Genomic DNA, 72,089 nt, shown 5'->3' with positions numbered 1-72,089 from the left:
TTTCAAATGCATTAGTGAGCCTCACCAAAATTTATTAGATAATTCCTAGCAGAGAATCATATGTATCCCATTTAATATAATAGGACAAAAACATTATTGTATATTAACTTCTATTACTAGTACAACATCATTAGACAAGATAGATAAGATAGACACACTTCTGTCTTCGTATTAGAAATTGACAGGAGCAGTTGAAGCATTTGACTTTTCATAGTATTATTTAAGCGTCCAAGTGCTTATCTTGATGGTATCTAATATAATTGGTATTCATTCATGGTATCTTGTAGTTACTTCATCATATTGTTATTCAAGGGGAAAACTCTTAAATATATTCATATGTTTTTTTTTCACATTCACATTAGATATTCCATAAAGATTGCTGAACATTTATGTGATTTCTTCAGGAGGAAGATAAGGTAAAGCTGGTACAGAAAACTGGTCTGTAATTAAAGCAGATCAGAGGAAGAGGCATTAGCACAGCAATCCTTCTTCTTCTACTACTTGAAGAGCAAGTGCAAAAGGTATTTTCTTAATTTGAGTCAAGAGCTATGATCTAACTTAGTTGGTGCATCTTATTATGGTAAGCTTTTACAAAAAATAAGCTCAAAATAAATCAGTATATATATATATATATATATATATATATATATATATATATCTCAAAATAAATCCAATTTTGATGCCAGTAAACTAATCTAAAATTTTTACACAGTTGCTCAATTACAACTGTTCTCATTCATACAATCAATGTAAAAAAGTAATTTAATTTTTCTAGGTGACTTTTCCTAATTAAATGCATGTCTAAAATTGCTTAACTTGAAAGTGCATTGAAGTTAAACTTTATAAATATGTCCTTGTGTGAGAGATTTTTTTTTCTGGTACTAAAATTTTATGAGAGCAATATTTATACAATAAGTTCTTTCTGGGTTGCATCCGAAATGCCATAAAATAAATTAAGAGGATACAAATGAAGTGAAATGATTGGCTCACTTGTAACAGAATCGATCTTGTGGATTGTAATGTTATTTTTATCTATCTTGTTTCAGATTTTGTTGATTGGACTTGGAAGGAGTTCAATTTAATTTCTTTTAAATTAAGAGGATACAAAACTCTTACCACTAATGCTTTCTTTTATTGTCACAATTTGATTGGAAGATGACAACAATGATAGCAAAGGGTTGCAGTGAAGGCAAAGCATCTCGAGTTTTATATGTGTCTGGTGAAGATGTTAGCTTTTATTGGGTTTCTTTCCTGCATCTTGGTATTGTAGTTTGGGATAATATTTAATTTCTCTGATGTGGGCACTGAAGTTTAACATTTGATTTGTGACTGTGCTTTGGGTTTAGAGTCAGTTAACCTTCTCTAATTTGGTTGCATTTATTTTGTTTTGTGTCATGTGACAGAGCCTTGAGCAAATTGGTAATAGAGCAGAACGCCTTAGGATTAAATCAGATATATATTTATATTCAAGTACTGATATTGAGGTGAAAATCTAGATTTCTTCAGATTAGTTTTGCTGCTAGCATTCTTCTTGCTATATTATTTTCTGTGTTATACATCGATTTTTATTGAAGTTATTGTCTGGGTCCTAATAAACGATTATTTCATGTAATAGCCTTAATTTGCGAGAACTATATGGTGAACTCTAGATACTTGTATGCCTTTTTATCTTAATTTAGTTTTTAGGACATATTGAAGAAAGCTCAGCTTCTTTCCCCTCGTGCTATGGTTGTTGATTCAATACAAACTCTTGATCCTATTAACACTGTTAGTAGTTTTCCTTTAATTCTATTAACACTTTTCTTTTTTTATCATTTGCCAATGTCTTTGAATTTAACATTTTGTTTTGATTTATGTATTCTCCAGTGGTCAGAGCAAAAGGTTAAGTTGAATGATGCTGAGCACAAGTTAAAAGATCAAGGACGTTAACTAAAGGTTCAACAGAAAAGAATTGGTTCTACTAAAAAGACAATTCATATTTTGTATAAAAAGTTAAATTACCCACTTTCTTCAACCTTGTTTGATCCTACAGAAGATGAGCTTGGGATAAGCTCTAGTGATGATGAGGATGATAACATAAGTGATTGATGTTAGGAGTATATGTTTTTTTTTATTTAGATTAAGGAATTTTTAGTTGAATTAGTTAGTACATTTTATTTTATTCATGATATTTGACCTTTTTAAAGGCTTTTTTTATTTTAGTTTAAGTATTTTTTTCTTATTTTAGTTTGATTACATTTATGGACAAAAGTATTTTAGTAATAGATATTTTTTTAACTCTTATGGTAATTAACTTTTTCATGACTTTATTATGTGTTTATAATTTTGATGATGTAATATGAAAAAATGATTATGATGGTCTTAATATAGAAAGCAGATTGAATACAATTTATTTTCTAAAATATTTATATATTAAATAGCAAATTATTTTGTTTGAAAATTGTTGGAAATATTATATTAAATTTGTAGAAAATTTGTGTGAAAATAATTTTTTGTTTTGTATGAAATTTGTTTCAAATATGTAAATTCTTTTAAATTAAATATGTCTAAAATTTAATTGAAAAGAAATAATTGATTTGTCTAAAATTTGTTAAAAAAAATTTGTTATATTTGAATAAATTCGTTAGCAATTTATCTGAAATGAAATATATTTTTTGTTTGAAATTTGTCTAAAATAAAATATTTTTACGTTTGAAATTTGTCTGAAATACATTGTCTTTATGTTGGCTAATCTGTCTAAAATTTGTCTAAAATACATCATAATAGTTAGAAATCTAGCAGATAAATACGTATTCGAAATCTGTCACAAAATCGTTTGAAAAAAATTTTGGACGAAATTTCAGACAAAATGTAAATTAGCAACAGGGCTTTTTGGGACAAATAAAATTCATCCCACATTTGTTTGAAAGAAAAATTTTGTCTCTCATTTGTTCAAAATTTATTTCAATTTTGTCTCAAAATTCGTCCGAAAAAACCCTATTTCTAGTAGTGAGCTCTCAGAAGGAAGCTAAAAAGTCAACTATGGAGGTCAACAACAACAACAATACGGTTAATGCTAATATTGTTAATCCTCTTAATATGCTTGAACAACCGAGAAGAACATGATAAACCCCAATTTTGTGGTCAATCCTGTGTTTAATTTAGTGGATCTTATCAACTTATCTCACATTTATTCAATGAAATAGCATGGTTTTGTGAATTTTTCCTAAATTGTGCTTAAGAGTGAAAACATGCTTTTTAGGCCTTATAATTGCTAAATTTTATTCACTTTAATTCCATTTCATGCCTTGATATTTTTGTTGAGTGATTTTAGGTTTAGAAGACAAAGATTGGATTGAAGGAACGAAGAAAAAGCTTGCACAAGTGGAGAAATCATGAAGAAACGAAGTTTTGAAAATCTGACATGCGAGGCGTACGTGTGACCTATGCGTACGCATGACCATAGATCATCAAGTAACGCGTACGCGTGACCCACGTGTAGTGTGATACTTAGCATGTGACCTCATTAAATGTAATACGCTGGGGCGAATTCTGGGTCTCCAAAACCCAATCCAACTCATTTCTGAAGCTATTTGATACAGAATTCAAGAGGGATCAAGGGGGGAGCAATTAGTGTAGTGTAGAAACATGTTTTAGGGTAGTTTTCTGCTTCTCTCTTCTCTCTAGAATTAGGGTTCTTGGGTTAATTTTCTCTTTAATTTCACTCTTTAATTATTGTTTTAGTGTAGTCCTCTTTACATTTTCATGCTTTAGCAGTTTAATTCTCTTAGTTCTTCTTGTTGATCTCTCTTTTATGCCATTTTAGTTTATGAAATCTCTTGTTAATTTTCATTTCCTTTAATGCAAATTGATATTTTATGTTCTTTTAATGCTTGTTTGAGTTATTGTTCTTGATTTCTTGCATTTGGTAGTTTTAGATTTTATATTTCTTGCAATTTTACCATGCTTTTCTTTTATGCCTTCCAAGTATTTGACAAAATGCTTGGTTGGATTTTAGAGTAGATTTTTGAGGATTTTTGGCTTTGAAAGATAGATTAGGCAATATTGAGTCATTAATACCCAATTTGGATTGGTGATCTAGAGTTGTTAGTTAATCTTGTTTCCATTAACATTACTTATGGATTGGGGTTAACTAGCTAGGCATATTAGACTCTCTTCTGATGTGAAGATAACGTAATAGGCTTAACTCTTAGTAATTATTGTGATATGATTAATGACTAGGATAGAAAACCTTGATTCTCAATCCTTGCCATGAATGCCTTTTTAGTAGTTGTTATCTTTAGTTGTTTGATTTGCTTTATTGTCATTTAAATATCTTGCCATTTAATTTCTTGTTTTTTTATCAACCAACCCCCGTGAATCTCATAACCAATAATTGAGCAATCGATTGTAATTCCTAGGGAGAACAACCCAGGAGTAATACTCTCGGTTATATTTATTGGGTTTGAACTTGTGACAACCAAAAATTAAACTTTGATTTAGGGTTGTTTGTTGGTTTAGATCTATACTTCGACGAGATTCTTTTTGTGTGAAAATTCTAGACCGACGGTAACCCTCTTTCATGTTTTTGGCGCCTGATGAGCGAATATTTTATACGCTTTTTGACATCACTTTCATATAGTTTTTATTAAGTTTTTATAGGTTTTAGTGTCAAATTCACATTTTTGAATTCTACTATGAGTTTTTGTGTTTTTGGACAATTTCAGGTATTTTCTGGCTAAAATTGAGGAGTTGGAGTAGAACTTTGATTAAGAGACAGAGAAAGCACTACAGATGTTGTCCAGATCATTCACACAGATCATACACCATTCAGTTTTATTTCTGTTTTACTTTGTTTTTACTTTCAGTATGAGTCTCTAAACCTCCTAAGTTGAGGGGAGGAGCGCTGCTGAGTCCTATGAATTAATAAAAGTACTATTGTTTCTTCTTCGATCCGTTTTTGATCTATCTCTAAGATGTATATTCCGATCTTCATCGTGGTGAACAGGAGGATCTGACAAATTGGCTCTGTTCATCACATTAAGATGAACGTGCCTAACAAACACCTGCGTCTACTTGGGTTCGTGTGAGTACCTGGAAGAAACGCACGAGCCAACAACTATGTTTATACATCTCTCAGACGGTTAATCCATGATTTCATTGGGGACATCTCGAGACACCAGTTCAGCCGATCTCCGGAGAGATTAAGGTCTCCGTGGTATAGGCTAGAATCCAAAAAAGCAGTGTTCTCTGATCCAGAAGGTTCGACCTTGTCTGTGGCATTTTGAGTTAGATCGCCAAGAGAATGGACTGCTATGTGCTTCACCCTTCGTTAGATTGAGTAACCACTGCCACTAGCCACGGCCGTGTTCAACCTGTAGTAGAGGAGATCAATGACCATGAGCAATGGCTTTGATCACTTACAGCCTGCCATAAAAGAAGATCATTCACAAGAAAAGAAGACAGTAGTACCAGAGTTACTTCAGAAAGACAAAGCAACTCCAACTCCAAACTCTAATCCTATCAATATTTCAATTCCTAGCATATAATTCCTAATAGCTAACTTGTTAATACCTTCTGATTCTGCCTGACTAAGACCTGCAAGACAACCATAGCTTTCTTCTAGCCACAATCCTCGTGGGATCGACCCTGACTCGCTCAGGTATTACTTGGATGACCCAGTGCACTTGCTGGTGTAAGACCCAGAACTTTTGAAAAGTCTTTTTATGATCAAGTCTCAAATCATATAATTATTTATAGCCTTAATTTCAGAAATTATTTTATTAAAGATAATTAAGGCAAGTTTTGATTTATTGAATTTGAGATAAGTTATGATTATTATCCAATTTTATAATTATTGAATTATTTTCTATATTTAAACCACAAAGTTGGTGGTTGTGAAATAATAAAGATTTTTATATGATTTTAGACTAAATAATTAATATTTTAGAATATTGATACTCCTGTTTTGAGAAAATAAAGGATTTAATTATATTATTTCTAATTATTTTATTTGGACAATTTATTGAAAATAATTTATAAAAATGAGGAGCAAATAGTATTTTTTATACATAATTAGTGTTGGATTTAATTGAGTTTCAATTACTATGTTATTCCCAATTTTATGTGAAGTTACTATAATGCCCCTTACCCTAATTTTGGCATACCCTTTCCCCCAGTCCCCTTCATGCTGCGCAGCCTCAAAACCCCTTTCTTTACTGTCCTTGCTACGCAGCCCCTATGCTGAACCCTCACACACATTGTTCTTTGAGAAACCAATGAAGAAAAAGAAAGGGGTAGAGGGGAGGGGTTCTACGGAAGTAGAATGGGGAAGGAGGCCGCTGCCCAACCCCCGCCACCATTGCCCTAACCACCGTCGCACGAGGTGCTTCCATGGCCACAGCTGTCAAGCTCGCAGGTGGAAGAAGCAGGGATGACGCGAGGGAGAAAGGGAGCCATCGCGCTCTGCCGCCGCGATCCCCGTCGCACCCTGCGCCGGCGAGGGTTCCATCCTTGTCAGATCCGTCACCGTCCAGCCATCGCCGTCCTTCTCGCGCCGCTGACTAGCTCGCCGCCGCTGCTGTGGTGTTCGCGCCGCCGCTTCTGTCCTTGCCGTTATCGTCACCTTCGGTGGAAGAGAGACTGAGAGCTCATGTCGGAGACTGGAGAGACGTGGTCTGAGTTGCTGCTGCCTCCGTCGTGACTGGTCCGCCGGTGCCACTGTTGGGGGTTGTCGCTGGCCTACGCGCCACCGCTGTGCTCCTTGTTGCAATGCCGCCGCTGTGTGCCGGCGAGAGGGAAGCCGCTGGGTCGTACAGAGGAGAGGAGGCATAACCACACCCAGCCACCACCGTTTCTGCCGCCAAGAAACCCCGATGTGCCTCTGGTTGCCGAGAAACGGTGTGGTTGCTGCGGGAGGTCATCGCCGGAGCTGCTACTCCACTCTGCCGGTAAGGGTTTTAATTGAGGTTTCTGCCTTTTTGGATTTTGAGAGGGTTTTAATGCTGCGTGGTTTTTATAGTAGATCCTCCGGAGCTTCTGGCCGCCGCCGGAGCTATTGCCCGGCCTGTTCGAAATCGCAGTTACTTCGTTTCGCTAGTTCAGTAAGTATTTATGTTTCGGAAAGCCTCACGTTAGTATTCTGTTATGTTCGGTTAATGAATATGAGTTTTGATAACGTGGGGTCGAGTCCTGAATATTGTATGTTGCGATTAGTATTGCCATGGTTATTACGAAAGTGGCTGAGAGCTGAGGTTTTGGTTGCCGTCAGTTCGGGTTGAGGCGGAAAGGACTTGATGAGGCGTTTGAGTTATGGAATTGCGTTTTGAGGTAGGGGCGCTTTCCGAAAAGTATATTTTGTATATTTGAATTATTACATATGGATACTGATGTGAGGATGTGTATTTGGTGATTGTATCAGTCCTATGTATTGTTTGGTTGCTTTGCATGATTATGGGTGTTTGTTTAACTCGACTGTTGTGTGGCTTTGTGAAACGAAATGCTTTTGAAATTGATTCTTTTAAAAGCTTTGAGATCGAGTTTAATCGTTGGAAATTTGATTTGAGTTGAATGGATTTTCTTGAGAATGTGTAAAATAGAATACACTGTTGAATTCAGCCTGGCTTGCTTTAAATGATCTGGTTTTTGATACATGGTTGTTACTGAACTATTTCCTTGAAACTTTAGAAATGAGTTTATTCGGTTGATAATGATTTGATTTTGAAACAGTTTTCTTGAAATATGGTATCGAGATTGATTGTTGGATTTTGGCTTGCCTTTGAATTGATTTCTGGATTTTGGGCTGTTGGAAAAGGATTGTGGAATGGTTTGTTGGGACCCGGACTGGGTGGCAAAGTCTAAGTTTTAGGGGAGATGCTGCCGAAATTTCTATAAAATTCGAGTCTTTATTGAATGTTGTATGGAAAAATGATGAGTTAAAGACTTCTACTATTTTATTTGAATTATCAAGAAAAGGATGGTTCATGCTTTTGAAACGAATTATTAAAGAGGAAATTGTGATTTAGTCTTGCTTCTTAAGAAAGGCATTGTATATCTTTCAGGAGAAAGTTATTTAGAATGAAAATTATGTTTTAAAGCTGGTTTAAATGTGACAAGGGCAATGCCTTTGAATTTAACTTGAGGGTCTCAATTAGAGGAGTTTCAATGACTTTGAAAGAACCTGAATGTATATTGACAAGTTTCATTTTGAAATGTTTTGAGAAAGGTTTTAAGTACTCTTCAAATTCTAAATTCTTGCAAGACTAAAACAATTTTGAACAGTTGAAACGTTCTAGAATTTATCAGGGGGTTGAAGTTGGTTTTGCCTAAGTAAAGGAAACGGCTCTGAAAGAAGTAAATGATTACGTGACTCGGTTTGGCTTAGATCCTATTTTATTACTCAAATCGAAAAGTCAATGTTTTAATGATTTTAAATGAATTTGGTGAAATGAGTTATGCTATTCTCCCCTAAGGACTTGCGACTCTGCCGAGGAACTTTTGTTGCAAAAATCCCATTGTTGGATGGGTGATTTTGAATGTTTCAAAAGGAATCTTTAACTTTCCATGGTTTTGGAAGTTTTAGAAAGAGGAAGCCGAGAGTGGCTTGTTTAAAAGGGGAATTTTCCTTGAGTAAAAGTGGCTTATGAGTATGAGATAATTTGAGAAATAAGATCTTTAAAGCCAAGGCTAAAAAGAGTTGAAATTTGATTTCAAAGTGAAATGAATTGAGAAAATGATTTATGGCTTAAATGCCGATTTCATGAATTTGATGATTTTGAATGTGGAAGTGCTGTTTTGTTGTGAGCCGGAATGGTTGTGTATGATTATGAATATTGGCTGGTTCTAGATTGAACCGTGAGCCGGATGGCTGATATAGATGTTGATCCATGATTGAGAATGAAAACATTTATGCTGAGATATGGGTAAGTTGTGATGTTGAACTTCCACTATTGGAGATGAGAGTTTCCCTGGGAGAAAGTAGTGGCTAGCCACCACGTGCTCCAGGTCGAGACTCGAATCTCTTTTGACCCTATGTCGTAAGTGTGGCAGGGCACTGTGAAAGTCCCGAATGAGCTCGCCCCCGTAAATATTCACCAGTGAAGGTGATGGATATGGATCATGATTATGATCAAGTTTATGATGAGTATAACTCGAGTTAGGGATGCGCGACAGAGGGACAGTCCAATGGTTAGCTACCAGGACTTGTCGGGTTGGCTCTATAACCGACAGATGATATCATCAGCCACTAGGGACAGGCATGCATCATATGCATCTATGTGACATTGTTTGGGTGTGCATATTATACTTGGTGTGCCTATGTGGTTAATTGCTAATTGTTCTACTTGCAATAACTGTTTGTTTGTGCTTGCATCTTCCTATTTGTGTTTGCTACTGGGACTCTGTTGGACTATGGTGATTGGTTGATGGTTGGATTGTTTGGGCCTAGGGCCGTGGTTGAAATGAGATGAATCGATGGTTGATTTCGGTTTTGTGTTTCTGGTTTGGAATAAAATATGAAAGGCTGTTTTGCTTCAGCATAGATAAACCGTTTTGAAAAGCTTTTGAGTTTTTGAGAATCGAACGATTCTTCTTTCAGAAAATATTTTAAAACTTTACTTTTACTGTAAACCGTTGTTTTTGGAAAGGAGGCATAAGACGGTTATTAATCACTAGTACGGTTTATCTTCACGTATCCCATTACAGTTATTCCCAAAAAACCCTCTACTGAGAACCCTTTCGAGGATGATGTTCTCACCCCCCTACATTTTTCCCCTTTCAGGATATGGCGCAGAAGTTACGAAGAGTTCATTTAGTTGTTGTTGAGATGTTCTGTATTGCTTTAGTATATTTTTGTTCCCTCGCCTTTATCTTGATACATTCTGGAAGAGGGATAGGGATTGTATTGGGTAATGCTTGTAGTATTATATGTATATACATATGGATGTACTCTTTATGAGTTTTGTAAGTTGTATGGTATCTATGGATGTATGTTATCGGATGAAAGTATTTTTGGGAGCGGTATTGCGGTTTAAAGTTTCAAACAGGCTCATATTTTAGTATTAAATAGTATAAGTGTCGTCGTAATGTCCGAGCTATCAGAGTGGCGCAGCCAGAAGCGTGAACTTTAGTAGTTAGGGTGTTACATTATGGTATCAGAGCAGTCCTTCCTGTAGAGCCTGAGTAATGGACTGACTATGCTTCAGTTGCATACTCTGAGTGTTTGTCATGTAATAGGTCTTGTCGAATGACGAGAATTAGAGCTTTATGCACATGACGATCTATTGATTAACATCGTTAGTCTTGCATTGCATAATTCTTGGTATTAAGTTTGGCCGGCTTAATACTAGTGAATTATGTACGTGAAAGCACTGATGAGTTATCATAGATGATATGCGAGTTTTGAGTAAAGCGAATCGTGGGTTTTGGGAACGATGGAAACTATTTCTCGAGGCTATTCAGTTGTGTGTCTTGAAATTCTATTCAAGTCGACCTGTTCTTTCATATCCTAACTTGAAGTTCTTTTTTGCTACTCCTCTTGAAAAGTAATTGGATGTTTCCACTCTATTTCTTTATTCATATGCATTATTGTTTGATCTCAATTGCATATGCTTGTTTGGAATCCTTGTTGCATCTGTCCTTTCTCTGTTTGAGTTTTTCTTGGTTCACGTGTTCTTTGACATAGCTTTGAACCTGTCTTAATGCGCTGTGCCTTTTAACTCCTGGTTCTGAGTCCATTTTTGAGAAATTGTTGATTTAGTTTTTCTCTTATTTGACAGTGATCGCAGCCAATTATGGGATTTTATAAAAATTGCTGTTGATTAGATATATACTTATCTATATATGAAACTTTGAGATTTCTTATACAGTTTAACAACTATTTATTTCTAATGCCTCGCCTGTACTTTTACTGGTTTACTGAACTGTATTTACTTTAAATACAAATTTACTTTCTAGTAATTTTACTATAGTTCCAATGCACATCTTTATGTGATTATGTATTCGAGTACTTTTCAAAATTTTGGAAAGAAAGGATTTCTCGCTTTCATCCCGGTTGAGTTTCGTTTGATAAACTTTACTTAATTCATTTTGATTTGAGTTTGATTTAGCATACTACATGGTTTATGCCATTATTGTTCTTTTGAAAATGTTGGACTCATGACCTTCTTATGAGAGAACTCGTTCCTCCTTAAGCTTTTCACCTCTATGAATGTCATACGTGATTTTGTTTTTAATTATACATCTACCTTTTGGGAACACTACAATCAATCTCAACTTTCCTTTCTCTAGTGAATCTCATTCTTATATGAGTCAGTTTGATTCGTTTCAAACATAGTGCATCATTCATCCTCTCATTGTCTTTACAAGAGTTTTTAGTCAAAGATTTATTCTTGGAAAAATTTCTAATGATTGGGTTGTATTTTCCTATGACTTTTGTATTCCTTTGAATCAATTGAAAGCTTATTTGATGTCTCATGCCTAGTGGATATTTTTTGAACTATCTTGGTTTAAGATCCTCTCTTGCATGGCTTGACTCCTTTTTAGTACATCTTAAACTTCTTGAATGTTCTTCTGAGATGGTGATTTCAAGAACACTTTTGGAGTCTTGTTTTGAACTTTTAAAGAAGTTTTGAATTCTCTTTGAAGAAATATTAAACGGAATTTGTTTTCTGTTGCTTGATTGAGATTGAAACCATTGTTTGATTTTGACGAAGTTAATTTAAAAGTTGTCATGCGCTATTTTAAATGAAGTTTTGAAAAGCTCCCTTATTTAGTGGAAACCAGTTCATTTGTAACGCACCACTTGTTTCCTTTACCAATTTATAAGCAAACTTTTACCTCGGATTTTCTTTCTAAATAGAGTTTAACTTTCTCTTTCGACCTCGCTAAGATTTTATACACGCTTGTTTGAATATGGACTTCGGAGATTTTTGAACAAGCATTTGATTTCTCTTCCGAGTTTTATGATTGCTTTTGGTTAAGTTGTGCACCTAATTATCTTTCTAAAATATTTGAGGGGATATTTTAGCCTTTAGCCAAACTTGTGAGCATCTTGTTTTTAAAACTCTACATAATCTACTTTGACGTGAAATTGAACTAGAGCAAAGCCACGTTTATGCTTTTGTTACTCTCTTGAAGGATGTTGTTACTTAAACTTCTATCTTAGACTGCGAAGTGGTTTTTCCGCAAGTTTTTGACTCTTTCATCAACAATGTGTTCGAAAGTATTTGTAATCGTGCTCTTGAGTTCTGTGAGCTTTGTCTTGGGTTCGAGATATTCTTTCCTGTAAACCTCTTACTTCTTCGACTCAATGTGAATTTGTTTCGAACTAAGGCGCTGGTTCTCTTCTTATTGGTCTTGTTGAATTTCTTGGATCCAAGGGTTATCTTTAAAGTTGTCAATTGATTTATTTCTAGCAAACTTCATTGCTCGAGCATCTTTGTTTATCTGGGAATTGGATACATTCTCTTAAATCTATGAGCATTATCCTTGATACTGTTTCTCCTTGCTAGAATCTTGTATCCTTCTGAGTAGACTCGAGAATTGTTTGATATCACGTGTGACTTGTAGACGTAGTAACGCGATGCGTTAGTTCTTTAAGACGTGATATGTGTATACGGAAGTTGAAGCGGTAGGTGTGCAACGTATGAGTTGTGGGTGTTTTGTTCCTTGCGAACGGGTTTGTGGTTGTCAGGCTTGTGATCGAGTATGGGGATTGTAAAGTACTTGATGGAGTTGGAAATTTGAAGCTTTGAGGTTGATGTGAGATTAGTGTGCGGATGTTGAGCACGTCGTTTTAACCCCATCCTGTTTTATAGCCTTTGATGCTTTGCCCTTCTATCACATGATTGACCCATGTTATCTTTTGCATTGAACCTACCTTGTGACGTTTGCTTTGCAATCACACTCCTACCTTTACATCCTTATGCTTATGACAATCAAAGTATTTGAAAATCGTATATATGATTATATTTTGAGATATTTTGTTTCTTCCTTAAATCTGTTCAAGGGTGAACTGTTATAGAATTTCTTTCATTTTGTATCAATTTTCGAGGGCGAAAATTTTTATTAGGTGGGTAGGATGTAAGACCCAGAACTTTTGAAAAGTCTTTTTATGATCAAGTCTCAAATCATATAATTATTTATAGCCTTAATTTCATAAATTATTTTATTAAAGATAATTAAGGCAAGTTTTGATTTATTGAATTTGAGATAAATTATGATTATTATCCAATTTTATAATTATTGAATTATTTTCTATATTTAAACCACAAAGTTGGTGGTTGTGAAATAATAAAGATTTTTATATGATTTTGGACTAAATAATTAATATTTTAGAATATTGATACTCCTGTTTTGAGAAAATAAAGGATTTAATTATATTATTTTCAATTATTTGATTTGGACAATTTATTGAAAATAATTTGTAAAAATGAGGAGCAAATAGTATTTTTTATACATAATTACTGTTGGATTTAATTGAGTTTCAATTACTATATTATTCCCAATTTTATGTGAAGTTACTATAATGCCCCTTACCCTAATTTTGGCATACCCTTTCCCCCAATCCCCCTTCATGCTACGCAGCCTCAAAACCCCTTTCTTCACTGTCCTTGCTGCGCAGCCCCTATGCTGAACCCTCACACACATTGTTCTTTGAGAAACCAATGAAGAAAAAGAAAGGGGTAGAGGGGAGGGGTTCCACGAAAGCAGAATGGGGAAGGAGGCCGCTGCCCAATCCCCGCCACTATTGCCCTCACCACCGTCGCACGAGGAGCTTCCATGGCCACTGCTGTCAAGCTCGTAGGTGGAAGAAGTAGGGATGACGCGAGGGAGAAAGGGAGCCATCGCGCTCTGCCGCCGCGATCCCCGTCGCACCCTGCGCCGCCGAGGGTTCCGTCCTTGTCAGATCCGTCACCGTCCAGCCATCGCCATCCTTCTCGCGCCGCTGACTAGCTCACCGCCGCTGCTGTGGTGTTCGCGCCGCCGCTTCTGTCCTTGCCGTCATCGTCACCATCGGTGGAAGAGAGAGAGAAAGAGAGCTCACGTCGGAGACTAGAGAGACGTGGCCTGAGTTGCTGCTGCCTCCGTCGTGACTGGTCCGCCGGCGCCACTGCTGGGGGTTGTCGCTGGCCTACGCGCCACCGCTGTGCTCCTTATTGCAATGCCGCCGCTGTGTGCCGGCGAGAAGGAAGCCGCCGGGTCGTACAGAGGAGAGGAGGCATAACCACGCCCAGCCACCGCCGTTTCTGCCGCCAAGAAACCCCGTTGTGTCTCTGGTTTTCAGGAAACGGTGTGGTTACTGCGGGAGGTCGCCGCCGGAGCTGCTGCTCCACTCTGCCGGTAAGGGTTTTAATTGAGGTTTCTGCCTTTTTGGATTTCGAGAGGGTTTTAATGCTGCGTGGTTTTTATAGTAAATCCTCCGGAGCTTCTGGCCGCCGCCGGAGCTGTTGCCCGGCCTGTTCGAAATCGCAGCTACTTCGTTTCGCTAGCTCAGTAAGTATTTATGTTTCGGAAAGCCTCGCGTTAGTATTCTATTGTGTTCGATTAATGAATATGAGTTTTGATAATGTGGGGTCGAGTCCTGATTATTGTATGATGCGATTAGTGTTGCCATGGTTATTGCGAAAGTGGCTGGGAGCTGAGGTTTTGGTTGCCGTCAGTTCGGGTTGAGGAAGAAAGGACTTGATGAGGCGTTTGGGTTATGGAATTGCGTTTTGAGGTAGGGGCACTTTCCGAAAACTATATTTTGTATATTGGAATTATTACATATGGGTACTGATGTGAGGATGTGTATTTGGTGATTGTATCAGTCCTATGTATTGTTTAGTTGCTTTGCATGATTATGGGTGTTTGTTTAACTCGACTGTTGTGTGGCTTTGTGAAACGAAATGCTTTTGAAATTGATTCTTTTAAAAGCTTTGAGATCGAGTTTAATCCGTTGGAAATTTGATTTGAGTTGAATAGATTTTCTTGAGAATGTGTAAAATAGAATACACTCTTGAATTCATCCTGGCTTGCTTTAAATGATCTAGTTTTTGATACATGGTTGTTACTGAACCGTTTCCTTGAAACTTTAGAAATGAGTTTATTCGGTTGATAATGATTTGATTTTGAAACAGTTTTCTTGAAATATGGTATCGAGATTGATTGTTGGATTTTGGCTTGCCTTTGAATTGATTTCTGGATTTTGGGCTGTTGGAAAAGGATTGTGGAATGGTTTGCTGGGACTCGGACCGGGTGGCAAAGTCCAAGTTTTAGGGGAGATGCTGCCGAAATTTCTATAAAATTCGAGTCTTTATTGAATGTTGTCTGGAAAAATGATGAGTTAAAGACTTCTACTATTTTATTTGAATTATCAAGAAAAGGATGGTTCATGCTTTTGAAACGAATTATTAAAGAGGAAATTGTGATTTAGTCTTGCTTCTTAAGAAAGGCATTGTATCTCTTTTAGGAGAAAGTTATTTAGAATGAAACTTATGTTTTTTAAAGCTGTTTTAAATGTGACAAGGGCAATGCCTTTGAATTTGACTTGAGGGTTTCAATTAGAGGAGTTTCAATGACTTTGAAAGAACCTGAATGTCTATTGACAAGTTTCATTTTGAAATGTTTTGAGAAAGGTTTTAAGTACTCTTCGAATTCTGAATTCTTGCAAGACTAAAACAATTTTGAACAGTTGAAACGTTCTAGAATTTATCATGGGGGTTGAAGTTGGTTTTGCCTAAGTAAAGGAAACGGCTCTGAAAGAGGTAAATGATTACGTGACTCAGTTTGGCTTTATTACTCAAATTGAAAAGCCAATGTTTTAATGATTTTAAATGAATTTGGCAAAATGAGTTATGCTATTCTCCCCTAAGGACTTGCGACTCTGCCGAGGAACTTTTGTTGCAAAAATCCCATTGTTGGATAGGTGATTTTGAATGTTTCAAAAGGAATCTTTAACTTTCCATGGTTTTGGAAGTTTTGGAAAGAGGAAGCCGAGAGTGGCGTGTTTAAAAGGGGAATTTTCCTTGAGTAAAAGTGGCTTATGAGCCTGAGATAATTTGAGAAATGAGATCTTTAAAGCCAAGGCTAAAAAGAGTTGAAATTTGATTTCAAAGTGAAATGAATTGAGAAAATGATTTATGGCTTAAATGCCGATTTCATGAATTTGATGATTTTGAATGTGGAAGTGCTGTTTTATTGTGAGCCGGAATGGTTGTGTATGATTATGAATATTGGCTGGTTCTAGATTGAACCGTGAGCCGGATGGCTGATATAGATGTTGATCCTTGATTGAGAATGAAAGCATTTATGCTGAGATATGGATAAGTTGTGATGTTGAACTTCCACTATTGGAGATGAGAGTTTCCCTGGGAGAAAGCAGTGGCTAGCCACCACGTGCTCCAGGTCAAGACTCGAAGCTCTTTTGACCCTATGTCGTAAGTGTGGCCGGGCACTGTGAAAGTCCCGGATGAGCTCGCCCCCGTAAATATTCACCAGTGAAGGTTATGGATATGGATCATGATTATGATCAAGTTTATGATGAGTATAACTCGAGTTAGGGATGCGCGACAGAGGGACAGTCCAATGGTTAGCTACCAGGACTTGTCGAGTTGGCTCTATAACCGACAGATGATATCATCAGCCACTACGGACAGGCATGCATCATATGCATCTATGTGACATTGTTTGGGTGTGCATATTATACTTGGTGTACCTATGTGATTAATTGCTAATTGTTCTACTTGCAATAACTGTTTGTTTGTGCTTGCATCTTCCTATTTGTGTTTGCTACTAGGACTCTGTTGGACTATGGTGATTGGTTGATGGTTGGATTGTTTGGGCCTAGGGCCGTGGTTGAAATGAGATGAACCGATGGTTGATTTCGGTTTTGTATTTCTAGTTTGGAATAAAATATGAAAGGCTATTTTGGTTCAGCATAGATAAACCGTTTTGAAAGGCTTTTGAGTTTTTGAGAATCGAACGGTTCTTCTTTCAGAAAAGATTTTCAGACTTTACTTTTACTGTAAACCATTGTTTTTGGAAAGGAGGCATAAGACGGTTATTAATCACTAGTACGGTTTATCTTCACGTATCCTATTACAGTAATTCCCAAAAAACCCTCTACTGAGAACCCTTTCGAGGATGATGTTCTCACCCCCCTACATTTTTCCCCTTTCAGGATATGGCGCAGAAGTTACAAAGAGTTTATTTAGTTGTTGTTGAGATGTTCTGTATTGCTTTAGTATATTTTTGTTCCCTCGCCTTTATCTTGATACATTCTGGAAGAGGGATAGGGATTGTATTGGATAATGCTTGTAATATTATATATATATATATATATATATACATATGGATGTACTCTTTATGAGTTTTGTAAGTTGTATGGTATCTATGGATGTATGTTATCGGATGAAAGTATTTTTGGGAGCAGTATTGCGGTTTAAAGTTTCAAACAGGCTCATATTTTAGTATTAAATAGTATAAGTGTCGTCGTAATGTCCGAGCTATCAGAGTGGCGTAGCCGGAAGCTTGAGCTTTGGTAGTTAGGGTGTTACAGCTGGTACTACTGCTGTTGTACGAAATAGTGTGAGTTTTGCGTACACGCGCACCAGCGCCGTTCCCGTGGCATTGCAATGTCTGTTTGTTTTTGGTTATTGTTTATATGTTAATATTGTGAATAGTTGCCTTAGTTTCTTTGTTAGTTTTTGCTAGTTGTAGGACTTTGCTTTTCTTTGTTGCTTATTAGTTTGTCTTTATTTTCTCTTTTCACTATGAATTCTCATCGCTTTGGCTATGAGTTTGGTTCAAACTATGTTGTAGAAAATGGAAATGGAAACTTCAATGAGAGTTTACATCAAGGATTTGGAAATCAAAGGTGGGAGGAGCCTCAATCTTATAGACACTCTTCTTGGCAACAACCTCCTCCAATTTATTATGGGTACAATCCAACTCCTAATGCATACCAACCTAATGGATGTGGTGGATCTTCTTGTGGTTGTCAACTACAACCACCATATGCACATGAACCCCCTCCTAAACATAGTCTTCAACAACCTTACTCACAAGCCCCATACTACCATTCACCTCCATAAGATCTTAACCCATACCTACCATTCCAATAACCCTGTGAGCCTGATGAGCGGATATTTTATACACTTTTTAGGTTTATTTTCTTAGTGCTTTCAGTATATGTTATCAAGTTTAAGTAAGTTTTGGTAGGTTTTCGTGCAAAATTCACATTTTGGATGACACTTTGAACTTTTGTGTGTTTCTTATGATTTTAGGTGATTTTTGTGTGAAAAAGGCAAGTTTTGGCAAAGTCTGATTCAGAGGCAAAGAAAGGATAGCAGATGTTGTCAAATCCTGACCTCCATGCCTTCAAACGCGCATTTCTAGAGCTACGGAGGTTTAATTGATGGGTTCTGAATGGCGTTGGAAAGCTAACTTCCAGATCTTTTCAAAAATATATAATAGTCTATACTTTTCTTTGGAATGGATTGCCCAAAACGGGCGTTGAACTCCCAACTTACCCCCTTTCTTGCGTTCAACACCCCAAAAGGAACAAGGCCAGTGTTGAACGCCTAAAACTGGCATTCAACGCCACCAAGGGAGCATCAAGGCAGCGTAGGCACCCCCTAGTGGGCGTTCAATACCCACTCAACCAAGTTGGATGCCAGCTTAGTGCAAACACTCACCAAGTAGGACCAGAAGTTTTATTTTCGCGCACCTTTCTGCTTAGTTTATTTCTTTTTTATAATTTTTAATTATTAGATTAGTATATGGGGCACGAAATTGTGATCATCAATGGTGCCAACAACTTGGTGCGCACAATTGTAATCTCAACTCTTTATCACAACTCCGCACAACTAACTAGCAAGTGCACTGGGTCGTCCAAGTAATAAACCTTACGTGAGTAAGGGTCGATCCCACGGAGATTGTCGGCTTGAAATAAGCTATGGTCATCTTGTAAATCTCAGTCAGGTAGATTCAAATGGTTGTGGAGAATTGATAATTAAAAGATGAATAAAACATAAAATAAGATAGAGATACTTATGTAATTCATTGGTGAGAATTTCAGATAAGCGTATGGAGATGCTTTGTTCCTTCTGAACCTCTGCTTTCCTATTTCCTTCTTCCAATCAATCATACTCCTTTTCATGGCAAGCTTTATGTTGGGCATCACCGTTGTCAATGGCTACTTCCCGTCCTCTCAGTGAAAATGTTCCAAATGCGCTGTCACCGCACGGCTAATCATCTGTCGGTTCTAGATCATGTTGGAATAGGATCCATTGATCCTTTTGCATCTGTCACTACGCCCAACACTCGCGAGTTATCCCTTCCCAGATCCTACTCGGAATACCACAGACAAGGTTTAGACTTTCCGGATCTCAGGAATGGCCGCCAATAATTCTAGCCTATACCACGAATGTTCTAATCTTAGATTAGAAACCCAAGAGATAGACATTCAAGCTTGATTGCATGTAGAATGGAAGTGGTTGTCAGGCACGCGTTCATAGGTGAGAATGGTGATGACTGTCATGGATCATCACATTCATCATGTTGAAGAACGAATGGATATCTTAGAACAGAAATAGGCTTGAATTGAATAGAAAAACAATAGTACTTTGTATTAATTCATGAGGAACAGCAGAGCTCCACACCTTAATCTATGGTGTGTAGAAACTCCACCGTTGAAAATACATAAGTGAAAATAGTCTAAGCATGGCCAAATGGCCAGCCTCAAAGGTCTAAGGAATAAACGTCCAAAGATTCTCTTCAAATACAATAGTAAAAGGTCCTATTTGTAGAAAACTAGTAACCTAGGGTTTACAGAAATGAGTAAATGATGCAGAATCCACTTCCGGGCCCACTTGGTGTGTGCTTGGGCTAAGTATTAAAACTTTCACGTGTAGAGACTTTTCTTGGAGTTAAACACCAGTTTTTGTGCCAGTTCTGGCGTTTTGACGCCAGAATTTTTATGCTGACGTGGAACGCCGGTTTGGGCCATCAAATCTCGAGCAAAGTATGAACTATTATATATTGCTGGAAAGTCCAGGATGTCTACTTTCCAACGCAATTAAGATCGCGCTAATTGGGCTTCTGTATCTCGAGAAAATCCACTTCGAGTGCAGGGAGGTCAGAATCCAACAACATATGTAGTCCTTTTTCAACCTCTAAATCAGATTTTTGCTCAGGTCCCTCAATTTCAGCCAGAAAATACCTGAATCACAGAAAAATACACAAACTCATAGTAAAGCCCAGAAATGTGATTTTTATTTAAAAACTAATAAAAATATAATAAAAAATAACTAAAACATACTAAAAACATACTAAAAACAATGCCAAAAAGCGTATAAATTATCCGCTCATCACAACACCAAACTTAAATTGTTGCTTGTCCCCAAGAAACTAAAAATCAAATAGGATAAAAAGAATAGAATATACAATGAATTCCAAAAACATCTATTAAGATCAGTATTAATTAGATGAGCGAGGCTATTAGCTTTTTGCTTCTGAACAGTTTTGGCATCTCACTTTATCCTTTGAAGTTCAGAATGATTGGCGTCTATAGGAACTCAGAATTCAGATAGTGTTATTGATTCTCCTAGTTCAGTATGTTGATTCTTGAACACAGCTACTTTATGAGTCTTGGCCGTGACCCTAAGAATTTTGTTTTCCAGTATTACCACCGGATACATAAATGCCACAGACACATAACTGGGTGAACCTTTTCAGATTGTGACTCAGCTTTGCTAGAGTCCCCAATTAGAGGTGTCCAGAGCTCTTAAGCACACTCTTTTTGATTTGGACCACGACTTTAACCGCTCAGTCTCAAGTTTTCACTTGACACTTTCACGCCACAAGCACATAGTTAGGGACAGCTTGGTTTAGCCGCTTAGGCCAGGATTTTATTCCTGTAGGCCCTCCTATCCACTGATGCTCAAAGCCTTGGATCCTTTTTATTTTACCCTTGCCTTTTGGTTTAAAGGGCTATTGGCTTTTTCTGCTTGCTTTCTTTTTTTTTTATATTCACTGCTTTTTCTTGCTTCAAGAATCATTTTTATGATTTTTCAGATCATCAATAACATTTTTCCTTTTCCATCATTCTCTCATGAGCCAACAATTTTAACATTTATAAACAACAAATTCAAAAATATGCACTGTTCAAACATTCATTCAGAAGAACAAAAAGTATTGCCACCACATCAAAATAATTAAACTATTTTAAAATTTGAAATTCATGTACTTCTTTTTCATTTTGCAATTAAAAATATTTTTCATTTAAGAAAGGTGATGGATTAATAGGACATTCATAACTTTAAGACATAGACACTTAGACACTAATGATCATGTAATAAAGACACAAACATAGATAAACATAAAGCATAATTTTCGAAAAACAGAAAAATAAGAACAAGGAAATTAAAGAACGGGTCCACCTTAGTGATGGCGACTAGTTCTTCCTCTTGAAGATCTTATGGAGTGCTTGAGCTCCTCAATGTCTCTTCCTTTCCTTTGTTGCTTCTCTCTCATGACTCTTTGATCTTCTCTAATTTCATGAAGGAGGATGGAATGCTCTTGGTGCTCCACCCTTACTTGTCCTATATTGGAACTTAATTCTCCTAGGGAGGTGTTAATTTGCTCCCAATAGTTTTGTGAAAGAAAATGCATCCCTTGAGGCATCTCAGGGATTTCATGATGAGGAATTTTCTCATGTTCTTGTCCATGAGTGAAATCTCTTGTTTGCTCCATCCTTTTCTTAGTAATGGGCTTGTCCTTATTAATGAGGATGTCTTCCTCTATGTCAATTCCAGCTGAATTGCAGAGATGACAAATGAGATGAGGGAAGGCTAACCTTGCTAAAGTAGAAGACTTGTCCGCCACTTTGTAGAGTTCTAGGGATATAACCTCATGAACTTCTACTTCCTCTCCAATCATGATGCTATGCATCATGATAGCCCGGTCTATAGTAACTTCAGACCGGTTGCTAGTGGGAATGATTGAGCGTTGGATGAACTCCAACCATCCCCTAGCCATGGGCTTGAGGTCATGCCTTCTTAGTTGAACCGGCTTCCCTCTTGAATCTTTCTTCCATTGAGCGCCTTCTTCACAAATGTTTATGAGGACTTGGTCTAACCTTTGATCAAAGTTGACCCTTCTAATGTAGGGGTGTGCATCTCCTCGCATCATTGGCAAGTTGAATGCCAACCTTACATTTTTCGGACTGAAATCTAAGTATTTTCCCTGAACCATTGTAAGCCAATTCTTTGGGTCCGGGTTCACACTTTCATCATGGTTCTTGGTGATCCATGCATTGGCATAGAACTCTTGAACCATTGAGATTCCGACTTGTTGAATGGGGTTGGTGAGAACTTCCCAACCTCTTCTTCGAATCTTATGTCAGATCTCCGGATATTAACCCTTTTTGAGCTTGAAAGGGACCTTGGGAATCACTTTCTTCTTGGCCACAACTTCATAGAAGTGGTCTTGATGCACCCTTGAGATGAATCTCTCCATCTCCCATGACTCGGAGGTGGAAGCTTTTGCCTTCTCTTTCCTCTTTCTAGAGGTTTTTTCGGCCTTAGGTGCCATAAATGGTTATGGAAAAATAAAAATCTTTAGCTTTTACCACACCAAACTTAGAAGGTTTGCTCGTCCCTGACCAAAAAGAAGAAAGAAAAGTGTAGAGGAAGGAGAAATAGAGGAGATGGAGGGGGTATAGTATTTCGGCCAAGGGGGTGAGTAGGATGTAAGATGTGTGGAAATGAAAGAGTAAAGATGGGTTTATATAGGAGTGGAGAGGGGGGCTTGGGTTCAGCCATGTATGGGTGGGTTTAGGAGAAAAAGTGGTTTGAATTTGAATGGTGAGGTAGGTGGGGTTTTATGATGGATGGATGTGGATTGGTGAAGGGATTGTGGAGAAGAGGGTAGGATTTGATAGGTGAGGGGTTATTGGGGAAGAGGTATTGAGTTGATTGGTGAAGGATATATGGGTAAGGGCATTATGGGAAGGTGTGAAGAAGAGAGAGAGTGGGATGAGGTTGGTGGGGTCCTGTGGGGTCCACAAATCCTGAGGTGTCAAGGATTTCTCATCCCTGCACCAATTAGGCGTGCAAAACGCCCTCTGCTGCCAATCTTGGCATTAAACGCCAGGTTGCTGCCCATTTCTGGTGTTTAACGCCAGCTTCTTGCCCTTTTCTGGCGTTAAACGCCAGTCTGGTGCCCATTTATGGCGTTAAACGCCCAGAATGGTGCCAGACTGGGCGTTTAACGCCCATTCTACTGCCCTTACTGGCGTTTAGCGTTTAAACGCCAGTAGGCTTCTCCGCCAGGGTGTGCTATTTTTCATTGTTTTTCAGTTTGTTTTTGCTTTTTCAATTATTGTTGTGACTTCACATGATCATCAACCTATAGAAAACATAAAATAACAATGGAAAATAGAAATTTAACATAGATAAGTAAAATTGGGTTGCCTCCCAACAAGCACTTCTTTAATGTCAATAGCTTGACAGTGGGCTCTCATGGAGCCTCACAAATACTCAGAGCATGATGATGGCTTCTCAACACCAAACTTAGAGTTTGAATGTGGCCTCTGCATTGAGAGAAGCTTTTCATGCTTCCTCTCCATGGTTACAGAGGGAGATCCTTGAGCTTTAAACACAAGGGAGTCCTCATTCACTTGAAGGACTAACTCTCCTCTGTCAACATCAATCACACCTCTTGCTGTGGCTAGGAAGGGTCTGCCAAGGATGATGGATTCATCCATACACTTCCAGTGTCTAGGATTATGAAATCAGCAGGGATGTAGTGGCCTTCAACCTTTACCAAGATATCCTCTACAAGTCCATAAGCCTGTTTTCTTGAATTGTCTGCCATCTCTAGTGAGATTCTTGCAGCTTGTACCTCAAGGATTCCTAGCTTCTCCATTACAGAGAGAGATATAAAGTTTATGCTTGACCCTAGGTCACACAGAGCCTTCTCAAGGTCATGGTGCCTATGGTACAAGGTATTGAGAACTTTCGAGGATCCTGTCTCTTCAGAGGTAATTTCTGCCTAGTCAGGTCATCCAGTTCTTTGGGGAGCAAGGGGGGTTCATCCTCCCAAGTCTCATTGCCAAATAGCTTGGCATTTAGCTTCATGATTGCTTCAAGGTACTTAGCAACTTGTTCTTCAGTAACATCTTCATCCTCTTCAGATGAAGAATACTCATCAGAGCTCATAAATGGAAAAAGTAAATTCAATGCAATCTCCATGGTCTCAGTGTGAGCCTCAGATTCCCATGGTCCCTCATTAGGGAAGTCCTTGGAGGCCAGTGGACGTCCATTGAGGTCTTCCTCCTCTCCAGGTTCGGCCGTGTGGGTTATGTTGTTGCACTCTCCTTTTGGATTCTCTTCTGTATTGCTTGGAAGAGTACTAGGAGGGAGTCCAGTAACTTTCTTAATAAGCTGACCCACTTGTGCCTCCAAATTTCTAATGGAGGACCTTGTTTCAGTCATGAAACTTTGAGTGGTTTTAATTAAATCAGAGACTACAGTTGCTAAGTCAAAGTGGTTCTGCTTGGAATTCTCTGTTTGTTGCTGAGAAGATGATGGAAAAGGTTTGCCATTGCTAAACCTATTTCTTCCACCATTATTGTTGTTGAAGCCTTGTTGAGGCCTCTGTTGATCCTTCCATGAGAGGTTTAGATGATTTCTCCATGAAGGATTATAGGTGTTTCCATAGGGTTCTCCCATGTAATTCACCTCTTCCATTGCTGGGTTCTCAGGATCATAAGCTTCTTCTTCAGATGAAGCTTCTTTGGTACTGACTGTTGCTGCTTGTATTCCAGACAGACTCTGAGAAATCATATTGACTTGCTGAGTTAATATTTTGTTCTGTGCCAATATGGCATTCAGAGTATCAATCTTAAGAACTCCTTTCTTCTGATTTGTCCCATTATTCACAGGATTCCTTTCAGAAGTGTACATGAATTGATTATTTGCAACCATTTCAATGAGTTCCTGAGCTTCTGCAAGCGTCTTCTTCAGATGAAGAGATCCTCCAGTAGAGTTGTCCAATGACATCTTGGACAGTTCAGATAGACCATCATAGAAGATACCTATGATGCTCCATTCTGAAAGCATGTCAGAAGGACACCTTCTAATCAATTGCTTGTATCTTTCCCAAGCTTCATAGAAGGATTCACCTTTCTTCTATCTGAAAGTTTGGACTTCCACTCTAAGCTTGCTCAATTTTTGAGGTGGAAAGAATTTTGCCAAGTAGGCATTGATTAGCTTTTCCCAAGAGTTTAGGCTTTCTTTTGGTTGTGAATCCAACCATGATTTAGCTTTGTCTCTTACAGCAAAGGGAAAAAGCATAAGTCTATAGACCTCGGGATCAACCCCATTAGTCTTGACAGTGTCACAGATTTGCAAGAATTCAGCTAAGAATTGATGAGGATCTTCTAATGGAAGTCCATGAAACTTGCAATTATGTTGCATTAGAGAAACTAATTGAGGCTTAAGTTCAAAGTTGTTTGCTCCAATGGAAGGGATTGAGATGCTTCTCCCATCAGGAGTATGTGCAGTAAAGTCACCAAGCACCTTCCTTGCATTGTTGGCATTGTTGTTGTTCTCGGCTGCCATGTCTTCTTCTTGTTTAAAAAGTTCTGTTAGGTCCTCTAGAGAGAGTTGTACTTTAGCTTCTCTTAGCTTCTCTTCAAGGTCCTTTCAGGTTCAAGATCAGCTTCAACAAGAATGCCTTTGTCCTTGCTCCTGCTCATACAAAAAGAGAGGAGAAGAAAATATGGAATCCTCTATGTCACAGTATAGAGATTCCTTGAGGTGTCAGAGGTAAAGAAGAATAGAAGGAGAAGGTAGAGAAGAAAGAATTCGAACTTATCAAGAGGGATAGAGTTCAAATTGTACATTGATGGGGAGTGTTAGTCCATAAATAGAAGGATGAAGAATTTTCAAAAATAAAGTAAAAAGATTTTGAAATAATTAAGAGAAATTTTGAACATTTGGTAAATGATTTTCGAAAACTAAAATTGGGAAAGAAATTAAGTGATTTTTGAAAAAGATTTTGAAATTAGAAATCAAAAAAATATGATTGAAACTTAATTTTGAAAAAGATGTGATTGAAAAGACATGATTGAGAAGATATGATTGAGAATCAAATTTAAAAGAAGAAAGTTTTTTTTTTAAATTAAAGTTGATTACTTGACCAACAAGAAATGAAAAGATATGATTCTAGAATTAAAACTTTTGATCCTTTCTTAATAGGCAAGTAATAACTTGAAAATTTTGAATTAAATCACTAATTGTAGCAAGGATTTTTGAAAATAGTAATAAATAATTAATAAAAAAATTGAAAAGAAATTGATTTTGAAAATATATGATTTGAAAAAAAATTTGATTTTGAAAAATTATGAAAATTTGAAAAAGATTTGAATTAAAAACAAAATCTTCCTTCTAGTGTCCTCCTGGCGTTAAACGCCCAGAATGGCATTCATTCTGGCATTTAACGCCCAAAATGCTACCTTTTTGGGTGTTTAACGCCCAGCCAGGCACCCTGGCTGGCGTTTAAATGCCAGTTTTCCTTCTTCACTGGGCGTTTTGAACGCCCAGCTTTTTCTTTGTAATGCCTCTGCTGAATGTTCTAAATCTTCAATTCTCTGTGTTATTGACTTGAAAAGACACAATTTTACAAATTTTTTTGAATTTTTAATGACGAGAAACAATAAAAAATGCAACTAAAATCAGATAAACAATGCGTGCAAGACACCAAACTTAGAAGTTTGTATACTAAGGACTATAACAATTTGAAAATGCATGTAAGAAACAACAAAAGACACAAAATAAGAGAAATTAAAGAACAGAGCAATGAAATCATCAAGAACAACTTGAAGATCAATGAAGAACATAATGTATATATTCGAAAAATGCAAGAATAAAGACATGCAATTGACACCAAACTTAAAAATTGACACTTGACTCAAACAAGAAACACAAAATATTTTTGGTTTTTATGATTTTATAAATTTTTTTGTGATTTTTCGAAAATTATATGGAAAAAGAGAAAAAGGACTTCAAAATTCTTAATGAGAATTCCAGGAATCATACAATGTTAGTCTAGAACTCCGGTCCAGGAATTAGACATGGCTTACTAGCCAGCCAAGCTTTCAGTGAAAGCTTCGGTCCAAAATACTAGACATGGCCAATAGCCAGCCAAGCTTTAGCAAATTATTACGTTCAACAGCAAGATTGATAGAAATCAACAAGCCCTTGTGACGATAAGTTGAAACCTCGGTCCAAAAGATTAGACATGGCTTCTCAGACAGCCAGACTTCAACAAATCATCATGAAACTCTAGAATTCATTCTTAAAAGTTCTGAAGAACAAAATAATATATAAATTTTTTTTTTAAATTTTTCGAAAATTGAAAAGTAATAAGCTTAAACATAAAATAAAATTACCTAATTTGAGCAACAAGATGAACCGTCAGTTGTCCAAACTCGAACAATCCCTGGCAACGGCGCCAAAAACTTGGTGCACGAAATTGTGATCATCAATGGCGCCAACAACTTGGTACGCACAATTGTAATCTCAACTCTTTATCACAACTCCACACAACTAACCAGCAAGTGCACTGGGTCGTCCAAGTAATAAACCTTACGTGAGTAAGGGTCGATCCCACGGAGATTGTCGGCTTGAAGCAAGCTATGGTCATCTTGTAAATCTCAGTCAGGCAGATTCAACTGGTTATGGAGAATTGATAATTAAAAGATGAATAAATCATAAAATAAGATAGAGATACTTATGTAATTCATTGGTGAGAATTTCAGATAAGCGTATGGAGATGCTTTGTTCCTTCTGAACCTCTGCTTTTCTATTGCCTTCTTCCAATCAATCATACTCCTTTCCATGGCAAGCTTTATGTTGGGCATCACCATTGTCAATGGCTACTTCCCGTCCTCTCAGTGAAAATGTTCCAAATGCGCTGTCACCGCACAGCTAATCATCTGTCGGTTCTCGATCATGTTGGAATAGGATCCATTGATCCTTTTGCGTCTGTCACTACGCCCAACACTCGCAAGTTTGAAGCTCGTCACAGTCATCTCTTCCCAGATCCTACTCGGAATACCACAGACAAGGTTTAAACTTTCCGGATCTCAGGAATGGCCGCCAATAATTCTAGCCTATACCACGAAGGTTCTAATCTTAGATTAGAAACCCAAGAGATACACATTCAAGCTTGATTGCATGTAGAACGGAAGTGGTTGTCAGGTACGCGTTCATAGGTGAGAATGGTGATGAGTGTCACGGATCATCACATTCATCATGAAGAAGAACGAATGGATATCTTAGAACAGAAATAGGCTTGAATTGAATAGAAAAACAATAGTACTTTGCATTAATTCAAGAGAAACAGCAGAGCTCCACACCTTAATCTATGGTGTGTAGAAACTCCACCGTTGAAAATACATAAGTGAGAATAGTCTAAGCATGGCCGAATGGCCAGCCTCAAAGGTCTAAGGACTAAACGTCCAAAGATTCTCTTCAAATATGATAGTAAAAGGTCCTATTTGTAGAAAACTAGTAACCTAGGATTTACAAAAATGAGTAAATGATGCAGAATCCACTTCCAAGCCCACTTGGTGTGTGCTTGGGCTGAGTATTGAAGCTTTCACGTGTAGAGACTTTTCTTGGAGTTAAACGCTAGCTTTTGTGCCAGTTTGGGCGTTTAACTCCAGCTTTTCCGCCAGTAACGCCAGAATTTTTATGCTGACTTGGAACGCCAGTTTGGGCCATTAAAACTCAGGTAAAGTATGAACTATTATATATTGCTGAAAAGCCCAGGATGTATACTTTCCAACGCAATTGAGAGCGTTCCAATTAGGCTTCTGTAGCTCCAGAAAATCCACTTCGAGTGCAGGGAGGTCAGAATTTAACAGCATCTGCAGTCCTTTTTCAGCCTCTGAATAAGATTTTTGCTCAGGTCCCTCAATTTTAGCCAGAAAATACCTGAAATCACAGAAAAACACACAAACTCATAGTAAAGCTCAGAAATGTGATTTTTATTTAAAAACTAATAAAAATATAATAAAAAATAACTAAAAATACTAAAAACATACCAAAAACAATGCCAAAAAGTGTATAAATTATCCACTCATCAGTGTATATACGCGAAGATCGCCCATGTTTAGGATCTTCGTCCTCTCAAAACTTATCACACTTTATTTTCTGTAAAATATGAGCGGCTAAACCTCCTAGGTTAAGGATAGGAGCTCTGCTTATTCCTATGGATTAATATCGTTACTTTTCTACTTTAATACATGTTTAATTCCATTCTATCATGTATTGTCGTTCTTCATCTTTATGAATCTGGGGTGGAACGAGAGTATGACCCCTTATTCTACATGAGTTCTTTACGAGTCCTAAACCGGATAGTATTGAGCTGCAGCTTGAGAATACATCACAGGTTCTAACAAGTTAGTTGGGCTACTTGGAATATGTGACATGAAATCTCGTTAGTCATGGGTAATTGAGGTTCCTGTGGCATTAAGACTAGAATCATAGAGTTTTATTCTTCGATCCAGATGATTCAACCTTGTCTATTGCATTTTGAGTAGGATCATCAAAGATTGAATTGCGTGAGATTCACCCTCGTCCAAATTGACTGACCTGTTTGGGCATTTGGTTTGGAACAGAGGAGATTAATGACCACTACTCCTGGCTTAATCACTTACAGCATTGCCATTGAATGAATCACTCATTGTTTAAAGTAGTCAGTAAGAAGTATCAATCCGGAAGAACAAGCATCTCCGAGGCCTTAACTACTTTCTCACTATTGTTTCTACGTCAATTCTTTATTGCTTTCGTTATTGTTTTGTTTATGTGCCTACAACAACAACAATCAACTTTTTATTCGCTTGACTAAGATCTGCAGGATAACCACAGCTTGCTTAATCCAATAATCCTCGTGGGATTCGACCCTCACTCACCTAAGGTATTACTTGGACGACCCGGTGTACTTTCTGGTTTAGTTATGCGGGTTTCATTTTTGCGCACCAAGTTTTGGCGCCGTTACCGGTGATTGTTCGTGGTTGACAAACTAACGGTTGTCTTGCTCCTTAGATTAGGTACTTTTTATAAGCTTTTTTTTTATTTCTTTTCTTGTTAATTTTTGAAAACTCTTTAAAAATCTTTTTCAAAAATATTTTCATCTTTAGTTATCTTTTTCTTTTGTTTGACTCTTGTGTCAAGTCTTAAGTTTGGTGTCCCTTTGGTTTTCATTTCTTTTTTTGAGTTTTTGAAAATTGTTCTTGTTTTTCTTTCTTGGTGTTCAAAATTTTCTTTATGTTTTTCTTTGTTTGATTTCAAAATTTTTAAGTTCGGTATCTTTTAGTATTTTTCTTTTTCAAATTTTTCAAAATTTATATTCTTTGATCTTAAAAGTTTTTAGTTTAGTGTCCATCTAATGTGTGTCTTTTCTTTTTAATTTTTTTAAATATATATATATATATATTCAAAATTTTCAATTTAAATTCAAAAAATTTTAAGTTTGATGTCTTGATTAGTAATCTTATTTTTCTTGTTATTCTTTATCTTTAAAATATTTATCTAATCTTTTTCTTTAATTTCAAGATTTTGTTATCTTATCTTTCTTTTTTAAATTCAAATTTTAAAAGTTTAGTATTTGGTTAGTTTTTCTTTCTTTAAAATTTGAATTTCAAAATCTTTCTTTGACTTTCTTTTAATTTCAAAATTTTTCAAAATTGAATCTTCTATCTTAAATTTCTAAAATATTATCTTATCTTGTTTGACTTTTTCTTTCCAAATTTAAAAATTTTTAAAAATCAATTTTTATTTGATTTTCAAATCTTGTTAGTTAGTTACTTGTTTGTTTTATTTTAATTTTAAAAGTTTGGTGTCTCTATAATTCTTTTTTTCTCTCTCTTCTTTTTCAAAAATACTCTAACTTCTTTCTTTCTCATCTTTTTCGAAAACTTTCAATTTATTTCTCCCTTTATTTTTGAAAATTCTTTTTAAATTAAAAGACACCTTTTTTTCTTTTCCCTTCATCTATCTCTCTCAATAGGAGCCCTCTATACTCTGACATAGAGACTCCTTTCTTTTTTTCTTGTTGGTTTCTTTCTTCTTGTTTATGAGCAGGAATAGGGATAAAGAACTTCTCTTTGATCTAGATCCTGAACCTGAAAGGACTTTAAGAAGGCAGCTGCAACAAGTTCAAGCTAGCAGAGCTGTAGAAAACCTCACAGGAGCTCTAGAACAAGAAGCGGGGGATATAACAATGGCAGCTAATTCAGAAGCTGGAGGAGACGCAATAAAGGTCCTTGGATCTTAAACTGCACCCAATTCTAACTTCTATGGGTGCTGCATCTCCATTCCTGTAATTGGTGCAAACAACTTTGTGTTGAAGCCTCAACTGGTCACTCTGGTACAACAGAATTGCTAGTTTCATGGACTTCCACAGGAAGATCCTAACAAATTTATATCTGACTTCCTACAGATATGTGACACTGTCAAGACTAATGGAGTAAATCCAGAAGTCTACAAGATCATGCTCTTCCCCGTTGCTGTAAGAGACAGAGCAAGGCTATGGCCAGATTCTCATCCTAAGGAGAGCTTAGATACATGGAAGAAGGTGGTCAATGGATTTTTAACCAAATTCTTTCCACCTCAAAAGCTAAGAAGGATTAGGTTGGAAGTACAAACATTCAGACAGAAAGAGGGTGAATCCCTCTATGAAGCTTGGGAAAGATACAAGTAACTGATCAAGAGATGCCCTCCTGACATTATCTCAGATTGGACCATGCTAGACATCTTCTATGATGGCATATCTGAGGCATCCAAGATATCATTGGACCACTCTGCAGGTGGATCCCTCCACTTTAAGAAGATGCCTAAAGAGGCACAGGAACTCATAGACATGGTTGCCAACAAACAATACATGTACACTTCTGAGAGGAACTGTGTGAACAATGGGGCTGCCCAGAAGAGAGGTGTCTTGGAAGTAGACATCTTAGACGCCATCTTAGCTTAGAACAAGCTCATGTCCGAGCAGATCAACATGATCTCTCAGCACTTGAGTGGGACACAGAGCACAACTGCTTACTATCCAGAGACAACTTATGAGGTAGATGTTGGTGATAACACCTGTACCACCACAGAGGAGGTGAACTACATGGGAAACTTCTCCAAAAACTCCAACAACAATCCCTATTCAAATACTTTCAATCAAGGATAGAAGAACTAACCTAACTTTGGGTAGAAAGATCAGCAGAAGGCTCAACAAGGCTTCAATAACAATAATGGTGGAATGAACAAGAACCGGTTCAACAACAGACCATTCCATCCCTCTCAGCAGTAGATGAAGACTCCTACATAGAGCCTCTCTAACCTGGCCAATATTGTCTCTAGCCTCTTGATGCACCACTATTTCGTGGTACATTTTGTGCTTAATTTAGGGGGATTTCATCCATTATTCCCACATTTATCCAATGAAATAGCATGGTTTATAAATTCTCCTTAATTTGTGCTTAAGTATGAAAACATGCTTTTTTGGCCCTTAATTGGTTAATTTTAATTCACCTTTGATTCCACTAGATACCTTGATGTGTTTGCTAGTGATTTCAAGATTGAAAATTCTAGGAATGAATAAAAGGAATGAAGAGAAAATCATGCAAAGTGGAGAAATCATGAAAAATCAAGGATTTGGGATGCACTCATCGACGCGCACTCGTAGCAAACGCGCACGCGTGGATGCAAAAATGCGAAGCGACGTGTATGCGTGACCCACGCGTACGTGTCAATACTCGCACGTGACTTCATTAAAGTGAAAATGTTGGGGGCAAATTATGGGCTTCCCAAGCCCAAATCCAGCTAAATTCTGAGCCTATTATATGCAGAAATCAAGAATAGATCAAGTAGTTTTTAGTGAGAGAGGAATAATGAGTCCATACTTGATGGTATATTTTGACTCAATTTGGATAGATTCTAGCACATGAACTCACACTTAAGCACCAAAATAGCATACTTTTATGTTTTGTCCCCAACTTGATCCTAAATGTGAAAACATGCGATTTTGTGCTTGAAATGAGCAATTTAATTCCACTTTTATTCCATTTGATGCCATGACATATTTGATGAGTGATTTTAGGCCTTGGAGGAAAGAATGGATAGCCAAAAGTGGAAGAAAATATGTACAAGGGATAAAACATGAAGAAAACAAGGAAAAGCACACACAGCGAAGTGTGCGTGCGCACGAGAACCTGTGCGTACGCACATGCCAACATTCAGCCAAGTGTGCGGACGCATCCCTGCACGAGATTTCATTAATGAAACATGTGCTGCACAAATTTTGGGGGCTTTTGGCCCATTTTGGAAGCCTTGAAGGCTGAATTGAAGTGCTATATGAAGGGGATATCAGCACATATGAAGGAGAGCTCACTTAGATAGTTTTAGAGAGTAATTAGGAGTAGGAGTAGGAGTAGTGTAGCTTTGCTCTCGTAGGGTTTTCATTTTCATTTTCATATCGATTTCCATTGTAGCATTTTATAGCAAGCTTTGATTTTGGATTTTGCTTCTTTAATTGTAAGTACTCTCAATTTCATCTTTAATTATAGCACTTTTACTTTCACTTTCCTTTGGTTCAAGTTACTTTGTTCATATTTACAATTTTGTGTTTCTTGAAGTTTTGATCAATGAATTTTATGTTTCTTGCTTCCTTTATGTTTGATTGCTTGTTTATATTTGGTTTTGTTGATAGTTGGTTATAGTTTTCCATTTTAATTTGTGATTTTCCATGTTTTACTTTTATGCACACAAGGTGTTTGTGAAAATGCCAACTTTAGATTTTGAGTAGATTTTCCCACCTTGGCTTGTGGTTTCAGTTCCTAGGATGCTAGAGTCATAATGTCCGACATTTAGTGGTTATTCTTGGGTAGTTAGTTGACTCTTGTCTCCATTGACGCTAGCCTTTTATCAACTAGTTTGGTAAGTTGGTTAGGACTTATGGATTAAGGTCAATTATGCTTGCTTGACTTACTCCTCGATGCTTGGGGTCAACTAGGCAAGATTGACTCATCATAATTACCATAGTTGTGGTTATGGAAATGATAGGATTCCTTAGAACCTCATTCCCAAGTCAAGGCTTTTTTGTTGCATTTATAGCATTTTCACTAGTTTTGATCTTGTTCCTTGTTGCTTGCCTTACTTACACTTTTGATCATCACTTTGTTCTTTTATTGCTTGGTTGTTTTAATATTTTGTTCTTTGATTACACAAAATCCCATTTTGTCCTCCTCCACAACAAAAAGAGCGTAACATTTCATTTGCATTCCTAGGGACACGACCCGAGGTTGAATTACTCTCAGTTGTATGTTTTGTATTGAATTTATTATTTGATCTTGAGCATTACTTGTTGGTTTGGAAATATACTTACAACACCAATCAAAGATTTCCTAGCCTACGGTTTTGTTTAGCCATCAAATTTGGTGCCGTTGCCGGGGAATTCACATAAATGGTGTTATATCTTTTGGTTGTTGTGAATATGTTAATAGTGTAAATAGCACTTTTTGGTTGTTTGTTTGCTTTTGTTAGTAAGTTTTTGTTTATATTTTTCTTTATGACTTTTTCAAAACATTACCACAATGCACCCCAATGGAACCCAAACACTTAATTGTCTATCCACCAATTCTATACACCATCACCTCACTACATACAAAACCCTTACCCTCATGCGTTTGATTGTCAACCTTCATCACCTCCATCTTCATCTTCATATATGGATCAAGCCACACAAGAAGTACTTTTCATGCTCATTCAAGAACAACAAGAGTTCCGGAAGAAGCAAGAGCAAGTCATGTGATGAGCGGATAATTTATACGCTTTTTGGCACTGTTTTTACATAGTTTTTAGTATGTTTTAATTACTTTTTAGTATATTTTTATTAGTTTTTATTCAAAAGTCACATTTCTGGACTTTACTATGAGTTTGTGTGTTTTTTCTATGATTTCAGGTATTTTCTGGCTGAAATTGAGGGACCTGAGCAAAAATCTGATTTAGAGGCTGAAAAAGGACTGCAGATGCTGTTGGATTCTGACCTCTTTGCACTCGAAATGGATTTTCTAGAGCTACAGAAATCCAATTGGTGCGCTCTTAATTGCGTTGGAAAGTAGACATCCAGGGCTTTCCATCAATATATAATAGTCCATATTTTGCCCGAGTTTTGATGACGCAAACTGGCGTTCAAACGCCAACTTCCTGCCCTATTCTGGAGTTAAACGCCAGAAAGAGGTTGCAAATCAGAGTTAAACACCAGAAACAGGCTACAACCTGGCGTTTAACTCCAAAAAGAGTCTCTACACATGAAAGCTCAATGCTCAGCCCAAGCTCACACCAAGTGGGCCCGGAAGTGGATTTTTGCATCATTTACTCATCTCTGTAAACCCTAGTAACTAGTTTAGTATAAATAGGACTTTTTACTATTGTATTTGAGTTATTTTTGACAATCTTTGGAACGTTTTTCCTTAGAATTTGGGGTTGGTCATTCGGCCATGCCTGGACCACTTTCACTTATGTAATTTTCAACGGTGGAGTTTCTACATCTCATAGATTAAGGTGTGGAGCTCTGCTATTCTTCATGAATTAATGCAAAGTACTATTGTTTTTCTATTCAACTCAAGCCTATTTCTTCTCTAAGATATTCATTCGCACACAAGAACATGATGAATGTGATGATTATGTGACGCTCATCACCATTCTCACCTATGAATGCGTGCCTGATGGTGCACGAAATTATGATCTCAGGCAACGGTGCCAGAAACTCTGTACGCACGTCTTAATAAATCATTTTTCATTCACAACTTCGATACAACTAACCAGCAAGTGCACTGGGTCGTCCAAGTAATAAACCTTACGTGAGTAAGGGTCGATCCCATGGAGATTGTTGGTATGAAGCAAGCTATGGTCACCTTGTAAATCTCAGTCAGGCGGATATAAAATAGTTATGGAGTTTTCGAACATAAATAATAAATAGATAGAAAATAAGGATAGAAATACTTATGTAATTCATTGGTTAGAATTTCAGATAAGTGTATAGAGATGCATTCGTTCCTCTGAACCTCTGCTTTCCTGCTGTCTTCATCTAATCAGTCTTACTCCTTTCCATGGCTGGCTTTATGTAAGGACATCACCGTTGTTAATGGCTACTTTTTATCCTCTCTGGAAAATGGTCTGATGCGCTGTCACTGCATGGCTAATCGTCTGGAGGCATCACCCTTGTCAATGGCTGCATCCCATCCTCTTGTGAAAATGGTCCAAATGCTCTGTCACAGCACGGCTAATAATCTGAGGTTCTCGATCATACTGGAATAGGATTCACCCTCCTTTTGCGTCTGTCACTACACCCAGCACTCGCGAGTTTGAAGTTCGTCACAGTCATTCAATCCCAGAGTCCTACTCGGAATACCACAGACAAGGTTTAGACTTTCCGGACTCTCATGAATGCCGCCATCAATCTAGCTTATACCACGAAGATTCTGATTAAGAGATCCAAGAGATACTCATTCAATCTAAGGTAGAACGGAAGTGGTTGTCAAGCACGCGTTCATAGGGAATGATGATGATTGTCACGTTCATCACATTCAGGTTGAAGTGCGAATGAATATCTTAGAAGCGGAATAAGTTAAATTGAATAGAAAAACAGTAGTACTTTGCATTAATCTTTGAGGAACAGCAGAGCTCCACACCTTAATCTATGGAGTGCAGAAACTCTACCGTATGAAAATACATAAGTGATAATGGTTCAGGCATGGCCGAATGGCCAGCCCCCATGAAAGTCTAAGATAGCATAAAACTGATCAAAGATCGATAATACAATAGTAAAAAGTCCTATTTATACTAAACTAGTTACTAGGGTTTACAGAAGTAAGTAATTGATGCATAAATCCACTTCCGGGGCCCACTTGGTGTGTGCTTGGGCTGAGCTTGAATGTTACACGTGCAGAGGTCAATCTTGGAGTTGAACGCCAGTTTGTAACGTATTTCTGGCGTTCAACTCTGGCTTGTGACGTGTTTCTGGCGTTTAACTCCAGACAGCAGCGTAGAACTGGCATTCAATGCCCTTTTACATCGTCTAAACTCGACCAAAGTATGAACTATTATATATTTCTGGAAAGCCCTGGATGTCTACTTTCCAACGCAATTCAATGCGTAACATTTTGAGTTTTGTAGCTCTAGAAAATCCACTTTGAGTGCAGGGAGGTCAGAATCCAACAGCATCAGCAGTCCTTCTTCAACCTCTGAATCTGATTTTTGCTCAAGTCCCTCAATTTCAGCAAGAAAATACCTGAAATCACAGAAAAACACACAAACTCATAGTAAAGTCCAGAAATGTGAATTTAACATAAAAACTAATGAAAACATCCCTAAAAGTAACTAGATTTTACTAAAAACATACTAAAAACAATGCCAAAAAGCGTATAAATTATCCGCTCATCACCTGACAACCACTTCCGTTCTACATGCAAACAAGCTTGAATGTGTATCTATTGGGTTTTTAATCTAAGATTAAAACCTTCGTGGTATAGGCTAGAATTATTGGCGGCCATTCCTGAGATCCGGAAAGTCTAAACCTTGTCTGTGGTATTCCAAGTAGAATCTGGGAAGGGATGACTGTGACGAGCTTCAAACTCTCAAGTGTTGGGCGTAGTGACAGATGTAGAAGGATCAATGGATCCTATTCCAACATGATCGAGAACCGACAGATGATTAGCCGTGCGGTGACAGCGCATTTCGACCATTTTCACTGAGAGGACGGGAAGTAGCCATTGACAACGGTGATGTCCAACATACAGCTTGCCATGGAAAGGAGTATGAATGATTGAATGAAGACAGTAGGAAAGCAGAGATTCAGAAGGAGCAAGGCATCTCCATACTTAAGTATTTCTATCTTTATCTTATTTTATTTATATCTTAATTATCAAAACCTCATAACCATTTGAATCTGCCTGACTGAGATTTACAAGATGACCATAGCTTGCTTCAAGCCGACAATCTCCGTGGGATCGACCTTTACTCACGTAAGGTTTATTACTTGGACGCCCAGTGCACTTGCTGGTTAGTTGTGCGAAGTTGTGAAGAAGAATTGAGATTATGATAGTGCGTACCAAGTTTTTGGCGCCGTTGAGATCACAATTTCGTGCACCAAGTTTTTGGCGCTATTGCCGGGGATTTTTCGAGTTTGGACAACTGACGGTTCATCTTGTTGCTCAGATTAGGTAATTTTATTTTATTTTTAAAGCTTTTTATTTTTGAAAAAAATTTTCAAAAAAATAAATTATTCTATGTTCTTCAGAATTTTTAAGAATGAATTCTAGAGTTTCAGATGATGCTTTTATCATCACAGGAGCTAATTGATTCCAATCAATTTGGCTGTTGTATGTAATGTCCTGCTGAAGCTTGGCTAGCCATGTCTAATCTTTTTAGACTGAAGCTTTAGACTAACATTGCATGATTCCTGGAATTCTTACTAAAAATTTTGAAATCCTTATTTTTCTTTTTCCAAATAATTTTCGAAAAATCCAAAAAATATTAACAAAATCATAAAACCAAAAAGAATTTTGTGTTTCTTGTTTGAGTCTTATGTCAAATTTTAAGTTTGATGTCAATTGCATATTTTTAATTTTCATTTAAATTTTCGAAGAACACATGCATTGAATCTTGTTCTTCATGATCTTCAAGTTGTTCTTGATGATCTTCTTTGTTTGATCTTTGCAATTTCATGTTTTGTGTCTTTTCTTGTTTTTCATATGCATTTTTAATTTGTTAGTGTCTAAAGTTTGAAAATTTCTCTGTTTGGTGTCTTGCATGTTTTTCTTTTCTTAAAAATTTTTCAAAGATAAGTTCTTGGTGTTCATCTTCATATTCAAAGTGTTCTTGCATGCATTGTGTGTTTTGAGTCTTTTTGTTGTTTTTCTCTTTCTTCATTAAAAAAATTAAAAAATTAAAAAAATATCTTTCGCTTATTCTACTCATAAATTTCGAAAATTTGAGTTGACTTATTCAAAAAAATTTTAAAATTTAGTTGTTTCTTATGAGTCAAGTCAAACTTTCAATTTAAAAATCCTATCTTTTCAAAAACTTTTTGAAAAATCAAATCTTTTTCATTTTTCTTTTATAATTTTCAAAAATTTTAAAAATCTTTTTCTTAATTTCATTCCATATTTTCAAAATCTTTACTAACAATTAATGTGATTGATTCAAAAATTTTAATGTTTGTTACTTGCCTATTAAGAAAGGTTCAATCTTTGAATTTTAGAATCATATCTTTTAATTTCTTATTAGTCAAGTAATCAACTTCAATTTTCAAAATCAAATATTTTTAAATTTCTTTTTCAAATCTTTTTCAAAATAATTTCAATCATATCTTTTTCAAAATCAATTTCAAAATCTTTTCTAACTTCTTATCTTTTCAAAATTGATTTTCAAATCTTTTTCAATTAACTACTTGACTTTTTGTTTGATTAAAGTTTTCTATTTCAATCATATCTTTTTCAAAACCACCTAACTACTTTTCTCTCTAATTTTTGAAAATCACTAACCCCTTTTTCAAAATTACCTTTCATTAACTAATTGTTTTAAATTTCAATTTAATTTTATTTTCCTTCTTAATTTTTGAATACTAACCAATAATTAAAATAAAAACAAAAATATTTTTCTTTTTCTTTTAATTACTTTCGAAAATTCTCCTTCTCATCTTTTTCTATTTATTTATTTATCTACTAACACCCCTCTTCCACTCAAAAATTTGAACCCACTCTTCTCCTCTGTGTTCGAATTCTTATCTTCTCCTTCTTCTATTCTTCTTTTCTTCTACTCACATAAAGGAATCTCTATACTATGACATAGAGGATTCCTCATCTTTTCTATTCTCTTCTTTCTCATATGAGCAGGAACAAGGATAAGAACATTCTTGTTGAAGCTGACCCTGAACCTGAAAGGACTCTGAAGAGGAAGCTAAGGGAAGCTAAGGCACGACTCTCTGGAGAGGACCTGACAGAAATTTTCAAAAAAAAAGGAGACATGGCCGAACCTAATAACAATAGTGGAGATGCAAGGAAGATGCTTGGTGACTTTATTACACCCTCTTGTAACTTCTATGGAAGAAGCATCTCAATTCCTGCAATTGGAGCAAACAACTTTGAGCTTAAGCCTCAATTAGTTTCTCTAATGAAGCAGAATTGCATGTTTTATGGACTTCCAATGGAAGATCCTCATCAGTTTTTAGTTGAATTCTTGCAAATCTGTGACACTCTCAAGACCAATGGAGTTGATCCCGAGGTCTACAGGCTTATGCTTTTCCCTTTTGCTGTAAGAGACAGAGCTAGAACATGGTTGGATTCACAACCTAAGGAAAGCATGAACTCTTGGGATAAGCTGGTCAGTGCTTTCCTGGCCAAATTCTTTCCACCTCAAAAGATGAGCAAGCTTAGAGTGGAAATCCAAACCTTCAGACAGAAGGAAGGAGAATTCCTCTATGAATCTTGGGAAAGATATAAGCAACTGATCAAAAGGTGTCCTACTAACATGCTTCTAGAATGGAGCATCATAAGTATATTCTATGATGGTCTGTCTGAGTTGTCAAAAATGTCATTGGACCATTCTGCAGGAGGATCTCTTCATCTGAAAACCCCTACAGAAGCTCAGGAACTCATTGAAATGGTTACAAATAACCAGTTCATATATAACTCTGAGAGGAATCCTGTGAACAATGGGACGCCTCAGAAGAAGGGAGTTCTTGAAAATTGATACTTTGAATGCCATATTGGCTCAGAACAAAATATTGACTCAGCAAGTCAATATGATTTGTCAGAGTCTGAATGGATTGCAAGCTGCATCCAACAGTACTAAGGAAGCATCTTCTGAAGAAGAAGCTTATGATCTTGAGAACCCTGCAATGGCAGAGGTGAATTACATGCGAGAACCCTATGGAAACACCTATAATCCTTCATGGAGAAATCATCCAAATTTCTCATGGAAGGATCAACAAAAGCCTCAACAAAGCTTCAATAATAATGGTGGAAGAAACAAGATTAGCAATAGCAAGCCTTTTCCATCATCTTCTCAGCAACAGACAGAGAATTCTGAACAGAGCCATTCTGGCCTGGCAACCATAGTCTCTGATCTATCCAAGACCACACTAAATTTTATGAATGAAACAAGGTCCTCCATTAAAAATTTGGAGGCACAGGTGGGTCAGCTGAGTAAGAAGATTACTGAAACTCCTCCCAGTACTCTCCCAAGCAATACAGAAAAAAATCCAAAGAGAGAGTGCAAGGCCATAACCATGACTAACATGGCTGAACCTGGAGAGAGTGAGGAGGACGTGAGTCCTAGTGAGAAAAGCCTCATGGACGTCCTCTGGACAGAAAGGAGTTTCCCTTTGAGGAACAAAAGGAATCCAAAGCTCATACAGAGGCCATAGAGATCCCATTGAACCTCCTTCTGCCATTCATGAGCTCTGATGATTATTCTTCCTCTGAAGAGGATGAAGACATCACTGAAGAGCAAGTTGCTAAGTATCTAGGAGCAATCATGAAGCTGAATGCCAAGTTATTTGGTAATGAGACTTGGGAGGATGAACTCCCCTTGTTCACCAATGAACTGAGTGCATTAATGAAGCAGATATTACCTCAGAAGAAACCGTATTCCGGAAAATTCTTCATACCTTGTACCCTAGGCACCATGACCTTTGAGAAAGCTCTGTGTGACCTGGGGTCAGGGATAAACCTCATGCCACTCTCTGTAATGGAGAAACTGGGAATCTTTGAGGTATAAGCTGCAAGAATCTCACTAGAGATGGCTGACAAATCAATGAAACAGGCTTATGGACTACTAGAGGACGTGCTAGTAAAGGTTGAAGGCCTTTACATCCTTGCTGACTTCATAATCCTAGACACTGGGAAGGATAAGGATGAATCCATCATCCTTGGCAAACCCTTCCTAGTCACAGCAAACGCTGTGATTGATGTTAACAGAGGAGAGTTGGTCCTTCAGTTGAATGAGGACTACCTTGTATTTAAGACTCAAGGGTCTCCTTCTGTAACCATGGAGAGTAAGCATGAAAAGCTTCTCTCAATACAGAGTGAAACAAAACCCCCACATTCAAACTCTAAGTTTGGTGTTGGGAGGCCACAACCAAACTCCAAGTTTGGTGTTGAGAGGCCCCAACCCTGCTCTGATTATCTGTGAGGCTCCATGAGAGCTTACTGTCAAGCTATTGACATTAAAGAAGCGCTTGTTGGGAGGCAACCCAATGCTATTTAACTATATCTATTTATTTTCCATTGCTATTTTATGTTTTCTTTAGGTTGATGATCATGTGAAGTCACAAAAACAACTGAAAAATGAAAAACAGAATGAAAAATAGCTCACCCTGTAGGAAGAGCTTACTGGCATTTAAACGCCAGTAAGAGTAGCAGAATGGGCGTTAAACGTCCAGTCTGGCACCATTCTGGGCGTTTAACGCTAGAAACAGGCATCAGATTGGCGTTTAACGCTAGAACAGAGCATCCAATTGGCATTTAACGCCAAGAATGGGAGAAAAGCTGGCATTAAACGCTAGAAACAAGCAGCAACCTGGCGTTTAACACCAGAAGTGCACTCTAAGGGCGTTTTGCACGCCTAAATGGAGCAGGGATGTTAAGTCCTTGACCCCTCAGAATCTGTGGATCCCACAGGATCCCCACCTACCCCACCTCTTCTTCTCTCCTCTTCACACCCTTTCATAACACTCTTCCCCAAATACTCTTCACCAATCACTTCCATATCTCTTCCCCAAATACCCTTCACCACTCACATCCATCCACTCTTCCCCAAAAACCCCACCTACCTCTAAATTCAAAATCTATTTCCCTCCCAAACCCAACCCTAATACACGAAACCTAACCATCCCCCACCCCTATATAAACCTCTCAACACAACTTCATTTTCACACATTACAAATACTTCTTCTCCCTCTTGGCCGAATACACACTTCCCCTCCATCTCCTCCATTTTCTTCTTCTTCTACTATTTTCCTTCTTCTTTTGCTCGAGGACGAGCAAACATTTTAAGTTTGGTGTGGTAAAAGGGTTGCTTTTTGTTTTTTCATAACCATTAATGGCACCTAAGGCCAGAGAAACCTCAAGAAAGAGGAAAGGGAAGGCAATTGCTTCCACCTCTGAGTCATGGGAGATGGAGAGATTCATCATGAAGGTCCATAAAGACCACTTCTATGAAGTTGTGGCCAAGAAAAAGGTGATCCCTGAGGTCCCTTTTAAGCTCAAAAAGGGCGAATATCCAGAGATTTGACAAGAAATTAGAAGAAGAGGATGGGAAGTACTCTCCAATCCCATTCAACAAGTCAGAATCTTAATGGTTCAAGAGTTCTATGCAAACGCATGGATCACTAGGAACCATGATCAAAGTATGAACCCGAATCCAAAGAATTGGCTTACAATGGTTCGGGGGAAATACTTAGATTTTAGTCCGGAAAATGTAAGGTTGGTGTTCAACTTGCCAATGATAGAAGAAAATACACGCCCCTACACTAGAAGGGTCAACTTTGATCAAAGGTTGGACCAAGTCCTCATGGACATGTGTGAGGAAGGAGCTCAATGGAAAATTGAGTCAAGAGGCAAGCTGGTTCAATTGAAATGGCATGACCTTAAACATGTGGCTAGAGGATGGTTGGAGTTCATCCAACGCTCTATCATTCCTACTAGCAACCGATCCGAAGTAACTGTGGATCGGGCCATCATGATCCATAGTGTCATGATTGGGGAGGAAGTGGAAGTTCATGAGATTATACCTCAAGAACTCCACAAGGTGGCTAACAAGTCCTCCACTTTGGCAAGGTTAGCCTTCCCTCACCTCATTTGTCACCTCTGCAATTTGGCTGGGATTGTCATAGATGAAGACATCCACATTGAAGAGGACAAGCCCATCACTAAAAAGAGAATGGAGCAAACTAGAGAGCCCACTCATGGACCTCAACAAGAGGATGAGGAAATTCCTCATCATGAAATCTCTGAGATGCCTCAAGGGATGCACTTTCCTCCACAAAACTATTGGGAGCAAATCAACACCTTCCTAGGAGAATTAAGTTCCAACATGGGACAACTAAGGGTGGAGCACTAAGACATTCCATTCTCCTCCATGAAATTAGAGAAGATCAAAGAGCTATGAAGGAGGAGCAACAAAGGCAAGGAAGAGACATAGAGGAGCTCAAGAGCACCATTGGTTCTTCAAGAGGAAGAAGACGCCACCCTCACTAAGGTGGACTCGTTCCTTAATCTCCTTGTCTAATTATTTTTTCTGTTTTTGTTTACTATGCTTTATATTTATTTATGTTTGTGTTTTCATTACATGGTCATTAGTGTCTAGTGTCTATACCTTAAAGCTATGAATGTCCTATGAATCCATCACCTTTCTTAAATGAAAAATGTTCTAAAAATAAAAGAACAAGAAGTACATGATTTCGAATTCATCCTTGAGCTTAGTTTAATTATTTTGATGTGGTGGCAACACTTTTTGTCTTTTGAATGAATGCTTGAACAGTGCATATTTTTTGAATTTGTTGTTTATGAATGTTAAATTTGTTGGCTCTTAAAAGAATGATGAAAAGGAGAAATGTTATTGATAATCTGAAAAATCATAAAATTAATTCTTGAAGCAAGAAAAAGCAGTGAATAACAAGGCTTGTGAAAAAAAAATATGGCGAAAATAAAAGAAAAAAAAAAGAGAAGAAAGAAAAAGAAAAACCAAGCAGAAAAAGTCAAGAGCTCTTTAAACCAAAAGGCAAGAGCAAAAAGCCAATAACCCTTTAAACCAAAAGGCAAGGGTAAAATAAAAAGGATCCACGGCTTTGAGCATTAATGGATAGGAGGGCCCAAAGGAATAAAATCCTGGCCTAAGCGGCTAAACCAAGCTGTCCCTAACCATGTGCTTGTGGCGTGAAGGTGTCAAGCCAAAAGCTTTAGACTGAGCGGTTAAATTCATGATCCAAAGCAAAAAGAGTGTGCTTAAGAACCCTGGACACCTCTAATTGGGGACTCTAGCAAAGCTGAGTCACAATCTAAAAAGGTTCACCCAGTTATGTGTCTGTGGCATTTATGTATCCGGTGGTAATACTGGAAAATAAAGTGCTTAGGGCCACGGCCAAGACTCATAAAGTAGCTGTGTTCAAGAATTAACATAATGAACTAGGAGAATTAATAACACTATCTAAATTCTAAGTTCCTATAGATTCCAATCATTCTGAAATTCAAAGGATAGAGTCAGATGCCAAAACTGTTTAGAGGCAAAAAGCTACTAGTCCCGCTCATCTAATTGGAGCTAAGTTTCATTGATACTTTGGAATTTATAGTATATTCTCTTCTTTTTTTCCTATTTGATTTTCATTTGCTTGGGGACAAGCAACAATTTAAGTTTGGTGTTGTGATGAGCGGATAATTTATATGCTTTTTGGGACTGTTTTTACATAGTTTTTAGTATGTTTTAATTACTTTTTAGTATATTTATATTAGTTTTTATTAAAAAATCACATTTCTAGACTTTACTATGAGTTTGTGTATCTTTCTGTGATTTCAGGTATTTTCTGGCTGAAATTGAGGGACCTGAGCAAAAATCTGATTTAGAGGCTGAAAAAGGACTGCAGATGCTGTTGGATTCTAACCTCCCTGCACTCGAAATGGATTTTCTGGAGCTACAGAAACCCAGTTGGCGCTCTCTCAATTGCGTTGGAAAGTAGACATCTAGGGATTTCCAGCAATATATAATACTCTATACTTTGCCCGAGTTTTGATGATGCAAACTGGCGTTCAAACGCTAACTTCCTGCCCTATTCTGGAGTTAAACGCTAGAAACAGGTTACAAATCAGAGTTAAACGCCAGAAACAAGCTACAACCTGGCGTTTAACTCCAAAAAGAGTCTCTACACATGAAAGCTCAATGCTCAGCCCAAGCACACATCAAGTGGGCTCGGAAGTAGATTTGTGTATCATTTACTCATCTTTGTAAACCCTAGTAACTAGTTTAGTATAAATAGGACTTTTTACTATTGTATTTGAGTTCTTTTTGACAATATTTGGAACGTTTTTCCTTAGACTTGGGGGCTGGCCATTCGGCAATGCCTGGACCACTTTCACTTATGTAATTTTCAACGGCGGAGTTTCTACACCCCATAGATTAAGGTGTGGAGCTCTGCTGTTCTTCATGAATTAATGCAAAGTAATATTATTTTTCTATTCTACTCAAGCCTATTTCTTCTCTAAGATATTCATTCGTACACAAGAACATGATGAATGTGATGATTATGTGACGCTCATCACCATTCTCACCTATGAACGCGTGCCTGACTTCCACTTCCGTTCTACATGCAAACAAGCTTGAATGTGTATCTCTTGGCTTTCTACTCTAAGATTTAAACCTTCGTGGTATATGCTAGAATTATTGGTGGCCATTCCTGAGATCCGGAAAGTCTAAACCTTGTCTGTGGTAATCTGAGTAGGATCTGGGAAGGGATGACTCTGATGAGCTTCAAAATCGCAAGTGTTGGGCGTAATGACAGACGAAAAAGGATCAATGGATCCTATTCCAACATGATCGAGAAACGACAGATGATTAGCCGTACGGTGACAGCGCATTTGGACCATTTTCACTGGGAGGACGGGAAGTAGCCATTGACAATAGTGATGCCCAACATACAGCTTGCCATGGAAAGGAGTATGAATGATTGAATGAAGACAGTAGGAAAGTAGAGATTCAGAAGGAGCAAAGCATCTCCATACGCTTATCTGAAATTCTCACTAATGAATTACATAAGTATTTCTATCTTTATCTTATTTTATTTATATCTTAATTATCAAAACCTCATAACTATTTGAATCTGCCTGACTGAGATTTACAAGATGACTATAGCTTGCTTCAAGCCGACAATCTCCGTGGGATCGACCCCTTACTCACGTAAGGTTTATTACTTGGACGACCCAGTGCACTTGCTGGTTAGTTGTGCAAAAAGTTTGAGGCAAACGTTGGCTCAAGCTTTTCTCCCAAAAGTTTGAGCTAAAGTTTGAGGCAAACTTTTGCTCAAGCTTTTTTTCCAAAAGTTTGAGCTAAAGTTTGAGGCAAACTTTTGTTCAAGCTTTTTGTTCACTGGTGTGTTTTCACTTATCCGAAAGTTTGAGCTAAAGTTTGAGGCAAACTTTTGCTCAAACTTTTTGTTCTCTCTTGCTCCTAGCCATTCCTTCTTGCTTCAACCTTTCTCCAAGCTTTCTTCACCTATCATTAATCAACCAAACACATCAAAGCTATGCTCAAAATCATGAGATTGTCATTCTTTCATAATATGTGGCAATTATAGCATAAATCCTCATGAAATTGCATCAATTCATCTATGGTTGATTAAATCAAAGGAAACATGAAAATCTACCCAATTGGCTTGCTTGTGGCTCAAGAAAGTGCATAATTCAATTGAAAATAAAAGAAAAGGGCTAGTGAAACTAGGCTAAGATGACTTGTCATCACAAAACCAAACTTAAAGCTTGCTTGTCCCCAAGCAAGAAATGAATTATTGAGAAGACAGAATGAAATGGAAGATGATGTTCATGCTAGCAGAGTATTATTGGTAGTTCATGGGGTTTTATGTGGATCTGTAAACACTCACTTCTTATTGACTCTTAGTCCTAGAAAGTCTTCTTCAAGCATCAAGCAACACACTGCTATGACCTCTCATTCTTCCTTTATCCTTGGCTATTATTTTGTTCATAAGCTTTATTTGAGTGTCATGTGTAACAAGTTCATTGATTTCTTTATACTTGACACATTATTCACTATAGACACTTGGCTCACATTCCTTCTTAAAATATTGATGCCCAGCACCTCTTTGGGTTACTAAATGCCTTGTAGTTAGGTTGCTCTTGATAGTGGATTTTCAGCTAATGATCCCGAGTTTGTTAACCCAAGTCACCAAGTGTTGATGCACTCCAAAGAGCTTAATAATCCAAGCAGATCCTAGTACAAAGACACCACAGGCATATATTCTAAGGTTCAAGCTATTGGTGTCTAGCTTTGTTTCTTTTTGTTTTTCTTTTGTTCTGTTTCCATTTTTGGCTTTTTCTTTTCTCTCTTTTTTTTTGTTTTTCTTTTTAACCAAGGATTTTTATTTGATTGAGATTCATAGACAGTAGGCCACTTTCTACTTAAGAGGAGACATCCTAGTTCTCTTATTCATTAAAAATGAGCTATTATGCAATCACACATTCATACCACCACTTACTTTTATTATACTTCTATCTAACAGAGAACTATCTCACTTCACATTCAAACATTTCTTTTATTGAATTAAAGATGCAGGGGACAAAGCATGCTTTTTGTTCAGTGAAAGTAAACACACAAGCACACACATAGGCTAGCTTACTTATTTTAAGAGAAACAAACATAATACAAAGACTATTAATTATAATAACTACTTAAAGATGCAAAGACAACTTAAAACAGATACAATGCATGCTTTTTCTTTGTAGTGATGAACAAGGAGCAAGTCCACCTTTCATTTGTCATGCTTTTTCTTTCTTCTTTCATACACTTGGTTGCTGGTGTTCCCTGTGTCCATGTCTGTTGTCTGTTGATCCCGCCAGAAACCAGCTCTATTCATCGCTTCCTCTACTCTATCTTCAAGCTTCATAGCATTGCTTACTTCTATCTCACTTCTCCTTTTGAAGAATTCATCGAAGGTTGGAAATGCTGGATCTATGTTGTGCAGATGCTCTCCAATATAGTTCAGCTTGATTTGACTATTTATGTTGTAGTCGGCTTGGACTTCATATCTTACATCTTGGAGGGTTGTGAACTCTTTGAGAGCCCTCAAATTTTCAGCTTGCATTTGTTCTAACTTTCCAAATGATTCATGAGATTGAAAAGCATGCTCTTCTTGCATCACAAGGAATTTTGACTCAAATTCACTTTGTTTGTTCATCATTCTTAGCTCCCGTTCTTCTTGCTCTTGTTGGTTTTTCATGTATAGTGAATGGTATTCCTCTTGCCTTTCTTGAATTCTCATGTACTGTTGTGATAATTTTCCAATTGCTTCCTGCATCTGAGTCATGTCCAGATTGTTATGTAGGGAAATGTGCTGCTGTTCCTCCTCCTCTTGTAGCTCTTCTTCCTCTTGTAATTCTTCTTCCTCCATTGGTTCTTCTCTTTGCCTTCCCCCGTGTGGTCTTCGGCCTTGATGTGCTTCAGGAGCCATCATCATTCTTTCAATGGTTATAGGCATGCCCTGGCTCAACCACGTTGGGTTCTCCTCCTCCATTGGTACTTTAGCTTTTGCACACAACCTCCAAATGGTACTTGGGTAGTACAACCAAGACCCGGCCGAGTTCTTCTCTGCAAGTTTTTGAATGTCTTTTGCAAGAATTTCATGAACCTTTACCTCTCCTCCCACAATGATGCAATGCAACATAACGGCTCTCTTCCTGTTGACTTCTGAGGTGTTTACTGTGCCCAGGATTGATCTTTTCAAAATCTCATACCATCCCTTTGCTTCCGGGGTAAGGTTACCTCTCTTAAGATACTTGTATTTGTTCTTGGCATCTCCTTCCCATTCTGAGTTTTCCAGACAAATATCTCTAGAAATTCTATCATAATCCGGATTTCCATTTACCCTTTGGTGATATCCCGGTTCGCTAAAGCGGACTGATTTTAGTCCCAAGACCTTCTTGATGGCATCTGAGCTAAAGTCTACTTCCACTCCCCACACATAGCTCTTGTATGTTGGGGCCTCACTCATGTCAAGCCTTGAGACATTGGCATAGAACTCTCTTATTATGTTAGCATTGATCCGGGTGATTGGTGATATGAGTTCTTCCCACCTCCTTTTTCTAATCTTGTCCTTCATTTCTTGGCATCCATCATCCGGTAGCAAGAGTGGAACTTCTGGATATATCTTCTTCTTATTCATCCATTCAATTTGTAATTGATGGTGCCAAGATTTGAATCTCCACCGGTCATATTCAGGGGTGCTCTCCTCCACCATGGGATCTTTCCCTTTTCTTCGTTTGGTTCTTGAGGAAGAGGCCATGATCACTTGGTTGTTTGATCTCTCTGGGGTTAAAGGGAGTGTGAAGAATGTTGGAGATTTTGATGTGTGTTTGGAGCAAGAAGAAGTTTGAGGTTGAGCTTATTATGATGAGAAATGATGAAGGGAATGGAGTTTAAATGGTTGGAGTGCAAGGATTCGGTCATATGCATGGCTTGAAGGTGGTATGTTATTTAAATGAACAATGAAGGGCTAGGATACAATTAGATACTATGTGAATCAAAGGTGTGCATGTAAGGATGAATGAAGACAAAGCTTGCTTCTTCAACTGTCTTTGCCGTGATCATCTCAAGGAGTGGCAGATTCTCCTTTTGAGGCATGTGATGAGATTTTGTCCTCATGCTATGCTTTCCTTTGTCTTGTCTTTTTCATTGAGTGTTCTTTGACCACCTAGTCATCACAACAAGACAACAAACATTAATTTTATCAAACTGTGGCAAGAGTGCTTCTTTTATTAACACTATATGAATAATCATTCCTTATATCCGTTTGAATCGTGACTTTTCTTGGAGGACACCAAACTTAATGTTTGGTCATATAGTAAAAAAATTGTTTCTTACTCCCACTAGTGTTCTTGAAATCCCAATGTCACTCTTGATTAAATGTTTATAAGAAATGTTTTCATCATAATTTTCCTTTTTCTCTTTTTTTTTTCATGAAGGATCAATTGTGTCCCTAAATCAGTGCATCAAGGTTTGATGAACACCAAACTTGTCTCTTGCTTAAGGGGTAAATGTGAGATGCTAGTAGTTAATCACAATTGATGCCTTCATCACAGAATATGATTTCTTTTTAATTGAAAAGTCTCAGTAAGAGATAATGTATGATCATTGATGCATGATTTTTAATTTTCATGAGAAGAGAAACACCAAACTTAGTGTTTGGTCATATGCTAGGCATATAGTATGAAAATATTTGTAAAACTGGTTTGGTGTGCTTGAAGGCACACCAAACTTTAGAAGTCTTAGCATATGTAAAAAAAATTGCCTGCATTCATTAAGTACGTCCATGAAAAGAAAAAAATTCATGCTCAGGTGATCATAGCTTATTGAATTTAAAATGACATAAATCTTAAATCATGGGTTGCCTCCCATGGAGCGCTCTTTTATTGTCACTAGCTTGACATTGGAGCTTTCTTTTATGGTGGTTGAGGATTGTAGTGCCTCAACTTGTCTCCCCTGACTGTGATCCTTCTCTTTGTTCTCTGGTGTTCAATTTCAGCATGTTCCAACGAGAGTATGTTGCTGACAATGTAATAGTCATCAGTCTGTTGGCTTGCTCCCAGTTGTTGATATATCAACTGCACTTTGTCACCTTTGGAAAGCCCTCTGTTGGAATCTTCCTGTTCTTCCAACCCCTTTTTGTTTTGTTTCTGCGTTTCATCCCTTTTTTTGTTGATCTTTCTTTTATGGCTGTAGGCTTACCTTGGGGATCTCTCTCTTCAGTGGCTAATACTCCAATATCCTCTTGGACTTTTTCATCCTTCTGCATAATCTTCTGCCTTGGGATGTTGTTGTGAATCACCTTATCAATTTCCATATAGTCCCTCCTCTCATTACTAAACTGGGCTTCTGGTAATACCTTCAGAGTGACACTCTTATCATGCATCCTGAGAGTTAGTTCTCCTTGTTCTATGTCTATGATAGCTCTAGCAGTGGCCAAGAATGGCCTTCCCAGTATAATAGAGTCACCATCATCCCCATCTGAATCTAGAACCACAAAATCTACAGGGTATATGAAATTGTCCACCTTGACCAGAAGGTTTTCAATCATACCCCTGGGGTATACCGTTGACTTATCTACTAGCTCTAGAGATATCTGTACCGGTTTAACTTCCTCTATACGCAGCTTTTTCACCAAGGAGGATGGTATTAAGTTAATACTTGCTCCTAGATCGCACATTGCTTTAGTGATGGTTAATTCCCCAATGGTGCAAGGTAGCAAGAAGCTCCCTGGGTCCTCAAGCTTCGGAGGGAGCCCTTTTTAAATCAAGGCCTTGCATTCCTCAGTAAGCAGTATGGTTTCTTTCTCATCCCAACATCTTTTCTTATTGATAAGCTCCTTCAAAAACTTGGCATACAGAGGCATTTGCTCAAGTGCTTCAGCCAAGGGAATATTGATCTCCAGCTTCTTAAAAGTCTCAAGGAAATTGTGAAATTGTTGGTCCTTTGCCTCCTTGTTGAATCTCTGGGGATATGGCAGTGGAGGTACAAAGGCCTTCTCTGCTTGTTGCTTTTGATTCTTTGTTGGCTCTTCAATTGCTTCATTCCCCCTTTTTGGAATTTTTGATTGTTCCTCCTTTTCTTGAATTTGCTTTGAAGCTTGCTTGCTTGCCATTGCATCATCATCATTGGCATCTTCTGTGTGTGTTGACTGTTCCACTTCTAGTGAGCTTGAAGGTCTCTCAACAGAAATCTGTTTGGAGATTTGCCCAATTTGCCTCTCTAGGCTCTTCAAGGAGGCTTCATGGTTCTTGGTTGTCATTTCCTGGTGTTTCAACATTTTGTCTATCAAGATCTCCAAGTTAGTGAGTCTTTGAGATTCAGGTGATGCTTGTGGTGGGTTGTGAGATGTGGATGGTGGATGGTAGGCATTTTGGTTGGTGGGTTGGTTATTAGATTGGTACTGGATGAGGTTGTTGTAGTTGTTTTAAGGTTTTCTATAAGTGTTTTGGTTAGTTTGCTGTTGGTTGTGGTTTTGGTTGCTTCTTGGGTTGTTTTGGTTTGAGTTCCTCTGCCATGGTTGTTGGTTTTGGGTGTGATTATCTCCCCATCTGAGGTTTGGGTGGTTCTTCCATGATGGATTGTATGTATCACCATACACTTCATTTGGTCCTTGGTTGTGCATATACTGTACTTGCTCTTGTTGTTGTTCTTCTTGAGTTTCTTCATTTTGCCCCCATGTGGAAGATGGTTGGCTTGTGTTAACTGCTGCGACTTGGAGGCTATCAATCCTCTTTATCATTTGCTCAAATTGTTGTTGAATTTGCTGCTGCATTATCTTGTTTTGAGCCAAGATTGAGTCCACCCCTTCTAGCTCCATTACTCCTCTCCTTTGTGATGGTTGGCGATTTCTTTGATGAGCAAAGAAATATTGATTGTTGGCCACCATGTCAATAAGATTTTGAGCTTCTTCTGCTGTTTTCATCAGTTGCAATGATCCTCCAGCTGAGTGGTCAAGTGATTCTTGAGCCTTTAGAGTAAGTCCTTCATAGAAGTTCTGTAGCTTGTCCCACTCAGTGAACATTTCTGGTGGACATTTCCTCAGCAGAGCCTTGTATCTCTCCCATGCTTCATACAGATTTTCAGCATCCAATTGCGTGAATGTTTGCACCTCAGTCTTCAGCCTGATGACTCTTTGAGGTGGATAGAATTTGGCTAGAAATTTAGTCACCAAATCATCCCAGCTAGTGATGCTTCCTTGAGGAAAAGTTTCAAGCCATTGTGCGGCCTTGTCCCTTAATGAGAACGGGAACAGCAGAAGCTTGTAAGTTTCAGGATTCATGCCATTGGACTTGACAGTGTCACAAATCCTTAAGAAGGTAGATAGATGTTGATTTGGATCCTCCAATGGTCCTCCCCCAAACGAGCAGTTGTTTTGGACCAATGTAATGAGTTGTGGCTTCAATTCAAAGTTATTTGCATTGACATTAGGGGTGAGAATGCTGCTTCCACAATGTCTAGCATTTGCAAAGGTATAGGAGGCTAATACTCTCCTCTACTGTGGGTTATTGTTAACCCCTCCTCCTGGATTAGATGGATCTCCTTCCATCTCGTGATATTCTTCCTCAGATTCTTCCTCTCCAACAATATTTTTCCCTCTTTCAGCTCTTCTCAACCTTCTAAGAGTTCTCTGGTCAGTTTCAGATAAAACAGGAATGGATCTCCCTGTACCTGACATACAAACAAAACACAAGAAACACCACCAGTAACTCTTCAGTCTATTGCTAGAACGAAGTTTAGTTTAAGCAAAATTTCAAACAGTTAGCGTGTTAGTCAAAAGTTAGAGAAACAGGAAATAAAAATGCTAGATCTAGATCACCACCTCAGTTAATCATTGTCAATCTAATCAATCCCCGGCAACGGCGCCAAAAACTTGATGTGCGGAAAACGATCCGACACAAAACTCACCGGCAAGTGCACCGGGTCGCATCAAGTAATAATAACTCACGGGAGTGAGGTCGATCCCACAGGGATTGAAGGATTGAGCAATTTTAGTTTAGTGGTTGATTTAGTCAAGCGAATCAAGATTTGGTTGAGAGATTTGTGATTTGCAGAATTTAAATTGCATGGAGAATAAAGGGAATGGGTAAATCACATGAAATTACAGAGAGCAGTAAATAAAGTGCTGAATCTTAAAGAACAAGAAATTAAATGGCAGAAACTTAGAACGCAAGAAATGTAAATTGCAGAATCTTAGAGTGCAAGAAATGTAAATGGCTTGAATTGTAAAGGAATTGGGAATTGGATTTGCAGAAATTAAACAAGAAAAAGTAAAATTCAACACACAGAAGAGTGGAAGATGCCTTGGATTGAATCGGATCTAAAACAGAAATATAAAAGAGCTTGAAAAACAGTAAACAGAGGAATTAAAAATGGAAATCCAGATCTCAGGACTCAAGAGACTAGATAACTAAGTCTAGATCTCAATGCCTTCCTAGATCCAACAAGAGCAATTGCAAAGGAAATGAAGAAATGTAAATTGCAGAGAAAGTAGAAGAAGAAGCAATTAACAAAAACTGAAATTCAATGATGCGGAAAATTAAACAAGATCCCAAGGTGAGATTGAAACAGAATTTCTTCAATTCTCCACCCAAGATCCGAAGCAAGAAAAGTAAAGAGTATTCAAGCAAGAACAAGGAAGAAGAGAGATCAATTCTTCTCCCCAAATTCTCTTGAATTAAAACAACAATGCCAAAAGGTAAAAGTGAGCTCTCTACAAACTACCAAATCAAAACCGAAAAGAAAAGCTCCTTAAAAACTTAAATCCTAATCTATTTATACACTTTCTTCAAATGGTCTTCAAGCCTTGAATTGGGCCTTTGCTCTTGATGGAATTGGGTTGATAGAGGCCTTGGTTGATTGCTCTTGGAGTTGGAAAGTGAACCGAAGTGAACCGGGTTGGGAATTATAAAAGCTTGAGTAAAAGTTTGAGTAAAAGTTTGAGGCAAACTTTTACTCAAACTTTTTACACCAGCAACCCCATTCTTGCTGCTACCAACGTTTGAGCTAAAGTTTGGGGTTAAACTTTTGCTCAAACGTTGGCCCCCTTATGCACACTCATGGCGCCAACGTTTGCCAAAAAGTTTGAGGCAAACGTTGGCGCAAACTTTTTGTCTCCAGGGTGTGTTGTTGATGGCGCCAACGTTTGCCAAAAAGTTTGAGGCAAACGTTGGCGCAAACTTTTTCTCTCCAGGGTGTTGATTTGTGATGCCAACGTTTGCCAAAAAGTTTGAGGCAAACGTTGGCTCAAGCTTTTCTCCCAAAAGTTTGAGCTAAAGTTTGAGGCAAACTTTTGCTCAAGCTTTTTTTCCAAAAGTTTGAGCTAAAGTTTGAGGCAAACTTTTGTTCAAGCTTTTTGTTCACTGGTGTGTTTTCACTTATCCGAAAGTTTGAGGCAAACTTTTGCTCAAACTTTTTGTTCTCTCTTGTTCCTAGCCATTCCTTCTTGCTTCAACCTTTCTCCAAGCTTTCTTCACCTATCATTAATCAACCAAACACATCAAAGCTATGCTCAAAATCATGAGATTGTCATTCTTTCATAATATGTGGCAATTATAGCATAAATCCTCATGAAATTGCATCAATTCATCTATGGTTGATTAAATCAAAGGAAACATGAAAATCTACCCAATTGGCTTGCTTGTGGCTCAAGAAAGTGCATAATTCAATTGAAAATAAAAGAAAAGGGCTAGTGAAACTAGGCTAAGATGACTTGTCATCAATCATCATTGAGTGAGGATGGGACCAAATGCTCTCATGCTTACCACTAATCTTATTTGTGTCAATTATTGATTAAGCTTGATGCTCAATATGCTCTTCATGCTTTAACTTGTTCTTGCATTAAGTATTAATTGATATGCCCTTTGCCTATATTGTTCTCTCACTTACATGCATAGCTAACATGTAGTGAGAACCTTACTCTTATTTGGCATTAGCCCCGCCTATGTTCTACTTGCTTTGATGTCTTTAATGTAGGCTTAATTATCCTTCTTTCTCTTTCCTTTTAGGTTGGCCACCAAGAAGGAAAGGAATGGGAAGACTTCTAAATGGGGTAACAAACAAGTTCACCCGTAGCAACCCGTCCACCTTGCTCTCCTTTGCATGCACCGAGGACGGTGCAAATTTCTAAGTGTGGGGAGGTCGTCCGACCGACCTCCATGGGTAACAACTTCCTTTTTCAACACCAAATTCTTAATTTTTGTCTTTGTTAGATTAGTGATGCACGGAAAACTTGTGTCACAACAAATTCCCTTCGGCAAGTGTACTGAATTTGTCGTTAAGTAAAAACTCACAATAGAGTGAGGTCGAATCCCACAAGAATTGATTGATCAAGCAACTTTTATTAGAGGACTGTTCTAGTTGAGCGAATCCAGAATTTGAGTTGAGAATTTGCAGAAAATAAAATGGCGAGAAGGTAATTGACAGGAAAGTAAATGCTAGAATTATAGATCTGAAAGTAAATGACGGAAGGTAAATTGCAGAATTGTAAATGGGAATGGGGGAATTGCTCATTAAAGTAAATAACAGAAATTAAAGAGAATGGGTAAGATCAGAAATGGGGAGTTCATTGGGCTTAGGAGATGTTGCATTCTCCGGATCAATTTCATTTTCATCTCTTCCTCAATCAATGCACTCATTGATCTCCTTGGCAATGTTAAGTGATTGAATTACAATTTCTTGTAATTCGATCTCTCAAATCTTGATCAATAGCCAATTCCTTGGTCAATTGCTCATGAGAAGAGATGAAGTATGGTCACTGATTATACCACATGCATTTCCCAAACCAAGTGTTGAGAGGATTATAGTCACATATCCATCCAAACCCAATTCGGTCCAGCATGAGAAAGCATTTCTAGCTTGATCTCTTCATTCCTCTTTCAAGGTTCAGAAGAGATCCAAGTATGAATAGCTTCTTTTTCAAGATAACTACTCAATTGGATAAAGATCGAAAGCTTTCAAGTAAAATCAAGAGAAAAGATAGAAGAAGAATAATGAAAACTAGTATTGATCCATCAAATTACAACAGAGCTCCCTAACCCAATGACAGGGGTTTAGTTGTGCATAGCTCTGGAAAATGAAAACAAAGATGGAGAATACATGATGAAAACTTAGAAGTGCAGAGAAAGTAAATACAGAAAGTAGTTCTATGCTAAGAGTCTCCCTATAATTTCCAACTCTCTAAAATATTTCAAAGATACTCCTATATATACTACTCTTCTGTTCTTCTAGTTGATTCTTCAAGTCTTGGGCCTTTGGATCTTGAGTTGGAAGCAGTTCTCTTCTTCATTGGGCTCAGCTTTTACTTGCAGAGAGAAAGTATGAAGTGGGCAGGGGCTTTGGCTTAGGAAGTTAGTGGTGTTAACGTTCAGTGAAAATATGGGTTCGAGAACGTTAGTGACAATCACCTTTTTTACTAACGTTCCTCACCAAAGTTAAAGGCCACGTTAACCTCAACGTTAGTGGCACAAACGTTGCCACTAACGTTTCCACTATGTCCTTCGCACACGTTATTGGGACTCAACTTTCCCAATAACGTTGAGAAGCCTCCCCCTTCCCTACGTTAGAGCCCACGTTAACTTAGTTAACGTGGCTCTTTTAACGTAGGCTTGCCATCCTTCGAGAACGTTAGTGACACTTACCATTATCACTAACGTTCCAAATTGCCCCTATTTTCCACATTAGATTCCACGTTAACTAGGTTAACGTGGCTTCTAACGTGGCCTTGCTAGCCATCTCCAACGTTAGTGACAAAGTTGAGTGTCACTAACGTTGGCTCATCCTTCCCTTATCCACATTAGCTTCCACGTTAACTAAGTTAACGTGGGAGTTAACGTGGCTCATGGTGGCATGTGTGGCTCCTTCCAACGTTAGTGACAATGTTGGGTGTCACTAACGTTGGCGATCACCTTCTTTCTTCACGTTAGCTTCCACGTTAACTAGGTTAACGTGAGAGTCAACGTGGCTCATTGGGGGCTTGTGTTCTTCCAACGTTAGTGACAATGTTGGGTGTCACTAACGTTGTCGACCACTTTGTTCCTTCACGTTAGCTTCCACGTTAACTAGGTTAACGTGGGAGTTAACGTGGCTTAATGTGCTTTGGCCGACGTTAGTGACAATATTGAGTGTCACTAACGTTGGCTCCCCCCTTCCTTCTTAACGTTAGAGGCCACGTTAACTAGGTTAACGTGGACTCTAATGTGGCCACTCATGATCTTGGTTCAACGTTAGTGATAATGTTAAGTGTCACTAACGTTGGCTCTATTTCTTAACGTGGGCAATGATGGCTTCGAGAGCGTTATTGGCAATCACTTTTCTCATTAACTTTGCAAGTTACTCCCATTCCATGTTAGTGTTAACGTTAGTGCAACTAACGTAGCCACTAATGTGGTTCTTCTTTGCTTCCTTTGTCCTGAAATTAAGCAATAAAGTGCATCAAAGTTCTAGTCCAAGTCATGGAAAATGCAACATCCAATTTGTCCTTAAATTCATGCAAAATCCATATGAAATCATGTAAAATGCACAATGTATGCTTGAATCAAGATGTAAGTGAATATCTACCCAAAACTAGCTTATTTCCTAAGGAAGTGCATGAAACTACCCTAAAAACAGTAAAGAAAAGGTCAGTAAAACTGGCCAAAATGCCCTGGCATCACAACACCAAACTTAAAGCTTGCTGGAATAAGAGAATGATGAAAGAAATGCCAAGAGACATGAGTCATTCTTGTGGAAGTCATGTCCTGGTTTTATGGTGGTTTCATGCATAGCAACTTAGGCTCATTCCTGGCTTTCAGACCTTTATCATGTCCTAGAATACTCACTTGTTATTGCATCCCATGAGACTTTTATTCATTGATCCTTTTGTTGTTATTTGAGGGCTTATTTTTGTTCTTAAGCTAAGTGCTCTGTAAGGGGACAACTCTTTAAAATAAGCTTTCAGCCAACACTCCCGAACCAGTTGGTTCAAGGTGCTAGGTGTTGAAGCACCCCTAAGGACTTACTTGCTCAAGTCTCTCCCCCATACATACACACCACAGGCACATAGTTTATTTATTTTCTTTTCTTGAGACCTTGGTGTCCAGCACCTCTTTGGGTTACTAAATGCTCTGTGGTGAGGGTTACTCTTGATAGTGGACTTTCAACTGATAATCCCGGGTTAGTTAACCCAAGTTACCAAGTGATAAGGCACCCCTAAGAGCTTATTCATCCAAGTAGATCCCTCACACAGGAGCACCACAGACACATGCTTCAAGATTAAAACCATTGGTGCCTAGCCTTATTGCTTACTATTTTTCTTTTATTCCTCAACTTTAATTGTTCTTTCCCTTTTTCTTATTAGGATCTTCTTATTTATCTAGTCTCATGGGGTGTGTCTCAAGCATAGTATTCATGACAGATAGTTGTCTTCCCACCTTATGGTTGAACCAACTTAGCTAACTTATGACCACACCACAAACTCATGGACTTACTCCCTAGTATGAACTCCACTCTGGTCTTTCGAAAACAATCATTCTCTTTTCATTTGATTCAAAAGGGACAAGCATACAAGTAAGTAAAGAAATGATGCAGTGACATAGAGACTAGCACACAGAGAACTCCTCAACACATAAACTTAAAAAAAAATAGAATTTAAAAAGGTTTAAACCAATCATGGAAGCAAGTTCTTTTTCATACAAGATCTTCCTTATTTAAAACTTAGAACAAGATGGACCGAAGAAAGAACTCCACCACCTTTTACTCTTGTGGATGTCCATGCTTTCCTCCTTGTTTGTCTTCTTTGTGTCCTCTTGCATTCCCTCTCATCCGTGCCAATCTTGCTTGCTTCCAATCCTCAAGTGCCTTTCTTATTGATTCATGACTCTCTTCCACCCTTTGTCTTTCTTCTCGTGCTAATTCATCCCTCATTTCTTCATACCTTGTGATTCCTAGATGCAATATAGGCAGTTGTCCTACCAAGTAACCGAGCCTGGCTTGAGTATTTATATGATGCCCAGTCTCGCTCATGTAAACTCCTTCTGCGAATGCCCTTTGCTCGTCCAATAGTTCTGCCTGTTCTATTTGTCTTCGATGCATCTCATGTATATGTGCACCTTGATGTGCTTGGATGTTGATTAGCCTTTAGATGGATTCTTGTTGCTCATTTTGCCTTTGTTCCATCCTGTGAAATGTTTCATTCCATTGTTGTCCTTGACTCAGTTGCTGATCCATCATTTGCTCTTGCCAATCCCCTTGTTGAGTCATCCATCTTGAGAGTGACTCCTCTTGCTGCCCCATCATCTGTAGTTGAAGTTCTCTCTGTGCTCCTTGGCTCTCCAAATATTATTGAGATAGTCCACTAATGGCTTCCTGCAATTGATGCATATCCAAAGTGGTTGGTGCTTGCCCTTCAACGGCTTGTCCTTCTACTACTTGAGGGGCTGTCCTCTTCCTTTGCTTCCGTTGAGGTAGGGGGGATGCAGTGGCATGTATTTGTTAAACGGTTATTGGAATGCCCTCTTTTATCCACACGGGGTCCTCATCTTCAAACACCACCCCAACTTTCTTGCACAGTCGGTAAATAGTGCTGGGGTAACCTAACGTTCCTCTTGAGTCACTTTTCTCTGCCATTTTTCTAATGCCTTCTGCTATGAGTTCATGAACCTTGATTTCTCCTCCTTTGAGTATACAGTGTACCAGTGTGGCTCTCTTGAGATTCACCTCCGAGTTGTTCGTTGCTGGGAGGATGGACTTCCTTACAATCTCGAACCATCCCTTTGCTTCCGGAGTAAGATCTGCTCTCTTGATGAACCTTGGTCTCCTATCTGCATATCTTTCCCAGTCAGCTCCCTGTACACAAATGTCTTGCACAATCTGATCATGATTAGGGTTGTTGTCCATCCTTGAATGATAACTCTCTTCTTCAAACGGTATGGACCGCAGTTTTAATGCCTTCATGACACTCATGGGGCCAAAATCCACAATCTTTCCTCTCACAAAGCTTGTATATGACTCATCTGCCTTATCATAACGGACCGCATTTGCATAGAACTCTCTTATAAGATTTGCATTCACCTTAATGACCGGATCAATGAGGAGCTCCCATCTTCTCTTTTCTACCTTCATTGTAATTTCGGGACACTCAGTTTTCCTAACTTGAAATCCTAGCTCATAAATGATTTCTTTATCAACCATCCACCCGTATTGCAATGCGTGATGCAAGCTTCTGAATCTCTTTTCATCATACGGGTGTTGCTCCATAGGTTCCTTCCCCTTCCTTCTTTTAGAGCTTGAAGATGCCATGATTGAGGGTTAATGTATGGAGTTGGCAAGGGTGTGGAGACTTTTGGTTGTTTAGGGTTGAGTGCAATGAAGGTGGTGAGGGAGAATGTGTTTAAATGGTTAGGAAATGCTTTGCTCCGAAATGGATAGGTGTGAAGAGTGGATGTGGAGTGTGGAGCTAGGGTACGGATCAAGGATCACTTTTATAGAAAGGTTGTGAGTGAATCGAGTGTGTGGATTGATGGAGTGGTTGTTTGATGGACGGTTGGGGTTGTGCATGTAGAAAGGACAAGGATCATCACTTTATGATGGAGATTGCTCAGTCTTCAAGGGTCCCATTTTTTTCAATGTTACATGGCAACATTTTCCAATGACTTCCATTTTTAGAACAAGTGTATAGTCCTTCCTTTTGTGGTGTCCAAACCTTCTTTCTTTAATTGTCCAATCTATCTCTTTCAATGCTCCTTTCCTTTCCCTATAAAGATCAAATAAGAAAAGTAAGAAATATCATAAAAAAAATCAATTTAGATTTTTACGGCTAAAATAATAAAGAAAAGAAAAGATTAGATTGTTTATTCATGAACTCCAACTAACTAACTAACTGTGTATCCCTTTATGCATTTTGGTGGCACCATGGGGTGACACCAAACTTAGTTTGAAGCATTGTGATGAAAAGTTCTATTCAAAGCTCCAAGACTAGAATGCTCTCTGTTGCATTCATGCTTTCTTGGTATGCTTTGAACACCAAACTTGTTCTTCACTATATACTGAAATATAAGGACTTCACCAAGTTTGGGTTGGAATTTATGAATATTGACTTATTCACTAGTAAAAGCTAATAAAACATGGGTTGCCTCCCATGAAGCGCTTCTTTAGCATCACTAGCTTGACGTTTCTCCTTCATCAGGGGTGGTTGATAATGCTTCAAGTCCTCCCCTCTTACCTTGGACTTATATCCATTGGTTGTATCAATGATCTCTACATGTTCCAAGGAAAGAACTCTGTTGATAGTGAAGACCTTAGGTAATTGAGATGGTACAGTGGGGAGATTAGGGGGAATTCTGGGAAGTAAGCTGAAATCACTTTATCTCCTGGAGAAAGGCTTTTCGTAGGGATTTTCTTGTTCCTTCACCCCCTTGGTACCTTCTTCTTTGTCCCTTTTGATGCTTCCCTATTCTTGGCGACTTCTTCTTTTAAGTGAATTTTGTTGTTGTCTTCACATGCCTCTGGTGGTTTAGATTCCTCCAGCTTCTCCTTAAGCTGTGACGATTGCTGTTTGCCTTGTTCATCATTCAGTGGGGTTCTCAGATGTGTTCGTGGTGCCTCAATGCTTGTTTCCTCTATCAGCATCCCGTTATGATCATTGCTTGGTTCTTTGTTTTCTTGGTCAGTTTCTTGGGAGAGTTTGAAGACATTGAAGCTGAGTTGTTCATCATGGATCCTCAATATTAGCTCCCCTCGCTCCACGTCTATGAGTGCTCTGGCTGTAGCTAGGAATAGTCTTCCCAATATGATTGGGTGAGTGTGACTCTCTTCCATGTCTAAGATGACAAAGTATGTGGGAAGAAAGTCTCTAACAACACGTTTTCCACCACCCCTCTTGCTTGTTTTTGAGTTTTGTCAGCCAGCCTGATGACTACATCTGTGGGCAATATCTCATTGATCTGCAGCCTCTTCACCAGGGATAGAAGCATTAAGTTGATGCTTGCTCCCAAATCGTAGAGTGCTCTATCAAACATTGTTTCTCCTATGGCACAGGGGACATGAAAACTCCCTGGATCTTTTCTTTTTGTAGGCAACTGCGGTTGAATGAGGGCACTGCACTCCTTATTCATCACTATAGTTTGGCCTCCCTTGAGTGAGCTTTTCCTGGGAAGCAACTCCTTCATGTACTTGATGAATGCAGGCATTTGTTGGATAGTCTTGATGAATGGTATGTTCACATGCAGAGATGCGAATAAGTCAAGAAATCTTGAGTATATTCTCCTCTCCACAGCTCCCTTGAGCAATTGGGGAAAAGGTGCATAGAGTCTCAGCAACTCCTGTTTTGAGATTTCTGGTTCTTGGTAATCTTTTTCCACCTCCTCTACTGAGGTATCTTCAGGTTGTTCTGACAGCTTTCTTGGCTTGTCCTCAGTCTCCTTATCTCTTATAGTGACCATCTTGTAATCTTTCCATTTTACCTTCTTTGTTTCACCTCTCGGATTCTTCTCTGTGTCACTTGGGAATCCATCTGTGGGTTTGGGAATTTGCTCAGAGAGATATCCTACTTGAGATTCTAACCTCTTGTTTGTGTCTCCTTGGTTCTTGAAACTGGCTCGCACTTCTTCCTTGAAGACCTTGTTGTCTTGAATCTCCTTGCTTAGGCCTTCAAGTAGATTCTCAATCCTTGAGATTCTTTCATCAAATGATGACAGGTCAGGCTGAGTAGGGTTATTCTAGCCTTGATATGAATGTGGGGAGGTGTTGTTATGGGGGTGTTGATATGGTCTAGATGTGAAGTATTGGGTGGCTGCATTGTTTGGATTTGGGCGTCTTTGATCAAGGCTTTGGTCTTGTTGATTTCCCCACCCAAAGTTTGGGTGATTCCTCAATCTAGGGTTGTAGGTCTTGGAGTATGGATCATGATTTTGCCTAGGTGAATTCCCAATGTAGTTGGCTTGCTCCTGACTACCCTCTGCTTCTTCATTCACTCCTTCTTGGGTTGTTGATGAAGTGGAGACCGCTGCTACTTGGTTCCTCTCCATCTTCTTGGTGAGGTCAGCCAGCTGCTGGGTAATGAGCTTGTTTTGGGCCAGCAGAGCATCTACATTGTTTAGCTCTATTACTCCTCTTGTGTTCCCTCTTTCGGAAGCATAGAAGTAGTCGTTCTCTGCTACTGTTTCAATGACATTTATGGCTTCCTCAATAGTCTTCTTCTTGTTCAAAGATCCTCCGGATGAATGGTCTACGGCCTTCTTTGACTCATAAGAGAGCCCTTCATAGAAAATGTACAGCTGCACCCATTCGTTGAACATATCTGGTGGGCACCTCCTTGTTAAGTCTTTAAATCTCTCCCATGCTTCATATAGAGTCTCACCATCTTGTTGCCTGAAAGTTTGGACCTCAGCTCTCAACCTATTGATTCGTTGAGGAGGGTAAAATCTTGCTAAGAATTTGTTCACCACGTCTTCCCAAGTTGTCAAGCTCTCCCTTGGGAAAGACTCCAGCCACTTAGCTGCCTTATCCCTGAGTGAGAATGGAAATAAGAGCAGTCTATAGGCGTCAGGATGAACACCATTAGACTTCACTGTGTCACATATTCTCAGGAAGGTGGTTAGATGTTGATTGGGGTCCTCTTGGACGCTCCCTCCGAACGAACAGTTGTTCTGAACAAGGGTGATGAGCTGTGGCTTCAGTTCAAAATTTTTGGCATGGATGGTTGGCTTTTGAATGCTACTTCCACAGTTCTCTGGGTTTGGATTGATGTAAGAGCCTAAAACTCTTCTATCCTCCCCAGCATGATTTGCTCCACCTCCTCTGCCATGGTTGTGAGCCTCTTCTTCATGATGGTTTTCCATATTTTCTTCCATGTTTGGTTCAAAGTATTCCTCGAAGTGTTCCTCCTCTTCTTCACCACCAACTACACGTTTTTCTCTTGCCTCCCTCCTTAGTCTAAGGAAGGTTCTCTCAGGTTCAGAATCAAAGGAAGTTGAAGCCCCGCTTCTTCTCCCTGTCATACAACCAACAAGTACAAGCAAAGAGAATAGGTGCAGAAAGTATATCTGTCAGAATTACTGTTAGTGTGAGTGATGCAATATATCAAACAGTTAGTGGGTTAGTGAGATGAATAGTAAATAACAAAGAAAAAGTAAGGGGGAAGGGAAGAAGTTATCTAAAACAGAAAGTAAATGACTCAAATAGAAATTTAAATCAAACAAAAATAAAATGCTTAATCTAGTTATCCTCCAATCTAATCATTGTTTATGCACAATCAATCCCCGGCAATGGCGCCATAAACTTGATGCATGGAAAACTTGTCTCACAACAAATTCCCTTCGGCAAGTGTACCGAATTTGTCGTCAAGTAAATACTCACAATAGAGTGAGGTCGAATCCCACAAGGATTGATTGATCAAGCAACTTTAATTAGAGGACTGTTCTAGTTGAGCGAATCTAGAATTTGAGTTGAGAATTTGTAGAAAATAAAATGGCGGGAAGGTAATTGACAGGAAAGTAAATGCTAGAATTATAGATCTGAAAGTAAATGATGGAAGGTAAATTGCAGAATTGTAAATGGGAATGGGGGAATTGCTCATTAAAGTAAATAACAGAAATTAAAGAGAATGGGTAAGATCAGAAATGGGGAGTTCATTGGGCTTAGGAGATGTTGCATTCTCTGGATCAATTTCATTTTCATCTCTTCCTCAATCAATGCACTCATTGATCTCCTTGGCAATCTTAAGTGATTGAATTACAATTTCTTCTAATTCAATCTCTCAAATCTTGATCAATAGCCAATTTCTTGGTCAATTGCTCATGAGAAGAGATGAAGTATGGTCACTGATTATACCACATGCATTTCCCAAACCAAGTGTTGAGAGGATTATAGTCACATATCCATCCAAACCCAATTTGGTCCAGCATGAGAAAGCATTTCTAGCTTGATCTCTTCATTCCTCTTTCAAGGTTCAGAAGAGATCCAAGTATGAATAGCTTCTTTTTCAAGATAACTACTCAATTGGATGAAGATCGAAAGCTTTCAAGTAAAATCAAGAGAAAAGATAGAAGAAGAATAATGAAAACTAGTATTGATCCATCAAATTACAACAGAGCTCCCTAACCCAATGACAGGGGTTTAGTTGTGCATAGCTCTGGAAAATGAAAACAAAGATGGAGAATACATGATGAAAACTTAGAAGTGCAGAGAAAGTAAATACAGAGAGTAGTTCTATGCTAAGAGTCTCCCTATAATTTCCAACTCTCTAAAATATTTCAAAGATACTCCTATATATACTACTCTTCTGTTCTTCTAGTTGATTCTTCAAGTCTTGGGCCTTTGGATCTTGAGTTGGAAGCAGTTCTCTTCTTCATTGGGCTCAGCTTTTACTTGCAGAGAGAAAGTATGAAGTGGGCAGGGGCTTTGGCTTAGGAAGTTAGTGGTGTTAACGTTCAGTGAAAATATGGGTTCGAGAACGTTAGTGACAATCACCTTTTTTACTAACGTTCCTCACCAAAGTTAAAGGCCACGTTAACCTCAACGTTAGTGGCACAAACGTTGCCACTAACGTTTCCACTATGTCCTTCGCACACGTTATTGGGACTCAACTTTCCCAATAATGTTGAGAAGCCTTCCCCTTCCCTACGTTAGAGCCCACGTTAACTTAGTTAACGTGGCTCTTTTAACGTAGGCTTGCCATCCTTCGAGAACGTTAGTGACACTTACCATTATCACTAACGTTCCAAATTGCCCCTATTTTCCACATTAGATTCCACGTTAACTAGGTTAACGTGGCTTCTAACGTGGCCTTGCTAGCCATCTCCAACGTTAGTGACAAAGTTGAGTGTCACTAACGTTGGCTCATCCTTCCCTTATCCACATTAGCTTCCACGTTAACTAAGTTAACGTGGGAGTTAACGTGGCTCATGGTGGCATGTGTGGCTCCTTCCAACGTTAGTGACAATGTTGGGTGTCACTAACGTTGGCGATCACCTTCTTTCTTCACGTTAGCTTCCACGTTAACTAGGTTAACGTGAGAGTCAACGTGGCTCATTGGGGGCTTGTGTTCTTCCAACGTTAGTGACAATGTTGGGTGTCACTAACGTTGTTGACCACTTTGTTCCTTCACGTTAGCTTCCACGTTAACTAGGTTAACGTGGGAGTTAACGTGGCTTAATGTGCTTTGGCCAACGTTAGTGACAATGTTGAGTGTCACTAACGTTGGCTCCCCCCCTTCCTTCTTAACGTTAGAGGCCACGTTAACTAGGTTAACGTGGACTCTAACGTGGCCACTCATGATCTTGGTTCAACGTTAGTGATAATGTTAAGTGTCACTAACGTTGGCTCTATTTCTTAATGTGGGCAATGATGGCTTCGAGAGTGTTATTGGCAATCACTTTTCTCATTAACTTTGCAAGTTACTCCCATTCCACGTTAGTGTTAACGTTAGTGTAACTAACGTAGCCACTAATGTGGTTCTTCTTTGCTTCTTTTGTCCTGAAATTAAGCAATAAAGTGCATCAAAGTTCTAGTCCAAGTCATGGGAAATACAACATCCAATTTGTCCTTAAATTCATGCAAAATCCTCATGAAATCATGTAAAATGCACAATGTATGCTCGAATCAAGATGTAAGTGAATATCTACCCAAAACTAGCTTATTTCCTAAGGAAGTGCATGAAACTACCCTAAAAACAGTAAATAAAAGGTCAGTGAAACTGGCCAAAATGCCCTGGCATCAATTAGTTGTTGCATTGCATGATAGGTTGCATGTTAGTTAGAATTTGTACATATTTTTACCACTTCCTTTTTATGTTAGGACTACTTGGTTAGGGTGATGATTTCTTTTCCAAGAAAAATTGTTTTTTTAGGGCACCCTACCAATTTGAAAAAAATTTTCTTGTTGAACTTGCTTGAAGAATTTATTTAGGAACATGGTTTTTGAGTTAAGAACACAAGCATGTGAGTTTTGAGCCTTATGGTATGGTTGCATCTTATAACCACTTATTGTCATTCTTGTGTGCATTATTCTTTTTCTATGATTGTAATCTTTGATTTGTTTGATTCTTTATGTCCCTTATTCCATGTATATATGCATTTATATGATTGAGGCCATCATTTCATTTAGCTCACTTACCCAAATAGCCTACCTTTCATCAACCATTGTTAGACAAATTTGAGCCTATTTAATCCCTTTTGTTCTTAATTTTAGCACATCGCTACCCCTAAGTGAAAAAAATAAATGTCCTTAATTTGGATCTTCGATTAGCTTAGGCTAGTGAGGGTGTGTATCATTTGGATATGGGAACCTTGGGACATTGGTTGAGGTAAAAGTGTAATTTTTATTTTTGTTGAAAATATTGGGAATTGGGTACATGCTTATGCATTAAATGTGTAAAACCATATGCATTGATACGTTTGTATATACTTTAGAAAAAAATGAAAAAAAAAACATATATATATATAAAAAATAGAAAAAAAAAGAGAAAAAGAAATAAAAAGGGGACAAAAATTCCCCAAAGTAAATTTCAATAAAAATCAATGCATATGGAATGATAATTAAAGAGAATGCATGAGTATGTGAAAAAGTGGGAATCATGGGTAGCTAGGTATTGTATTAGAATTGTATAGGTTATTATATGTGTTTGGTGAGAGCTTAGACTAATCAAAGATTCAAATTTCAAGCTCACTTGACCATATGCATCCCTACCTTGACCCTAGCCCCATTACAACCTATGAATAAGTCCTCATGATAAATGTATGCATGCATTGAATAATTGTTGATTGTTAGATAAAAACAAATCATAGAAAGCATGATTAGAAGAGAATTGAGTGTTCAACCCTATACACTAGAGCGACTAGAGTGGATACACATCCGGTGAGGGTTCGATGCTCAATTCCTTGTTCCCGGCTTTCATGAGCTTTTCTTCTTGCAAGTCTATTTGAACTTCATTTTAATATTTGAATTGGTAGGATTCATGAATCATCATACCACTTAGCCCTACTTGATATATATTTTTGGAGATTGATTTGCTTTTGACCAACTAGGTAGAGTCATATTGCATTTAGTTGCATGCATATAGATAGGTTTTTATAGTTTATTTGCATTGAATAAATGTTCATATCCCTTTTCTTGTCCTTCTTTATTCTTAGCATGAGGACATGCTTGGTTTAAGTGCGGGGAGATTTGATAAATCCCAATTTTGTGGTTTATCTTGTGCTTATTTTGAGGGATTTTATCACCTTTTCTCACATTTATTCAATGAAATAGCATGGTTTTGCAATTCTCCCTTGATTTGTGCTTAAATATGAAAACATGCTTTTTAGGCCCTAAAATAGCTAAATTTAATTCACTTTAATTCCATTCGATGCCTTGATATGTTTGTTGAGTAATTTCAGGTTCATAAGGCAAGTATTGGATGGAAGAAGTGAGAAGAAAAGCATGCAAGTGGGAGAACTCATGAAAAAATGAGGGAACCGTAAAGCTGTCAAGCCTGACCTCCTGGCACTCAAACGACCATAACCTGAGCTACACAGGTCCAAATGAGGCGATTCCAGTTGCGTTGGAAACTAACATCCGGGGCTTCGAAATGATATAAAATTTGCTATATGTTGCTGGTGTGCAGAAATTGTGATTACACTTTGATTATGTAAAATTCATCGCTCTTTCTTTCCCTGGTAATGGCGCCAAAAACATGATGCCAATACCATGGTTCACAACTTCGCACAACTAACCAGCAAGTGCACTGGGTCGTCCAAGTAATACCTTACGTGAGTAAGGGTCGAATCCCACGTAGATTGTTGGTATGAAGCAAGCTATGGTCACCTTGTAAATCTCAGTCAGGCGGATATAAAATAGTAATGGAGTTTTTGAAAATAATTAATAAAATAGGGATAGAAATACTTATGTAAATCATTGGTGAGAATTTCAGATAAGCGAATAGAGATTCTTTCGTTCCTCTGAACCTCTGCTTTCCTGCTATCTTCACCCAATCCGTTTTACTCCTTTCCATGGCTAGCTTTATGTAATGCATCACCATTGTCAATGGCTACTTTCGGTCTTCTCTCGGGAAAATGATCCAAATGCCCTGTCACGGCACGGCTAATCGTCTGGAGGCATCACCCTTGTCAATGGTTACATCCTATCCTCTCAGTGAAAATGGTCAACGCACCCTGTCACGGCACGGCTATTCATCTGTCGGTTCTCGATAATGCTGGAATAGGATTTACTATCCTTTTGCGTCTGTCACTACGCCCAGCAATCACGAGTTTGAAGCTCGTCACAGTCATTCAGTCATTGAATCCTACTCGGAATACCACATACAATGTTTAGACTTTCCGGATTCTCTTGAATGCCGCCATCATTCTAGCTTACACCACGAAGATTCCGATTAAGAGATCTAAGAGATACTCATTCAATCTAATGTAGAACGGAAGTGGTTATCAGGCACGCGTTCATAGGGAATGATGATGATTGTCACGTTCATCACATTCAGGTTGAAGTGCGAATGAATATCTTAGAAGCGAAATAAGATGAATTAAATAGAAAACAGTAGTACTTTGCATTAATCTTTGAGGAACATCAGAGCTCCACACCTTAATCTATGGAATGTAGAAACTCTACCGTTGAAAATACATAAGTGATAATGTAGTCACTAGGGTTTACAGAAGTAAGTAATTGATGCATAAATCCACTTCCGGGGCCCGCTTGGTGTGTGCTTGGGCTGAGCTTGAGTGTTGCACGTGTAGGGGTCATTCTTGGAGTTGAACGCCAGCTTTTGTGCCAGTTTGGGCGTTGAACTCCACTTTGCAGCTTGTTTCTGGCGCTGGACGCCAGAATTGGGCAGAGAGCTGGCGTTGAACGCCAGTTTGCATCGTCTAAACGTGGGCAAAGTATGGAATATTATACATTGCTGGAAATCCCTGGATGTCTACTTTCCAACGCAATTGGAAGAGCGCCATTTTGAGTTCTGTAGCTCCAGAAAATCAAATTTGAGTGCAGGGAGGTCAGAATCCAACAGCATCAGCAGTCCTTCTTCAACCTCTGAATCTGATTTTTGCTCAAGTCCCTCAATTTCAGTCAGAAAATACCTGAAATCACAGAAAAACACACAAACTCATAGTAAAGTCCAGAAATGTGAATTTAACATAAAAACTAATGAAAACATCCCTAAAAGTAACAAGATTTTACTAAAAACATACTAAAAACAATGCCAAAAAGCGTATAAATTATCCGCTCATCACAACACCAAACTTAAATTGTTGCTTGTCCCCAAGTAAATGAAAATCAAATAGGATAAAAAGAAGAGAATATACTATAAATTCCAAACTATCAATGAAACAGAGCTTCAATCATATGAGCGGGACTTATAGCTTTTTGCCTCTTGAATAGTTTTGGCATCTCACTTCATCCATTGAAGTTCAGAATGATTGGCATCTATAGGAACTCAGAGTTTAGATAGTGTTATTGACTCTCCTAGTTCAGTATGATGATTCTTAAACACAGCTATTTTATGAGTCTTGGCCGTGGCCCTAAGCACTTTGTTTTCCAGTATTACCACCGGATACATAAATGCCACAGACACATTATTGGGTGAACCTTTTCAGATTGTGACTCAGCTTTGCTAAAGTCCCCAATTAGAGGTGTCCAGGGTTCTTAAGCACACTCTTTTTGTGCTTTGGACCTTGACTTTAACCGCTCAGTCTCAAGTTTTCACTTGACACCTTCACGCCACAAGCACATGGTTAGGGACAGCTTGGTTTAGCCGCTTAGGCTAGGATTTTATTCCTTTAGGCCCTCCTATCC

The 72,089-nt window shown here is 38.2% G+C and overlaps 3 non-coding genes across 3 annotated transcripts; 2 read left to right on the top strand and 1 right to left on the bottom strand.

Annotated features, from left to right (window-relative positions):
* Positions 1-25,079: 25,079 nt before the first annotated feature.
* On the top strand, positions 25,080-25,187 carry LOC148561710 (small nucleolar RNA R71). The gene has a single exon (XR_015888066.1). It is a non-coding gene; the product is annotated as a small nucleolar RNA R71 (small nucleolar RNA).
* A 6,472-nt stretch (positions 25,188-31,659) lies between these two features.
* LOC148561709 (small nucleolar RNA R71) lies at positions 31,660-31,766 on the bottom strand. Its single transcript, XR_015887439.1, has one exon. It is a non-coding gene; the product is annotated as a small nucleolar RNA R71 (small nucleolar RNA).
* A 32,832-nt stretch (positions 31,767-64,598) lies between these two features.
* Positions 64,599-64,705, top strand: LOC148561708 (small nucleolar RNA R71). Its single transcript, XR_015887149.1, has one exon. It is a non-coding gene; the product is annotated as a small nucleolar RNA R71 (small nucleolar RNA).
* The last annotated feature ends 7,384 nt before the right edge of the window (positions 64,706-72,089 follow it).

This window comes from Arachis ipaensis, chromosome B6 (genome assembly GCF_059453495.1).
Source record: "Arachis ipaensis isolate K30076 ecotype BB chromosome B6, ASM5945349v1, whole genome shotgun sequence".
Taxonomy (NCBI): Eukaryota; Viridiplantae; Streptophyta; class Magnoliopsida; order Fabales; family Fabaceae; genus Arachis; species Arachis ipaensis.
Note: the sequence above shows the minus strand (reverse complement) of the source record. Positions and strands in the feature narration are given on the sequence as shown.